The sequence below is a fragment of the Andrographis paniculata genome, unplaced genomic scaffold (assembly GCF_009805555.1).
Source record: "Andrographis paniculata isolate CXL003 unplaced genomic scaffold, ASM980555v1 Contig5END, whole genome shotgun sequence".
Lineage (NCBI taxonomy): Eukaryota > Viridiplantae > Streptophyta > Magnoliopsida > Lamiales > Acanthaceae > Andrographis > Andrographis paniculata.
Window position 1 is genome coordinate 4,320,664 of NW_026137595.1, and position 72,089 is coordinate 4,392,752.

General features: G+C 35.9%; 2 protein-coding genes and 1 non-coding gene across 3 annotated transcripts; 2 read left to right on the plus strand and 1 right to left on the minus strand.

Moving 5' to 3' along the window:
* Positions 1-14,985: 14,985 nt before the first annotated feature.
* On the minus strand, positions 14,986-16,137 carry LOC127258783 (uncharacterized). Its single transcript, XM_051285777.1, has one exon. The coding sequence runs from the start codon at positions 16,135-16,137 to the stop codon at positions 14,986-14,988; it is 1,152 nt and encodes a 383-aa protein (XP_051141734.1).
* A 619-nt stretch (positions 16,138-16,756) lies between these two features.
* LOC127259209 (small nucleolar RNA R71) lies at positions 16,757-16,863 on the plus strand. The gene has a single exon (XR_007840454.1). It is a non-coding gene; the product is annotated as a small nucleolar RNA R71 (small nucleolar RNA).
* Positions 16,864-20,664: 3,801 nt separating this feature from the next.
* Positions 20,665-32,088, plus strand: LOC127258784 (uncharacterized). Its single transcript, XM_051285778.1, has 18 exons — positions 20,665-20,919; positions 21,240-21,353; positions 21,469-21,555; positions 21,877-22,123; positions 26,394-26,524; positions 26,632-26,661; positions 27,838-27,870; positions 28,730-29,047; positions 29,134-29,371; positions 29,472-29,713; positions 29,824-30,030; positions 30,114-30,203; positions 30,313-30,411; positions 30,521-30,817; positions 30,912-30,974; positions 31,085-31,169; positions 31,638-31,777; positions 31,865-32,088. The coding sequence occupies exons 1-18, from the start codon at positions 20,665-20,667 to the stop codon at positions 31,880-31,882; spliced, it is 2,694 nt and encodes an 897-aa protein (XP_051141735.1). The 3' UTR covers positions 31,883-32,088.
* The last annotated feature ends 40,001 nt before the right edge of the window (positions 32,089-72,089 follow it).

Genomic DNA, 72,089 nt, shown 5'->3' on the forward strand with positions numbered 1-72,089 from the left:
TAATTGGGAGCTAAAACAATTAGATGTTAAAACAGCTTTTTTACATGGTGAATTAAATGAGAAGATTTATATGAAACAACCTGAAGGTTTTATTGATAAAAATAAAATGGGTCATGTTTGTTTGTTAAATAAATCTTTATATGGTTTAAAACAGTCACCTAGACAATAGAATATCAAATTTGATAATTGTATGAAAAATCTTGATTTTATTAAAAGCAAATTTGATTATTGTTTGTATTATAAGACTGTTAAAAACCAACCTATTTTTCTTCTCATTTATGTTGATGATATGGTGATTATTAGTCCATGTTTAAAGCTTATTGATAATGTGACTAAGTGTTTGTGTGATAATTTTGACATGAAATTGTTGGGTGATGCCAAAGTGATTTTAGGCATGTGTATCACTAGGGATAGGAAAAATTCAAGACTGTTTTTAAATCAGTCTACTTATATTTCGAAAATTCTTAAGAAATTTTCTATGGGTGATGCTAAATCTGTTTCTGTTCCTATGGCTTCTAATTTTGTGCTAAGTAGGGATCAAAGTCCCAAATCAGAGTCTGGTTTTGAATATATAAAACATGTGTCATATTCTAATGCAATAGGTTCCATAATGTACTTAATGGTTAGCACTAGGCCAGATTTAGCTTATGCTATGAGTTGTTTAAGTAGATATATGTCGAACCCGGGTTTAGAACACTGGCATGCATTAAAATAGGTGTTTAGATACTTCGTTGGTACAATTAATGTTGGTCATGTGTTTGAAAAACATACTGAAAATATTAAATTAGAGGGTTTTGTGGATTCAAATTATGCAAATGACAGGGATAGTAGAAAAAGTACTACTTCTTATGTTTTTACTTTGTGTGGGACTTGTATAAGTTGGAAGTCTCAATTACAACACATTGTTGCACTATCCACTACAGAATCTGAATATGTTGCAATTACTGAAGCTTTAAAAGAAGCAGTGTGGTTAAAAGGATTAATCAGTGAATTAGGTTATTTACAACATAGTGTTACTGTTTTTTTGGATAGTCAGTCAGGAATTCAGTTATGCAAAAACCCTGTATTTCATGATAGGACCAAACATATTGACATGCGTTTTCATTTTATCCGTGATATTGTATTTAAAGGAATTTTAAAATTAGAGAAAATCCCATTTGAATATAACCCATCTGATATGGGTACTAAAGTTTTGCCTGCAAATAAGTTTGTATTTTGTATGACATACATACATTGTGATACTTTTGATTAGCCTCATATTACTTAGAGTAGTAGGTAGGCTAAGTTAATGTTTTGTTCTAACATTATTTTTGGTGCAGGTAAAGATTATATGGGCAATGATGAACCCCATTTAATCGGACGAAAAATCAGGTGGAGGATTTTTTGTCCTTCGGATCCACCCCAATATTATACACTACACACCAACAATTAAGCAGCCCGATCGAATCAGGCCTGGCTTTGATACACAACCCACACCACAACCACACCCGTTAAGCTGACCCTTACCTGTGATGCGCCCCTTGCCCGTGACCCGCTCCGTGACCCGCCTAGGATCCGCGTCCTTTTGCGAGGCCTGATCTGGGCCGTTGATTATAGATCTTGATCTTAGCCGTCCATCTCCATTTGGCATGTATATATATATAGAAAGAGAGTCATTATATACAATCATCTCTAATCTCACTCTCTCTCTACGCTCACTACTCTCTGGCATCTCCCCTCTCTCTCTCCCGACCCACTGCTCTCCTCTTTCCGGTGACTTTCACGGTGGTTCACGGCGGTTTCTCGGTGGTGCCTTCCTCTTGTAATATTGTGGAGTTCCTGTGGCACGTTTGTTTTCCCCTTTTGTGTAGTCGTTCGTAGCCGAAAGGGGCTTGCTCGACGTTGTAGGCCTTCGGGTGCCTTGTTTTTTTTTGTGTGTGGGGTTATATATAGTGTGTATTACGGTTGTGGCCGGTTCGTTTGTGTAGTCGCTAGTTTAGGTGTGTATAATGTCGATTTTGTGCTTTTCCGAGTTGGTTGGGGCTGAGCCTAACCAAACTAGTTCAATATTTTGTGTTGTTACTCGATTTCTATAATAAAATTGTTAGATCCGTTTATATTTTTATAACATTATTATTATTATTATTATTATTATTATTATTACTACTACTACTTTGATATACACGTAACAAAAAAATACTGTGATATACACGTAACAAAAAAATTTCGCAACTTTTTTAATTAATATTTTAAAATATACAGGACATGTAAATATTCACATAATATTATATATATTCGCAATTATTCTAATTATAATATTTTAAAAAATACAACACATACAAATATTCACATAATATTATATATAGAGAAAGAAAAGGATCTGGCTTTGCTGGGAGAATTGAGTGATTTGGCGGAAGTATTTGTCTAGGGCATGTTTCTTTAGCCACCGTTTTTGGGTGATTTACTGTAAATCAGCACAAACCAAACAGTAAATCACCCAATGCTATATCCTTCTGGCCGAAATCATCCTGCATTCGGCAGTTTTTTGGATGTTCTTTTCTGTTTTTTTAATTTAAAATTTAATAATAAAATTTTAAAATTTTAATGTCAGGATTTTCAACTAAATTATACTTTCTCCGTCCCATATAATATGAGTGCATTACTGTAGATACAAAAATTTAGGTAAAAAATAATTAGTAAATAATTAAGTAGTGTATTAGTAAAAATAATTATTATAAAAATAATTAAGACTAAAAAAATTATAAAAATAGAAATTAAAAATATGATTAAAGTGTATAACTAATTTTTTTTTTAAAAAAAATGACAAATTATGTGGAACAAACAAAAATAAAAAATTATGAACAAATTATGTGGGATCGAGAGAGTAATTGAAAACATTATTTATTAAAATATGAGTAGACATCCCTAATTAATACTCTCTCCGTCCGTCTTTAAGGGTCACATTTACCTTTTGCGTTATTGTACTTAATATTAGAAATATCATTATATTTGTATAAGTTTTTTGTACAAATGTATTTCTATTAGTATTATAAGACACTAATGGAAGTATTTTGACAATTTTTTTCTTAATCTGTACTACGTTTTGATATAATAATTAATATTCAAATATCAATATACAAAAAGTAAATAAGACCCTTAAAGCCGAACGAAGATAGTATGATAAAGATATTCAAAAAATATGTAATTAAAATACAATTTAAAAGAATAAATTAAAAAGATTGTTACATGTTAATGAAATTTGATTTTGATTTTGTTAGAGACACATGTTTTTTTAACTAAATTACAATTTAAAAAATTATTTATAAAAATATGAATAAACATCACTAATATATATATAGACATCATTTTTGTAGTATTTATATTCAATTAATAAAATCTATCAATCCCTAGTATCTATAACACTAAAGATTGATCCTGTGAAATATTTTGATTTATTTAAATTATTTTCATATTAAAAAACTATATATTTAATAACAACAATAAAATTTGTAATAATGTTGTGCATGCCCGGCTTCCCGCTAGTTTTTTATATTTGCATTAATATATATATATATATTTTGTAGTAAAATTTTAAAATTAGATATATATAATTAATGAACCAATATCATAAATTTATTTATTCTTATTTTAATTGTTATTTTGAATATTTTTTAGTAATTTTTAAATTTTATATTGAATTTAACTATTAATATTTGTATTTATTACTACTAATCCAATCACTCGTGCGTTCAAGGGAGCCAAGTCGATCAGAGTTCAAGGCGACTCACAATTAATTCTGAAGCAGATTGCTGGAGAGTTCCAATGCAAAGATGAAAAAATGAGAAACCTTCAAATTGAGGGAGTTAGGATGTTGCAAATATTTGACGACTCGCTGGTGAAATTCATACCTCGAGTTGAAAACAGAATAGCTAATAATTTAGCTCAAGAAGCCTCTGGGTATAAGTCATCCGCCATGGGAAAATTCAAGTCAGGGCAAGTATGTCTGTGCCCAGTAGAAGTGGAGGATTGTCGTATGGAACTAAGGAAATATTTGGAACAACCAACCGGTGAAACTCCTGAAAAGCTGCGGAAGGAGACTCTGAAATATACTCTGATTGACGGTGATCTTTTTCCTAGAGCCACAGATGGAATGTTAATGAAATGCGTAAATACTCAAGAAGCCATGAAGGTGATAGGTGAAGTGCATGAAGGGATTTGTGGAGCACACAGATCCGGATTATTCATGAGATGGACGATCCGACGATATGGGTATTTTTTTCCATCAATGACAGAAGACTACATCAAGTACACTCAAGGATGTGAAGCGTTTCAGTAACATGGTTCTTTGATCCGGATTCCAGTGGAAAAAATGCACGCAGTGGTGAAGCCATAGCCATTCTGGCGATGGGCGATGGATATCATCGGGAAAATCCATCCGCCATCCTCCAGACGTCACTCGTTCATATTGGTGGCCACGGATTATTTCACAAAGTGGATAGAGGCTGTACCGTTGGCCAACGTAACATATCAAGAAGTGATCAAGTTCGTTAAGGAGCACATTATTCACCGGTATGGAATCCCGTAGACGATTACCGCTGATCAAGGTACTGTTTTTACCAGCGATAGAGTGGCCGCCTTCTCCGCACAATACGAGATTGCTCTTTTGCATTCGTCCCCGTATTATGCGCAGGCGAATGGGCAGGCCGAAGCAACCAACAAAGTCTTAATTGGGGTAATAAAAAATCCTGTAAAAGATAACCCGAGAAGATGGCACGAAGTGTTAGGGAAGGCTCTATGGGCTTGTAGGCAATACCGAAATAAAGCCACTGGTTGCACTCCATTCCAATTGATCTATGGACAAGAGGCGATATTGCTATTGGAAATCACGGTGCCATCGCTGCGAGTGTTGAAATAGAATTTGCTTAGTCCCGAGCAGTACGACACATCGATGTTACAAAGATTGGATGACGTACACGAGGATCGGATGATGGCCTTGGAGAATATCAGGGCAAATAAAGTGAAAGTAGCACGAGCTTACAACAAAAAGCTACGTCGGCGAACATTCCAATAAGGAGATTTGGTATGGAAGGTAGTGTTGCCCAAAGGATACAAAGATAATACATTCGGGAAATGGTCTCCTACGTGGGAAGGTCTGTAAGTAAGTAAGGTGTTGCCTAACGGTGCATATAGATTGATGAGTATTGATGGGTATTGATGGGATAGAACATAGAAATGTTATCAATGCTAAGCACCTTAAGGGATACATGTCCCCACTCGAGTTCAAATAAAGAAATGCAAAGGACAAATGACAGCAGGTCTTGTTTAGGCCGCTAGATACAGAGCAAAATGAAAGCAGGCTATTAAGCCGCTAACGTACAAAATAAAAGCAGGCCATTAAGCCGCTAATGTGCAAACTGAAACAAAACGAAAATAAGTCATCTTAAGTAGCCAAATAAGTAGCATATCATAAAATCCAAACGAAATTGCGGGTGGCTTGAAGAAAGACGAATGGTTCCCAAAGTTAACGCACGGTAGGAGGAGTATCCTTTGCTGTTGGGTCCACATTGGGCTCGGAGTTATCAGGGTCAGGTGTTGCTTCCATGGGAACTGGATCCGCTGGGATTAGGGTCGGATCTTCTAGAGACGGAGCCGTTCCATCGGGACCTGGCGCTATTTCCACGGGAACTGGATCCGTTGGAGTTGTAATCGGATCTTCCAGAGACGGAGCCGTTCCATCAGGCCCTGGAACTGCTTTCCCAGGGACTGGATCTATCGGAGGCGGAATCGGATTTTCCAGAGCTGGAGCTGTTCCATTAGGAACTGGCGCTGCTTCCACTGGAGTTGAAATCTCTGGGGTCGGGGCTGCTCTATCAACAATTGGAACCACACTTGCGGAAATGAGGCCCTCCGAAGACAAGGCTGTTCCACCGGAGCTCGAAGCTACACCGGCTAGAGCCGAGCCTTTTGGGATCGATGCTGCCTCCTCTAAAATGGGAACTGTTGAAGTCGAAGGTGATTTAGAGGCGCTATGGTCTGCTGCCACTTCTAAGGCTGACATCAAATCCCTCACAACATGAGCAATAGATGCTTGGACGTCGGCAACAGTCTGTAGTGGAGGTTCAGATTTGGAGACCATGGGGGTGTCTGCCACAGAGGTAGAGGGTGGTGTATCCCCTGCATATTCATCGTCAGAAACTGGAGATGGTGAAGAGATTACCTAGGCTGAAGGTTTACAAACTGCCCACAAAGAGACCAGGGTCCCCCATTCCGACTCTAGCTCCTTCAAAGTCGCCTCTCGGTTGGTGGCATTAAACTCATACAAAACTTTTTTCTGCGACAAAGCGGCTATGGGGGCATCTAGACGTTGGGACCTCTTATATAAATCAGCCTGTATTCGGCGCTTCTCCGCCAATAGCTGCTCCAAGTCTACAATTTCAGGAGCTAATTGGGCGAGCCGAGCTTGGAGACGAGCCACTTCAGCCTTCTTTGCTAATTGCTTGGCGCGAGAGGCTTCAAGCTGATTTGAAGCACTGGAAGTTTCATCCTCAGTATGTGAAAATTCATTTTGCAAAGACTGCTTCTGGTCCCTTAATGTTCCTAGCTGATCCAAATACGTCCTCTCGAAGTCCCGGTTCTCCTCTTCCATCCTATGGCGCTAAGCGAAGGCGTTCACTTTGGAAGATAAGCCGACCCATTGCACGCGAATAGACTCTGGAAGGTTTGCATAGGAAGGGGATTCCGCCAAATTCAGTAAAGCCAATTGGATGGAACTTAAGGTTTCAGGATCTCCCGAGGATGCCTCCAAGCAGGTGGTGATGAATTGTTTGTCCATTCCTTCGGAGAATTGACTCGAAAGTGCAGAAGCGGACGTTGCATCCTGATGCCCAATGAAATACTCCCGGATGCGTTCTTGACTGATATTCGAATCGGAAGTAATGCGACCCGCACGAGGTGGGGCAGGAGTGTGATTTGGAGGTGGAAAATGAGTCTCTGACATCCTCGAAGGTACATGCTGGTAAAAGATGTTAGCAAATAACATTTTAATATGGATGTGAAGAGGAATGCAACTTGGTTTATGGGAATACCTTGGATACAGAAGTTTTTGGTGGATGAACCTTTGAAGGATGATTCATCGTAGTATAAGCCGTAGTCCGTGTCACCGGGGTTGCATCAACACCTTTGTGCACCTTCTTAGCAGGCTGGAGAGAATGATACATACAAATAAGAAAACCATGAAACGTTCGTGGAAAGTATATAGAAATGAATATGAACCTGGGCGTTGGGAGAAATGGTTGCATGACGCTTCTCTGAAGGCTTCGGGGCAGCAGCTCTGGCATTAGCATGCCGAGTTGATCTACGTACGGGGATGGAATCTGTCACTGCGAACACAAAAAGAGTTAGCTGAATATTTAGTAATCAAAACTTAAGGAGGGGATGAAAATCTACCTTCAATGATCTCAGGAGCCGCACTTTCAACCTCATCGGCGGCAATATCAGTTGTTTCACTCTGGTGGTCAGAGTCAGTGTCAATAAAACGCCGTAGCCATGAAGCCGGAGGCTCAGGAAAAAAAACATCCTTTAAGGATTCTCACCAGCCTGCAAACGCCGAATCAGTAGAAGGCTTGGTTTCAAAGACAGGAAGGGGTGAATCCTCAATGGCCGCATTCAAGCCCCGGAACATATCAAGATCTTTGGAGGATAAATCCTTCATTGCCAGTGGAAAGGGCCCTCGACAATGGAAGCGGTACATCGGGACCGTTTGTTGGAGTCCAAACTGGCGCGCATACAACTGTGGGAAGTAACCCTCCACCCCAACGGGTAAAGAACGAGACGTAGGCTTTAGACCCAACAATAGGGGCCTCGCGGTTAAAACTTGATTCCATGATGAAGTGATGGAAGACCAATTGAGGGAACCATCCTCCTTCATCGGCGGAGGCTTAGAAAAACAATAAGGCCCATAAGATCGCTCTGGTAAAGGGAAAAATCGTGTGTCCTCACGGTTACTCGACGACAAGCAAAAGTTAGCGATTTGGAAAGCGTTACGGGAGCACTCAAACCCAGCTAAAAACACTCCGATACGTTCTTCACTCGGAATTTGGAACGGCTACGGTATATCAAATAGTTCGGGAAACATATAAGCAGCCTAGAGTTGAAGAAACCACAAAGGTCCCCTCTGGGTGGATACACGCTCCTTACGACCAAGGCGGTATGAAGATCATTAAGGGTCCTATACAAATGCCCTAAGAAGAACTAAGCAAGCGCCAAGTCGTCAACCTCCATTATCGATGATACTAAGGGTTCGTATTTCCTAACTAAATTTCTACCAGCTGCGCCTATGAAGAAGTGATTCACCCAGAGCATTAAAAAGGTCCTATGGTTGTCTAGAAAATTGGTTTTTGAGTTCGGCGCACCGTACTTTCCGTAAAGCAGGGCACTCGAACTAGACTTTGAATAGTCTATACCAAAATCGACGGTATTTGGTGTAGCAGGGAACAGAGCATAATCATCCCCTATTACAGGGAGACCTAACAACACAGCAATATCAAGTAATGTAGGCAAAATCATGCTGAAAGGAAAGCAAAATCCGTTCACTGCCGGACACCAAAACCCTAAGAGTACGAAAAGAAAATCGGAGTTGGGATGGGAAACCTGTGTGCTGACGGTGGTCATGTCGTCAATCCCCCAAGCTTCCCATTTGGGTATCGACTGAGCCGCCGAGGGTCGCCATCCATTCCTTAAAGGTTGCGCTGTCGGGATATTTGGTTAAAACCCTACCTTGTCGAAGAGCCAACGAATAAAAGGGTTTCGCGATCAATAGGGGAGATACACCGTCGCCGGTGAGGACTTGCTGGAGTTCTTTTCTTTAGGGATCCGTTTCGGCCGACGGCATTAACACCCATGAATTCCCATCAGTGGACAGACGCAAAGGTTCCTCAGCCGGCATCGAGTAGCAGATCGGACATGGGATTGCTGTTAGTGGCGAAGGCTCGGCTACACCATCGGAAGGAGAAACGGGAGAATAAACGAGGGGAGAGAGAGTGGAAAAGGGGAGTGACTATAAACCCCTAGAAAAACCCTTGAATGTCTTTTCTCTTTCAGGCGACGCGGGAATCGAAGGAAGCAACCATCACATCAAGACTGGAAGGCTTTACGTGATACATCTATATGGGATAAATTTTATGCTAAGGCCCACGGGGGTGAGTTCCATACGAAGAAAATCCCAAAAAAGAGTAAAGCTTTACATGGCTCGCATTTTATCCCTTTTTTTAGGAGGACAATTTTTGGACCCTAAGTCCAAAATGATTTAAAGTTGAAGGTAGTGACTTCCATCAGGCTGCGGAGCTTCCATGGAGCAAGAAGATATAACTTCCACAGACCTTTGGATGACAAGCTTCATCAACCCTGAATTGGCAACTTCATAATATCAATGGAAGACCACGATACCTATGTCCTATATGGAAGGTTCTATGGGTCAACAGGAAAGGAAGAGGAATGAGGATTCCATGTAACTCAAGGCTGTTGGGGACATATCACTGTAGACCGGCTAGGAGTATGATGGAAACAAATCAGGGAAGTTGCAGTCTAATCCGAAGGCAGTGGAAGAAATCCAGAGCGAATGGAACTAGGTCCATGAACGACGGAAGATGCTCTAAATGAATGGAACTCGGTCTAGAGGCAATGGAAGCAGCTGGGAATTGATGGAAGAAAGTTACTTGGTGGTTAAAAGAGGTAGAAAGAAGTGGAGGAATAATTGTAACTACCCATGTTAGTGGGAGAGGTGGTTATTCTAGCTTAGGATTACAATTAGGAAAAAGAAACACAACACACACAAGCACAACAGATCAAATCATTTATTTTCATACTTTTCTCTCTTGTTTTATTTTCGTTTATGCAACTTAATTTAATTCCGGTTATATACTTTCTGCAATTTATTTACTCGCTTTCCGTATATTATCGTAGTTTAGTTTGTTAATCACGTGAAATCTGCATAGCCCGACGACGGATTGGCTCTCTGGAGTACTTCCGGAACCCACACCGACGAAATCGATGAGCTATTTTGGAACTCCGAATCGCAGGATCCAACACTCTTTATCACATCATTTAATCCTCAAATTCTCCCACGAAATATTACTCACCTAATTTTTCATGCAAAAAATCATATATTAGACGGTATATGAGACGGATATAGTACATTTAAACTCTAAATATATTAATTTCTACCCAGAAATTTCATTAAATAAAATAATTATGCTATTAAATATTAATAATTATATAAAATAATTTTATCAACAGATTAAAAATAAAAAGAAAAAAGATATCAAATGTGGAATCTACACCGATGAGTTTTATAATAGATAGATAGAGCTGTCGAAACGAATTGACGAGCAGATCAACCCATAATTCATCATAATTCACAAATAAGTGGATTATTTGCGGGCCAACCTACGACGAGACGGATTAAAAATTAGGCAACCCAATCCAACCCACCGGCTAGTGACGAGACAAGCGGGCCAACCTACAGACTTTTAAAAAATATAAAAAAATAATTATATCTTAGAATTCAAATAATAAATATTTCAAAATAAATATCTAAAAATAAAGTTATTCAAAATTTTAAATATCATTGGTCGATATTTTTTTTTAAAAAAAATTGATAATAAAAAATATTTATACTACAAATATGTATTATTCTTGTAGATTTTTAATAAATTATAGAAGAAAAAAATTAAAAGACAATTAAAAATGAATAAAATAAACGGAAAGAAGTTATTATAAAGATAAATAGAGACATGTTAGTCATAAAAGATAGAGTAACATCGCAAACTATATATATTGCTTAATTGGTTTAACATAATATCAAAGTTTTTAATAATTTAATTATTTGAGTTAACTAAATATAAATTATTTTAAAAATGAATCATGAATATCATATGTATATATCTGTTTACTTTTGCATTAAAATTTATGAATATTACTCCCTCAATCCCGGATGACTGTTGTTAGATTTAGATATCCTCTTATTAGATATAAATATCTTTTTGATATTATTGGATATTATCTATCTTAGTTTTGGCTCGAATCTACTAGTATATAACCTATTGTATTTTCTTATTTTGATAATAATACAATTTCATAATTTTTCCACAAATTCTAATATGATATAAGAGCTCAATTTAAAAATACAAAACCCTAACCGCCGCCGCTGTTCTTCGCCATCCGTCTCTTTCTGGTCGACACATCCGCCACCGTTGGGACCACCTTGTCATTTCCGGCCATCCCTCAAAATATCGCCTCCAACGGCTGCGAGTGACGCCTTCATGTTACGCCCTCACATGCTGCCGACGTGAATCGCAGCGAAAGAAGCTTTTCCACCGCCGTCCTTCCGGCCGCTCGTGCGGGCGCGTCCGGCCACCTCTGGTCGTCGTTTTTCGGCCGCTGCCTTCTGTCTTCATTCTCTACTTCGTGGTGTGGTTGGTTTTGTCATTGGAGTTATTTTTTATTTTTGCATCTGTTACTAGTATGACTTCGTCAGTCTATAATATCATAACTTTTTCGCATCAAGTTCTTGCTTTCAATTTTTCTTCGGTCATGGACAATTCGTGGTATTTTGATTGCGGTTGCTGCAATCATATGACACCTACACTTAGTCTCTTGACCGATGCACATCTTGTGTCCTCTTCACTACCTATACAGACTGCTAATGAAAGTCGCATGGATATTACTCATTCAAGATATGTATCTCTATCATTTATATCTTTTTTTCTGATACTTACTGCATTCCTCAATTGACTTCAAATCTTGTATCTCTTGTTAACTTTTCTCTCTGCTCAAGTTACATAGATTTAGCGTTCTTGTCCATATACCTCCCAAAAAGATGGTCGCATTGAGCACAAACATCGTCACATTCTAAATATTGTTTGTGCGTCTCTTTTGTCTGCCTCTTGTCTTGATAGGTTTGGGGGGAAGCTGCAGTGCTGTATATAATATAAATCGTATTCCATCATCTTTCCTCCATAATAGCACCCCTTAGAGCGTCTATATGGTCAGCCACCCGATTATAGTATCATTCGTCCCTTTGGTTGTGTATATTTTGTTCTTATTCCTCCGCATGAATGTTCAAAATTGGAACCTCGTGCGTGTCTGTTGACAGACGTTTGTCACACACTACAAAATTTAAATAAAATAAACCTATTTCTGCAATGAAAATAGTGTAGTATAGATGAAGTAGGGTCGTCTCCTTAGGGAATTAAAAAGGTTTTATTTTCGATTGTTTAATTTATAAATATAATTAAAGGAGGGATTTTGGAAGTAGGAAATAAAAATAAAATAAAAAACTAAAAACTCTATGACTAAAAGATAAATTCAATAAAAATAAGTTTCCATTTTATGAATGAAATTGACAACTTGGGTAGTGGATTTGATTATCGATAAATATGTAATTTTATTGGTTTCTAAATAAATTAGTTATAGTTACCGACACGCGCCTAATAACCAACTCTTCCTTAATTTTTTGACAGTCTAGGTACGCCCGTCAACTGCTTCCCTGGTTAGACTAGAAACCTAGTGACGCCACAAAGAATTTACTAGCATACCGCTTTGCGAACTAGAAGAGCCTAATTCAATTTAACAATTAACTATGCGAAATTGTTTAAAATTGATTATATGATTCCCTAATGGTGTCTGTCACTAGTTGCTACTTGAACCAAACTAAAATGCAATTACCGACGCCTACTTTAGTTTAGCAATTAATCCTTAATCCAATTGAAATACCTGGCCACAATACCCAACCAAATAAAAGATTATAACTCAAAGAAATCAGAAACCACAGAAATACTTAGGAACCAAAGAAATCTCATAAATAAAAACAAGTCTAATATCTCAAATCCATACCAAGTTGTTTTCCACTCCTATACTAGAAAAGTAAACTACTCGCTAATCATAGGAGGAAGAACAAAGAAAAAGGAAGCAAAGAGAAACATCGCCTAAGAATGATGTTGGTAGAGGTAGAACTCGAAATCTTCTTGAAAGAATCTTTCTCCTTCTTGCCCTTGCACAGTTTCTCTCTGGAACTCTTCTGCACGGTGTTCTCCTCGGCAAGTGGTATATAGTGGCGCCTCCCCCTTCTTTCTTTCCTATATATTTGCCCTAATTTTGTAAAAATTGGGCCTTGGACCTTTTTTTTATCTTTTCCCACTAATTATATCAATTTTATTATTTTTCTCTTGCAAATTATAAATAAATAATATATGCCCAAATCAAGTAGAATCTAATCAAAATCAACCAAATATCGCAAATAATATAAATATTTAATGCATGAGATTTATGGCTATCAAATCTCTCCACACCTAGATTATGCTTGCCCTCAACCATAAATTCAAAACAAGCCAAAAGAAATCGCAGACGACTCAATATGACAAGAAAATCTAACTCAACGAAATCAATCGGAAATTCAACCATCAAGCCAAGTCAACCTCACTGGATAAAGTGTATGCGCACATGCTCTCTGAAAGAAATAAGTGTATATAATCAGCTAACGCTCAGTGCGACAAAAGATTATCCCATATGCTTGAATAAAAATCAAATCTCCCTTGCTTAAGATACTCGAATTTAACATCAAGAAGTAAAGGGACTTTTTTATAAAGGTTGTAACGGGGCTGATGGTTAGGGGTAAAAAAAAGGATATGCGAAGGCTAAAATATGTTAAAAAAGAACACAATAAGAACAGGATACTAGCATGTGAAAAACAATTCGGAATAAATAATGAAACCCTTAATTTATTCACTACCCAAACTTTAATAACATAATTATATCAATAATACTTCATCAAGATTTATCTTATTTTCCTTTTATTTTTATTTTTTTTGGGGGGCCTTCTTTGTTGTTTTTTTTTTATTTTATTTATTTTATTAAAGTTTTTTGGCCTCTTTTTAAAAAATATATATATACGTCTTTCACTACCCTTTCTCATTGAAGCAGACACTTCTGAATACATTATTTATTTATACTTAAACTTCGTTTCTAACTGGTGCCGAACAAATAAGGTGCATCATACCGTGAATTTAAAATAATTCTTTCTAACATAGGGTTCAAATCGGAGAAGGTTTAGTATCAAAATAAGGGTATGAGGCTAAAAGACGGTTTAATATAGAAGAAAAATAGGCTAAAAAGTCTCAAATGGGCTAACTAAGGAAAATATATTGTGCTGGGTGATATAGAAAAGCTCAATGGGTTACCTCATTCCCTTATCATTTTCAAAATGCAAGACTCGATAGTTGCAAGTTCAACATGCATAATCACTCAAGTTCTAGGTCATCTAATTGAGCACTACAAATCACACAATAAAGAATTTCCAAAAGCTTGATAATATATAGTTTATTTTCTAATGTAAGTTTTTTTTGGAATATATACTCGAATTGTCACAGGGTTCAAATGTCAACCTGGCTCAACATATTTCAAATCCAATGTCATCAATCTTGTCAGACTAACCTATCACTCAAACCACCTTTGACTCACTTCAGACAAATCTCAAAAATATGCGAAAGGACAGCAAATCAGGCATCAAAAGTAGCACAAAATGAAAAATTTGCCCAAAAAATTTGCATTACTCTCTCCCCACACCTAAAGCAAACATTGTCCTCAATGTAAAAAAAAACAGTAAAATAAGAGAAGAACTTCCCTAAAATCCGTACGATTGGTGCGACTGCATGTTTTAGCTTTGAATTCCAAACTTCTTCAAGTTGATTGTGGGTCTCTTTTAGCCAACACCAAAATTGATAGCTCGGGGAGGAAGAGGAAAAAAGACTATGGCTTTTTTTTTTTAAAAAAAAATTCTCCAAGAAGTTCCCTACAAAAAATAAAGAATCCAAATCAAATAGGCGATATTTAAAAATTAAAAAAAAAATAAAACAAAAACTAAAGAAAATAAAAGAACTAAAGCTAGAAAACTTGGGTTGCCTCCCAATAAGTGCCTCTCTTTAACGTCTTTGGCTAGACGCAGTTACCATGTTAGCCATTAGGTAGCACTACTTCAGACCGTCTTACCCACTTCAGTTTTTGTCTTTTACTTCCATGTTTAAAACGATGATTACTCATAATAAATTTCTCTGTAAGATTCATATCATCATTTAAGTGAACATGCTTTAACTGATTTGGATGCGGCTGCGATTTTATGTCCAGGATAGATTTCGCATTCAATCTCAAGAGTTCTGGAATACTTTTGTCAATAACATTTACACTGCGCAATGCATTAGATTTTTCAAGGTATTTTATAGAATCAGAAATATTAAATTGCACTTTCTCACCATCAAATTCCATAGAAAGTATACCTTGTTTCACATCAATTTTAGTTTGTGCGGTGCACATAAATGGTCTACCTAGTAAAATCGGTGCAGGATTTGGAGAATTATCATCATGCATATCAAGCACATAAAAATCAACCGGAAAAATTAATTCGTTAACTTGCACTAGGACATCTTCAATCATTCCTTTAGGGTAAGCATTTGTCCTATCGGCTAATTGTATAATAATTCCAGTTTCTTTTAAAGGCCCAATGTTCAAAGACTTATAAATAGACTTAGGTATCACATTGATTGGAGCTCCTAAATCTAACATTGCTCGTTTAATCTCCAACTTACCTATTTCTTTACAAGGAACCGAGAACATACCTGGATCTCCACATTTAGGAGGAAGCTTACATTGTAAAACGGCAGATACGCTCTCGCCAACAATAATGCATTCATCTCTACGTAGTCTCTTCTTGTTCGCATAAAGATCCTTCAGAAATTTTGCATATTTCGGCACTTGCTTGATTGCATCCAGTAAGGGTATTTTCAATTCCACCTTTCGAAACATCTCCATCATCTCCTTATTTTTGTCATCCTTCTTTGGTTTCGCCAACCTGCAAGGAAACGATGCAACATTAGTTTTAGTATTAGTAGGTGTTTCAGAAGTTACCTTGTCCGATACTTCATTGGCGGCTTTCTCTATTTCTTTCTCAATGACATCATCATTCTTGTCCTTTAGAACTTCAGCTTTTGATACTTCTAAATCTTTGCCATTTTGTATAACAATCGAGCTTACATTCCTCAGATTGGCGTCGGGTTGTGAAGGCAATCTATTTTTTTCACTTGACTTCATCTCGCACTTCTCATTCGCCATTTGACTTACTTGTTCTTCTAAGTTCCTTATGCTATTCCGAGTTTCCTGTTGTAATTACAACATGTTAGACACCATAGTTTTCATCATATCCTCTAAGGAATTAATCGGAACCGTTTGAGTCGGTTGTGGAGGGTGGTTAGGTGCTGGGAATCCTCTCGAATGATCTTCAAAGTTAGCTTGTTGATTTCCATACTTTAAGTTCAGTTGATCTTTCCATCCTGGATTGTATGTATTCGAGTAGTGGTTGTATGCTCTTGGGATGAATCCTGCAGCACTAACATCTACTTCTTGACTCAAGGTAGGACAAATATCCGTAGGACGGTCCGAACTTCTGCAGATTCCGCAAGCCTTAACTTGTGTCTTTCCTACAACAAATTTTCGAACAAATGAAGTCAGTTCAGTCAATTGTTGTTGAATAGAACTCACCTCGCTTGCTTCTTTAACTGCTACTGTTTCTCTTGGTCCGAAATATTGTGTGTTCATTGCCATATTTTTCATTTAGTCCCGCGCCTCTCTAGGAGTTTTGTTCATCAAGGCCCCTCCACTTGCTGCGTCTATGATTCTCCTGTCGATGGGAGTCAAACCTTCATAGAAATATTTAATCAGTAATTGCACGGGAATTTGATGGTGGGGACATCGAATAAGTAGAGCATTAAAGCGGTCCCAATATTCAAATAAAGACTCCCCTGTATGTTGTGTAATTCCGCATATCTCTTTCCTCATGATCGCAGCTCGTGAAGCAGGAAAGTACTTCTCAAGAAACTTTCTCTTCATGTCAATCCATGTGTTGACGCTTCCAGTAGGTAGATTGAATAGCCAATCTTTTGCAGCATCTTTCAGTGAGAAGAGAAAAGCTCAAAGTTTGATTTGATCTTCTGCTATTCCTTGTGGCTTCATACTTGTGCAGAAGACATCAAATTCTTGAAGATGCTTATGTGGCTCTTCTCCTGACAACCCATGGAAAGAAGGCAACAAGTGTATTAGTCCTGATTTTAATTCAAAAGCATTGTTACCGTCTACCATCGGATATGTGATGCAGAGATGTTGTTGGGTCAAGTTAGGGGCAGCCAACTCCCTTAATGTCCTTTGATCCATCTCTTTTTCTAGCTCGATCTCGTCAGAACTAAAATTGCTAGATAATTTTGAAGCTAAATCTTTTTGGCAACGCTCCCTAGTTTTTTTCTCAATCGACGTGCAGTTTTCTCAATTTCGGGGTGGAAAATTGATGACTCCAAATATGAGCATATTCTTAACTTGACGAAACTATGTATTACTTGAATTTTTGTATAAAAACCATCACAATGACTCATTAATGGCATACATTATTGATCTATATCGCTTGGCATGATCCAGAATTCGTTGTTGAGATTATTAACAATTTTTGCCCTTTTTAAGCTGTAGTCTGGTGCCAGAAAAGCTAAGGCAGACGCCACAAGCGACAGCCACCTCCGCTCACATGCGCCAAGAATACTTCCTAAAAAATACTAAGGCATGAGAGGCAAGCGGCAGCCTTCACAGCCCGCAAGCGATAGCCTCTCCCGCTTGCAAGCGACAGCCCAGACGCCCACCACTGCAGAGTATCACCATATTCTAACTAAGTATTCCAACTGCAACAGTACAACCATTTCATTTCCAGCCAGCACAAGCGAGCCTAGTTGCGCTGATGCCCTCTAGCTATCCGGCAAGCGAGGAAAATCTAAGCCCTTACAGTTCAATGCAATCAAAGCGAGCGCCTTGGGAGTTATGGTCAGCAACTGCTTCAATAGAATAACTACCAGTAACCGCCTAATTGCCCAGCGGTTGGAACCGCCCAGCAACCGATTGCAACCGCCCCGTTCCGCTTGCTATAAATAGGGCCAAATATCTTTACGAATAAGGATTGATACTTCGATTAAAAATACTCTTAGCAATTACTTTTCACAAGCAAGTCGTCTTCCTGTCTTCAAGAGCTCCAACCCTGTAAGGGAGTTCTCCACAGGAATGGCCAAGGGACTAAGGGTTTACAGCTTTCTTAGATTAGATTACTGTTTTTGTTTACAGCTTTGTAGCTCTAGTCTTTTCCTGCTTTCGTAGTAGATAATGAAATATCATTCAGTTCTTCATCCTCATTTCTTCAACTTTTTACACACTTATATAAAGTTTGAATTTAGAGAATTTCATTTCACTAGTTTAGAACAAGAGAAGAATTGATTATTTGAGCCTTGTTATGCGCCAAAAGTGGTCTCAAGGTAGTTCAATGTAGTTAAGTACGCGGGAGCCTTTTCGACCTGCTTAACTACTGTTCTGAATTCAATTTTGAATAAAAAGAGGTAACAGAAGGGTAAAGCCACTAATGAGGCAGATATTGGGAAAACTAATGGGGCATAGGCGGTGGTCTATTAGGTCACAGATATTCCTAGTGACAGTAGGGTTTCTTTCATATTATGTCTCGATTCTGGGTATCATTGAAGTCTTGTTGTAAATCCCTTAAGGTCAAATTCCAGTGTTATGAATTCTTTGCATTCAGTTTATATAATTACATTACCCCCTTCTCTCCGCGTCCGTAAAATACATATATTTTCGATAACACACTTACATCACTCGCTCACTACATCCAGGGAAATCTATCCATTTAGTAACGCACAGTTCAGACACAACATCTCCCCTTCACTCTTTGTCGCTCATCTATATATATATACATATAATGTGCTGCTCGCTCATGTCCCGATCATCTAGTTACTGTTGGCACTTCCTCTTCCGCCCTCGCTTCGCTCACTTCCGCTCACTTCATTTTCACCGCTTTACTTACTGTTTTCTATAGTTTAGCTTTTGGATCCGCAGCAAGCGGATCCCTTCCCGCATTTTTTTTCGTCGCTTTTTTTTCAAGATTTTCACCGTTGAAATTTATGACTTAAAATCCTTGTGTTCGACCTGGAAACTCACCAGTAAAAAGAGTATAAATAATTGTGATAACTACTTAGGGTCTACAATCACAAAAATTACTATATCTGATCGCTTTTCTATAAACGTCCACTCACTGATTTTTCGAATATAAATTCCCAATGATTTGTACAAGATTAAATAATACAAATACAAGTTATCAAAAATCAAGTTTCCTGTGCGATCAGATCTCGACATAAACCAGAAAAAAATCAGATTTTTTAGATCATAGATAACAACCAAAGATAAATAAACCAATTAAAATTCCCCGGCAACGGCGCCAAAATTTGACAGGCGTTTGTCACACGCTGCAAAATTTAAAGAAAATAAACCTACTTCTGCAATAAAAATAACGTAGTATAGATGAAGTAGGGTCGTCTCCTCAGAAAATTAAAAAGGTTTTATTTTTTATTGTTTAATTTATAAATATAATTAAAGGAGAGATTTTGAAATTAGGAAATAAAAATAAAATAACAAACTAAAAACTCTAAGACTAAAAGATAAATTCAATAAAAATAAGTTTCCAGTCTAGGAATGAAATTGACAACTTGGAAAGTGGATTTGATCATCGATAAATATTTAATTTTATTGATTTATAAATAAATTAGTTATAGTTACCGACACGCCCCTAGTAACCAACTCTTCCTTAATTTCTTGACAGTCTAGGTACGCCCGTCAACTACTTCCCTAGTTAGACTAGAACCCTAGTGACGCCACAAAGAATCTACTAGCCTAACCGCCTTGCGAACTAGAAGAGCCTAATTCAATTTAACAATTAACTATGCGAAATTGTTTAAAATTGATTATGTGATTTCCTAATAGTGTCTGTCACTAGTTGCTACTTAAACCAAATTAAAACGAAAGTACGGACGCCTACTTTAGTTTAGCAATTAATCCTTAGTTCAATTGAAATACCTGGCCATAATACCCAACCAAATAAAAGATTATAACTCAAAGAAATCAGAAACTACAAAAATATTTAGGAACGAAAGAAATCTCATAAATCTCATAAATCAAAACAAGTCTAATATCTCAAATCCATACCAAGTTGTTTTCCACTCTTAGACTAGAAAAGTAACTACTCGCTAAACGTAGGACGAAGAACAAAGAAAAAGGAAGCAAAGAGAAACATCGCCTGAGAATGATTTTGGTAGGGGTAGAACTTGAAATCTTCTTGGAAGAATCTTTTTCCTTCTTGCCCTTGCACGATTTCTCTCTGGAACTCTTCTGCACAGTGTTCTCCTCGGCAAGTGGCATAAAGTTGCGCCTTTCCCTACTTTCTTTCCTTTATATTTGCCCTAGTTTTGTAACAATTGGGCCTTTGACCTTTTTTTTCTCTTTTCCCACTAATTATATCAATTTTATTATTTTTCTCTTGCAAATTATAAATAAATAATATAAGCCCAAATCAGATAGAATCTAATCAAAATCAATCAAATATCTCAAATAATATAAATATTTAACGCATGCGATTTATGATTATCATCTATGTTGTCTTCTTGGTTATGGGGTAGAGCATAAAGGTTATAGGATTTGGGATTTGATCTCTAAATAGTTGCATATATATCTCATGATGTTACCTTTTGGGAGAGTGTTATGTTTTCCACTATGTTTAAATTTCATGTATCATCTATTTCCCATTCACTTTCCTTTCTGTCGGCATGCCCTCCATTGTTTTGTGATCCTGATCCTACGGCTTCATCTCTACCTCCGGATCCTGTTCCAGTTGAGACTTCCGATCCATCTCCAGTTGAGGCTTCTGACCCACCTACAGTTGAGGCTTCAGATCCACCTCCGACCTTGTCTGTAGATGTTGATACGTTTGCGGTCCCTGGACCTGTCATACCTCGTCGATCACATCGAGTAAGTCATCTCCTGCTCATTTGCGTGATTATCATTGTTACTCTGTCATATTATCTCATCATGAGCCTAGATCATTTTGTGAGGCGAGTGCTGATCCATTGTGGTAGTAAGCTATGACTGAGGAATTGCAGACTCTGGCAAAGACTCACACTTGGGATTTCACTACAAGAAATTATCAATTTTGTAACGAGGTTTTTTCGTTCCTAAATTCACTTTTTTCGTTACTAATGATATTAGAGACGAAATTAGAGATGGAATTACATTAGCTACGTAAACTTTAGGAACGGAATTCCGTTACAAATATACTACTTTTTTTGTAGTGTTTAATGGATTTGCCTTCTGGAAAGACACCTATTGGGTGCAAGTGGGTTTTCAAAATCAAGACTAATTCTGATGGTTCCGTTGAGCGCTACAAGGCGCGCTGGTGGCTAAGGGTATTATCAGGAATATGGAATTGACTATGAGGAGACTTTTTCCCCCGTTGCTCGTCTCACTACAGTTCGTTTCCTTGTTTCCGTTGATGTTGTTCGTCGTTGGTCCCTTCTTTAGTTAGATTTCAAGAATACATTCTTACATGGCACTCTTTCTGAAAAAATTTACATGACTCCTCCTTCAGGTTTACCATCTTCTGAAAAGGTTTGTCGCTTACCCCGCGTTTTATATAGGTTAAAGCAGGCCCTTCGGGCTTAGTATGCCGCATTTAGCTCTACATTCTTGGAGTTTGGTTTTACCATATGCGCTTATGATTCCGGATTATTCCTTCATCGTTATTCCTTTGGGATAGTTATCCTCTTGCTTTATGTTGATTATATGATCATCAGAGAAGATGATGCGTCTGGTATTCTGATCTACATACATATTTTTATTCAGTAGTTTAACATGAAGAGCTTGCATCCCCTTCGTTATTTTTTGGGACTTGAAGTCTCTGATTCTTTCGATAATTTCTATTTGTCTCAGGCTAAGTATGCTTCCGATCTTATTTCTCGAGCTGGTCTCACAGACTGTCAGGTAGCCTCTATACCACTTGCCTATGGCGTTCGACTTACACCTCCTGATGGCTCTCTTCTTGATGATCCTACCCTATATCATCATCTTGTTGGGAGTTTGATTTATTTGACTGTTACTAGGCTTGATATTGCTCATGCAGAGCATATTGTGACTCAATTCATGGCTACTCGGGAAAATTACATAAAATATCCCACACGTATATCCAATTATTACTTTTGTCATGTATTTATCTCGCTGGCTTTGGATTTGATGTCTTTTTTAGACGATCCGAGGCCTTGATCTTTGAGGAGGTGGATTTGGTGCTCCATAACAATTTTGGCGGCATGTCCCTTTGACTTTTGGATCGAAGAGGGCCGAGTTGATGCTTTGGTGAAGAACGCAATGAATACTTTGAAGCTTTGGGATGAACTTTGGATGTTCTTCCTTGGCTTTGATGGATTCTTCAACAGCTTTTGAAGCTTTGATCCTTGAAGATGTTGATTTGGTGCTTCATAACACTTTTGGTGGCGTGTCCCTTTGACTTTTGGATCGAAGAGGGCCGAATTGATGCTTTGGTGAAGAACGCGATGAACACCTTGAAGCTTTAAGATGAACTTTGAAGACCTTCTCTTGACTTTAACGAATTCCTCAACATCTTTGGGAGTTTTGATCCTTCCTCCGGCTTTGACATACGACGAAGAACGTTAATTTCATCGATTCGTCAACCAATATTGGATCATTTGTCCGAATCAGTGACTTTCGACGAAGAACAATACAGAGAGAGCCTAGAGACTTACCCTTTGCTTGAATCCTCGATGTAACTTTGGCGTCTCAAATGAACTGGCCATGGCTCTTATTTATAGGGGAGGGCTGGCCTCACCTTCCTTTTAGAATAATGCCACGTGGCGCATCCTGATTGGCCAATAGAAAGATTTTATAATCTTTCTTTTTCCATCAGATGCCGTTTCCATTCTTGATGGATTTGATTGTTCACTTTCCTTTCTCGCCAAGATCTTTATATCATTGCTTTTTTCGAAAGATATTAATTTATACACTTCCTTTATTGACAAGATTTATTTATTTTGCTGCCAAATTTATTATGGCTCTATTTATGCAAGTAATATATGTACGATATCTTCTATTTTAAGCAGATTTTTGCATTAATGGTTGATATTTATTGTACAAAAATTAACATATGTGCATAATTAAATACTATATATTTATTTTATTGAAATTTTATTTTCTTACAAAATACATGATATTTAATTTAATTTAGGCATTTAATTTTTAATGCCTACAATTATCATTCATGTTAATTCACACGCATTATCTTTTTTTCTCCATTCTCTTTTCTTTTATACATATTCTTAATCCATTTTTTCTATTGAACTTTATGGCTAAGAAAATTATTATGGTCATAATTATACGCGGTCGGGCCGTGTCATTCTCTCATCTCTTGGCGCAGCACAAAACAAACTTTGGTTTTTTGATCGAGTGCTGAGTCAAAGTATCATGCTATTGCTATCAAAACTTCTATGGCTTTGTCGACTACTAACTGACCTTGGTGCCCCTCAGCCATCTTCTATGGCTCTTCACCGCGATAGTCAGAGTGCTATGAAGGTGACCAATAATGATACCTTTCACAAGTGCACAAAGCATATTGAGCTTGAGTGTCACTTCATTCGACAACATGTTGTCAATGGGAGAGTTTATCTTGTTCTGGTATCCTCTGTAAATCAGATAGTAGATATCTTCACAAAGTCTCTTGTCCTTGGCCGCTTCCAATTGTTCTTAGACAAACTTAAGTTGGTCTTTACTGCCCCATCTGAGTTTGAGGGGAGGTGTTAGATTTAGATATCCTCTTGTTAGATATAAATATCTTTTTGATATTATTTATGTTAGTTTTGGCTCAAATCCACTAGCATATATATTCTTGTATTTCCTTAGTTTGATAATAATAGAATATCATAATTTTCCCATAAATTCTAACAAATATATTTCTTTGGGTTTTGTAGTGAATTTTGTAGTAGATTAAAAAATAATAATAATATTTTATTAGTTAGTGGAAATACATACGAATTTTTGATAGTTTTACCCTTCAACTTTATGTATAGACTAATTGTATGTGTAATGGTATATTTATAGTTTGAATAAAAATTAACGATATTTTGGTATTAGTGTATGATTATTTTTGTTGAGATAAGAAAGAGATACTTTGAATGAGACAAATAAAAATGGTAAACAAGTAATTTTATTAAACAATGATGATAATTTTTGTTGTAATAATATTTAAGTTGTAAGAATTTTTTAAATTTATGGAGTAAGCACAATTACATGAAAATAAAATAATTAGATTAATTTCAGATTGACTAAAATGATAAAATATATTCATTTGAAATATTAAAAATATAATATAATTATATTTATATTTATCTTATCCACAGGCTAATCCGCCCCATTGCGGATTAACCCACTTTCAACCCACAGTCTGCATGAGTTGGCTTGTTTAGATTCACATTTTAACGGGTCTAAAAAATTAAAATTCAATCATCTTTAAAGTGAGACAAGGAAACAGAACGCGTTCAAATCTATTTTGAAAGTTCTATAAATAGACAAATATCAATATGCACTCCAGTTAAAACAAAGTCATTGATTGTTACATATTTATTAACATGTAAATTTTAAATTTCTTTTATACTACCAATAATATTAAAAATTAATAGACATAAAATCGAGTAATGCAAATTTAATTTTATTGAAAATAAAATAAAATTTATTAGTGATATAAAAATTATTTACTAATACTAATATATTATCAATTATTACTATTATAACTTATGGTTGAAAAAATTAAGCCTATTCAACAAGTGTTACTCCCTAATTTTCAGGCTCAATAATAAACGGCGGCCCAACCTGGAGGATCAGTCCGTCCGGCCCGATCGAAAATGTGTTAGACATGTTCAAGTGAAATCATTGAAATGTGGAAGATAATGCAAAAATCTTTTTCATAGTTGGGTGGAGAAATTGAATGACATTATGGATAAAATCTTGGAAAAATGGATGAAGTGGGAAGTTATCGTAACATCAATATATAATATGATGAGGAGAATGAAAAGACACGTCATGCACATCTTCCAAAATTTCATAATTATTTTATTTTTTTATTTCTTTCTTTGGTTTATTCCTTTCTTTTGCATTAGTTTTCATTTTTTTTTTTGTGTGTTGGCTTATTATGTTCATTTCCAGGTTTTTATTCTATATTATTATTCATCCGTTTGATTTAATTTTCGTCAGATCAATTCACCCCGAATTAATTAATCGCAGTGAATTCCACTTAAATCCGTGTGTGCATCGATTTTTATTGCGAGATCAACCCGAATACTTTATTGAGTAGGTCAAAAAATTCAAGTTACATCGATTTCGACAGGTCCAAATCTAGTAGGCCATCATTATTTTATTTATTATTAGTACTCAATTTCTCAAATAATTAACCTAGAAATTTATAGAAAAAGCCAAAGATATACAAGTTCAAAGAACTCTCATTATAATTTATAATTGCATTTATTGTATGGATTTTCCAATGATTAATTCCATATTAATTAACTTCAATTTTGTGTATTGATTATTGCTACTTTATTCAAAATACTGAAAGTGATATTAAGTTTCGAATTTCAGGATGTCATCCCAATTTCACTATCATCATATTTAATGAAAGATAATTGCAATTATTTTGAATTTCAAATTTAGTCATTCTTTTTTTCTGAAAGGGATTTAATTCGCATATGAAATACCGACATCAGTGTCCCACAAATAATTTGACATCTCATGCACAAAACTTTAAGGTTTGTTCCATGATTTACAACTTAAAAATATTTGAATTAAAACAGTTAGAGAAACATTCACTACCAAAAAAATGGTCTTTCGCCACGGCTTGACGGTTCGTTACAATAACATCGTAACAAATAATAGTTTTTGTTACGACAACTTCCGTTACCAAAAAATATTATCTTGGTCAACGTTTCTGGTTCTTTAATTACGCAAAATAATCCGTAACAAAAACGAAGTTGGTAGACTTTGTTCAAAATAACATTAGTTACGATTGTGCTTCGTAACAAATGGTGTGTAAATTTATTTTTGAAATTATTCTTTTTAATTATATTAAAATAAATTTAAAGAAAAGGAAAAAAAATGATTTTTATTAATAAAAAAATTATTTATTTTAATTATATTAAAATAAATTAAAAAAAACAAATAACATATGCTTTTTATATCCTCAGTTATACAATATTCACACTTTCAAAAATTATTCCACTCATCTTCATAGACATTGCGACTTCGAAGCCCTACATCCTTCCGGTGAAATCGAAGGTGTTCGTCAGCCGTCACAGCTCACCACTGTTGAGTTGAGGAGCCACCACCAACTTATTTTGGTACTCGATATGTCCTTCGATTTTGTTGACCATCTGTTATGGTTGATTCGCTTATAGTTTTGAGAATCAAAAAGGTTCCCTATCCTTCGCCCTATGAGTCGAGCGCCGACAATGGTGTCATGACTTTTAATCGCCATCTCCAATGCCTCTTCAGGGACAATTGGTCACCTATCCCCTTGACGGCGAAGGTGTCCTCACCCTCCTAGCCCTATAAGTGTCATTTGTCCTCTCATTTGTTTCCCCATTTTTATGTACATTATTGTTCATTTTCATCGGTGTTGATGGTGTTGACTAGTTAGTTGAGTATGAAGTTCGGGTTGATTTGGTAGGTATTCTCTCCATCCCCAAACTTACCCTTCCGTAACTGCCTCTTCAGCTTGCACTCCACCTGCTCGATCAATTGCTCATTCGGCTAATTTCTTCCCCCTTGATCCAAAACCAACTCTATATATCTTCCGAGTTGATAAGATTGTAGGCTTCTTATTGGATAACAAAATAAATCAGCTCGCTGCGGGCCTTTTTCTTACTTGTGATATGGCATCAAATTAAAGTCTTTTATTGAATTATATTTGTTACTCTCTTTATACATGTATTGTCTTCTAGCATTTTTCCTCTTTTCTTCAGTTCTTACAGGGTAGCTTCCATAGGTTTGAAATATAATATATATATTTATTTTCTTGGATAGGAGTTTGCTAAATTAAAAAGAAGAAGGTTTAGACCAGCAAAGCAAATTTGGAAAAGTTAAGATAAGAGAACAAGCATAAACATTTTTCTCTAAGTATTTTTACATCAGCCTTGTGAGTCAATTTTCAGCTTTAAATTGATTGTGGTTGATGATTCAATTAATCTATGTTCGGGTTTATTTATGTCTCATTCACCTGGCTTGTTTTATTTTGGTGTCTGCATTTTGTTTTGGTTGTTGGCCTTTGTTGCTCTTCTTGTTGTTTGTGTGTGGCAGTTGAGTCACTCTAGATTGTGAGAATTTTGGTGAGATGGTTGTGATTTGTGTTCGATTTGGTTGTGATCATTCTTGGAAAGTGTTGGTTTCATGCATATATCTTGGGTGGTAGTAACCTCAGTTTTGAGTTGCCAATGACTTCTGTTTATTTTATTTTGGTGCTTCTTGAAGTCATGGAGTTGGAGGCTGATATTGGTGTATGGTAGTTTGTCTTTGATCGAATAGGTTGGTGCATGGGCAAGTTATTCAAATCAGATTTTGATTGACAGTCATCCAGGTAACTGAGTAGTGCGAGGGGTGTGCAGAGTTGGTGTTGGCAGCATGGTTTTTCGGGTGTGCAACATTGAAGGAAGAATCTTGGATTCTTATGCATCCATTTGATATTCCACTTCATTATTTTTTTTATCTAGACTGGTATTCTCCTCAACTCTGAGTTGCTGGTGACTTTTGTTTTATTTGATTTTGATGCTTCTTTAAGTCATGGAATTGGAGGCTGGATTGATCCAAGCAGTCCATTATTTGATTTGTTGTTTCCTTTGGCAGGTGCAGTGGAAGTTCATCTCTGGTTTTGATATTGTGAGTTTAGTTCTCATCATGGGATTTCACATATAGTTTTGATTCTTGGAGGTAGATTTTTTTATTGTTGGCTTTGCATTGAGGATTGAACATATCAGGTGTGATCTTTGGTTGATTCTTCCTTTTGGTTGGTGGCTTGTTATATCCTTGCGCTTGAGTTTGCGGTTTGGAGATCATGGATTGGATGATTGGTGCAATATTGGTTATAGGAGATATTTATTCTCAAGGAGTGGGTTTGTTGTTAATCTAGTCTAGTTGTGGGAGGTTGGTATGGCTTGAGTTGCCGAATTGCTTGGGATTTTATGGTTTTTGTAATCATGTTTAGGCTTTGGATGGTTGGATTTGGTAGGTTTCTTTTAGTTTGGGTCTGTGCGTTCCTATGTATATATAAGATATATAGATAATTTTGTGATATATATATTTAGTATATATTAGTTTAATTAAAGAGGTTCTTTAAAAAAAAATTATCTTTTATATTCATTCCATCCAATTTCTTTCATTTTTAAATTTTATTTTCTCCAATTGAATGTTTGATATAGTTGTACGGTAGGGTAATATGTTTAAGTGGGCCGAGGAGTTTTTCTTGTTTTTCTACTTGTCACCTATTGTTGTGTTTTCAATTATATATCTTTTTAATGAAATGTAGTAGCTTGATTGTTTAACCTTCATTCTGTCCTAGTTTTTTTGTTCATATTTTTTATGATTTAGAAGGTAGGAATCTTTCGGATGTATGTTTAGTGTTGGATGAGCTACCATCATGCTTGAATTTATGTTGATTAATATCAGAATATGACAAACGTGTTTTGATTTTCTCCTAATATACGTTTTCATACTGCCAACTAACACTGGTGTCTTGCAGGTTATGGGCAAATCTCAACGTGGTGCCGTTGGAGGGTCACAGGATCCGGCAGTCTCTCCCGCAAGACGTTTTACCCGGGCATCCGCACGTAACAGCCCCCTAGAGGCAACTCATCCCGCAAGCAGGAATCCATCGCCCATCCGCAATCCCACAAAGAAAGTGACAAAACGGAAGGGATCTCGGGTCTCGCCACTGCTCCAGCGACTCCGGTCCATCACATTAGAGTGGGAGAAAGAGCGCGATGCTCGTGGTCAAAGCATGAAGCCAACATCTTCCACTCGAAGGGCAGTGCTTCAGGATTCAGAGGGCCCTTTGGAGGTAATGTGGTTCCTTTGCCGAAAGCATGTCCTTATTTGAACTCTCAGTATAACACTACAATAGGCTGACACTGTTAACCCCAACAGGAACATGATGATAGGGATGTTCCATCACTTTTTGATCCGACGGCACTGACACAGGATGACGATGATACAATCCCCCCCACACAAGCAGATGACGAGACACTTCCGCCGACGCAGGACATGGAGACTGCAGAGAGTGATATGCCACTCTTGGATGAAGGGCCAGGCTCCGACCCCACTCTGATGACAGGAACAGAGGCGGGCAATATGGCACCATTGGACGAGATGACATCGCACGACGGTTTGGAAATTAGCCTTCAAAGATTACCGATTACATTTAGTGACTTCATATTTTGCATGTAATATCCTTATTAGAACATGTAATCTCCTGTTTGTGTCAGCTGGTTCGTCAAAGAAAAAGCAGGGGAGAGGGGCGGCACGAATGCCGCGTGGATGGGGAAAAGATCACAGGATGCTTGTATTCACATCGCCGGATGATAAAAGCATCGTCGGACCCGACGTAAACGAGTACAAGACAGCCATTGGGGTCATTGCACGCAACGGAGCTCGACTTCCTCTACATTACCCCACGTTCGCTGAGATACCGGAGACGAAGAGACAGGGTGCATGGATGGAGGTTCAGGTGATGCAAACTTCATTAAATTGAAAGTTCTTTTATTTCATATAGATTCTTATATATGGCCCTACCATCTTCTCCGGACCTGGTGGAAACCGTGTGAAACAGCATTCCAGAGTAACAGCGGATTACCAGACTCAGCGGAGAAAGTGGTCTTGGCTGACCTAAGGGAAGTTTGGAGGCACTGGAAATACAGCATCAAATCAACTTACTTCAATCCGATCGAGGACGATGAAGAAGCACTGAAGAAGGTTCCCTCAAGCAGGATTGTGCCCGATCAGTGGCCGAAGTTGGTTGAGTATTGGCGCGACGAGAAGGTGAAGGTACGCATAGGGACATGCCAAATTAATATACGTTAAATCTGCACGGGCATGGACTGAGAACTAAATAACTTTGATTGACATAGCTTCAATCCAAGAAAAATGCGTCGAACGTAGCGAAAAGAAGCTTTCCACATCGTACTGGGCGGAAGTCATTCACGACTCTGGCAGAGGAGGTACCTTTTATTACAATTAAGTAATTAGTCATGTCATGCTCCATCCCCATATTTTCCTCTCCTGTATTTCATTATGTTTTCGATGACAGAAGGCCTTGTATTGCTGCAGATCAAGGCAAAGGGGAAGGACCCCGACAATCTGGAGATTTGGATTTCCAGTCGCACACAAGGCAAGGGAAAGGATGACCAAGAAACCGAGGAGATATTGGTAGAATAAATTCGTTCCCAACTTAGTTACAATTCAGTCAGTATTTACATCTCTAACAACAAGAGCAAGTTCGGCCTCACTTAAATCTTTCCTGCAGACTTATTTACAGAATGAGCTAAACAAGGTTCCCCCTGAAGGGCGGACTCCCTCTGTTCGGGAGACTCTGTACCGACGGGCCCTTGGGGGAAAGATTAAGAAGCGGTCAAAGGTCGACAGTGCGGCAAGTTCAGCTCATCCCCGCAGCGAGTCAACTGGTTTAACAGACAGTGTAGCATTCCAGCATGGGTGGGAACAACTACATAATGGAATGGAGGAGCTGAAGGCAATGATGGATGAGTTCAAAACCATCAAGGCTGATGTGTATGCATTCATGCACAGAAACTCCGGAGCGGTTACTGGCCAGGCAGTAAGTATTCATAATCCCTGACCTGTTTGGTATGAGTATCCCATGAGATTTGGATGGCGAAGGAATTTACCATGATCGGCATGTTATATGATAGGGCACATCTCGTATTGATTCAGTCCCTGAGATTCCCAGGCCTGTGTCCGAGCCAAGCATGACGGTATGATTCCGTGACGCCCTGGAGTTTCTTAGAAATCAGTGCAGTGTCTAATTTAGGCTACTCTTGACTGCGTACTACCTTATCCAACTCATATGCCCTATCTGTTGTAGGTCGGCACACATGTGCTTCTATTTTCCCGCACCGGTGAGAAAAAAGTTGTTGCAGAGGGACTTCTGCTCTGCCCCCCTGGGCCAGGTTGGTCCGGTATCTTTGAGGATGTTTAATTAAACTTTTAATATGCCTCAGCGAGATATCGTAGGTTTTCGTGACTGTTCAGGCCTCATATTGCGTATTAGCATGGATTCACTAAGTGTAGAAGTATACAATGATACGATCCGTGGATTTCCAAAGCGATGTAGACTGTTAATGTAGGGGTGGTAAAATAACTGCTATTATGACGACCCATGTTTATTGAAGGATGTTTGGTTTAAAGATCAAGCTGCAATTACATAGGAAATTAGGGTATAATGTGCTTCGCTACCTAACTCGTGAATGTAATACCATGTACTGTACGACATGTCTGAATGTACGTACTCCTCTTGTTCTAGTTCCAAAGTATTACACTTATAATGTCTGTGTTATGACATGTTATATATACAGTTCGAACGTCTGTTGATATATATGCTTGAATGTAATCAAAAATTGCTCTTGTGAATGCTGTAGGTGACACACTTTCCTTGGTCAAGGTCTTCGTGACATCCGCGTCAGTCCCGGACACACCCCTTATTTTGCCGACCATTTCTGGGGCGACTACCCTTCGCGATGTCGTCGGCGAAGATCCTATTGAGTGGAGCTACAAGGACGTAAGGATCTACTTTAATACCTTTCTTGTATTGCCTTCCGAAATTTATAAGTATGACTTAAAGTAATCTCTGTGTTGGCAATTGCAGCTCATGCGCCGGGCTTGAAATGTTGGTACCGATACACCCATGTTAATTGCCCCGTTTGTCATATGGATTGAATGTCGAACCTGTCTTTGGATGGATTGTGTTGAGTTTTTGTTGAACTATGTCTGGAATTGATGCGTAGACCTTTGTGGTTTGAATTCGTATGGTGAAAAATGTGCCTAATGGGATTGATGGATAACCGTATTTGCTTATTGCGTTGTTTACTTGTGTTTGAACTGTTAAGCACGTTTTGCGGAACAGGTTGTTGATGTGTAGATACTAGTAGGCTTGTTCTATGGGTTGCTTTACTTTGTTGGTAGATATGGAATTCAGATTTTAATATGAATTAATGTTTGCGCGGGGCGTAATGATGATGATGTTTATAGCAATCTTTGTATTCGTAATTTATTTTCGTATCATACGCATCACAGCAGGTCCATTTGTTACGAACAATTTCAATTGCAGCGTACCCCCTGTTTTTCACAATACGCTATTTTTCCGTAACAAAAGGCCAGAAAATCGTAACAAAAAGTGGTCTTTGGATATTTGTTGTTACAGACGGTTTCGTGACTATAAGTAGGTAATATTTTTTTTACGGGGTTCAATGCCGTTACAAATAGTCGTAACAAAAACCAAGTTCTGACAACCGGTCAATGGAAAACACTTGTAACGCGAGGAACTTCCGTAACAAATACCGTAACTAAAAGTCCTGCCACACGCGCGGAAGGATCTACCTTTCGTTACGAGAGAAAATTCGTAACAAACATCGTAACAAATACCATACTTCAGGGAGCGTTGACCGATCGTAATAGTTACGAAAAGTGGCGTGGCAAAAAACATTCGTTACGCGAGTACACATTACGGAAAAAAGTCGTAACAAAGGCGTAGCAAATACGCAAATTGCACGAAATATGGCTTTTTGTTACGATTTTCCGACCGTAATAGAAAACAGTTTTTTTGGTAGTGATTTTAAATCAAAAATTGTCGTCGTTGGTTGAAAATTTTCTAATAACCCATGATTTTTGGGTTTTACCATGATTACAATTAATCATGTCTATTTATAATCTAAAAGATGTTGCAAAGAGATGTATCTCTTCGATACATAAATAAATACAATTAAATTATTTTATAATATTCTAAATTAAAAAATCACTTTAAAAAATATATCCGATAAAATAAAATAAATATAATATTGCGGCGCCCCTCTTCTGTAAAGTACCCATGACGTTTGTAAATATATAGTCTTATGTAAAACACACCCAAATATTGTAAATATATTTGAAAATATATCCAACTTTCTAATAAAATAAAATAAAATAAATATAATATTTGTCGGTTGGAGCGTCTCTCCTTTTGCAAAACACGTCCAAACATTTGTAAATATATTTGCCATTTTGTAAAACACGACTAAGCCTTTGTAAATTATATTTGAAGATATGCCCGGACATCGTTAAAATAAATCTGCACCCTGTCTTCTGAAAAATAAATCTAAGAGCGCTCGGACTATCTAACATGGATTTGGGAGCGCCCTACCTCTGAAAAATAAATTTGACGGCACCCAAATTATTCTAAAATATATCAATCAGCACCCCACTTTCTTAAAACACGCCGGGGCCTTCGAATTACTCCCAGACCTCCTGAAATACATGTCCAACCTTCTGCAAAACAAGTCCATCCTTCTGCAATCATATGACACCGCTTGCACACCTATTCCAGCGTTGTGCCTTCTATCCTGGTAGCTTCTACATAAGCTCGGGTACGTTTCACATCGATGGAGACGACTTTCGCATCAATCTGGGCAACTCCTGCAATACTCCATGCAACTTTTGCAGTAACCCGAGTGATTTCTGTATCAGTTCAGAGATTTCTGCATTAGCCCGGACGACTTCTGCATGAACCCGGGTGATTTCTGCATCAACCGAGACGGCTTCTGCATTAGTGTGGGCATCATATGCATCTGTTCAAACATCATCTGCATCTGTCTAGGCATCATTTGCATCTATTTGGGCACCCCATCTAGCATCTAGGCGTATTGCGCTCAAGTGGTTCTAGCTGCTCATCACTCCTGTTAATCTTGCACAGGTCATAACTTTATGTTGAGTTCTGCTAATTAATTTCATGTGATAACATAGGCCTCTTCTGGGCATTTACCGTGGGTTGAAAATTTTCAATCTGATAATAACCAAGGACTTTTTTTTGAAGGAATTAAAATGATTTAATCCTTAATTCGTACCAAGACGTCAGTACCCAATCAAATAAAGCGCAGTACCCAAACATTTGATGGGAAAGAAATTGAGGAAAAAGAAGAGAGTCTGAGAAAATAAATAAATTGCGAGATGTTGAATCTGAGTTTTGACCATGATTACAATGTCTATTTATAAAATTTAAACGATATCCAACCCTTCACTCTATTAACCATGCGAAGAGATGTAAATAAATACAATTAAATTATTTTCTAACTTTTTAAATTTAGAAACCACTTCCTAAAATATATTTGATAAAATAAAATAAATATATTATTTTAATATTATAGGTGCCCCTTTTATGTAAAGTACCTCTAACGTTTGTAAATATATATGGTCTTTCTGTAAAACACGCCAACATATTTGTAAATATATTCAACCCTCTAATAAAATAAAATATTATAAATATAATATTTTAGTCGGTTTGGGTGTTTTTTCTTTTGTAAAACACGCCCAGACTTTTGTAAATATATCTGCCCTTTTGTAAAACGTTATGAAAAAAAATCTGACAGCGCTCGGACTATCTAAAATACATCTAGCAGTGTCTTGCCTCTAGAAAATAAATTTGACATCGCCCAAATTATTTAAAATGTATTTTTCAGCACCCTACTTTCTTAAAACAGGCCTGGCCTTCGTAAAAATTTCTTATTACGGACCTCTTGACATACATGCCCAACCTTATGCAATACAGGCTCATCCTTCTACAATCATCTGACATCGCCAACACACCTATTCCGACACCGTGCCTTCTATCCTAGTAGCTTCTACATCAGCTCGGGTAACTTTCACATCGATAGAGACGACTTTCGCATCAATCCGGGCAACTCATGCAATACTCCAGGCAACTTCTGTAGTAATCCGAGTGATTTTTGTATCAGTTCAGACAATTTCTGCATTAGCCTATGTGATTTCTGCATGAACCCGGGTGATTTATGCATTAACCCAGACGGCTTCTACATTAGTCTGGACGCCATATGGCATATGTTCAGACACCATATGTTTGGTTCGAAGAGTTTTGATATATATTGATTTGATGAGTATTAAATATATAAATGCGTATTAATTTTAAATTTAGTAATGATATTATTTATGTATGAATTTATATTATATCTAAACCTGTTAAAACGGGTTAACAGGTGGATTGACCCACAGTCCACCATAGCCCGCAAATAAATGGATTATTTGCGAGCCAACCTGCGGTGAGGCAGACTAAACTTTCATCGGCCTAACCCAACCCACCGGCGGATGGCGAGTTAAGCGAGCTAGCCCACGGGCTTTTTAAAAATATTAACATTATATATATTTTCGTAATTAATATTTAAAAATAATTTTATAGTAGTGTTTAAATAATAAATATTTTAAAATAAATAAAAAAATATAAAAATTCTCAATTCTAAATATCATTTGTTGGTTTATTTTAAAAAACTAATAATAAGAAATATTTTAAAAATAAATCATATAATTAATTTATTGAATATATTAATAGATTCTAAAATAAATGAAATTATAAATAATAAAATGAAAAACGAACAAAAATAAATGATGAAAAATTGAATCAAACAAGAGTGACATTGACCAGAGCATTAAAGAAGAAAAACGTGTAGACAATATTGATTAATTTATTTAAACTAATGATAATATAAATTATATTTTATTCGTCTTAACTAAAAATATCTCATTTTTAGTAGATTGAAAATAATAATATATTATTTATTAAATAAAATGTACAAGATAATTTTGATATTTTTTACTCTTTGTATTCTATTTATAAATTAATTGTATTTATAATAGTATATTTATAATTTACATAAAATTAAATTATATTATGATATTAATATTTAATTATTTTTATTATAATTTTTTAATGTGAAAACAAAAATTGGTAAAAGAAAATACATGTTTGTTTGAGGGATTGGATTTAATATACACTATTCATTCCTTTTTTCCCCTCAAAAACATCAAATCAAACACCTATTTTTTATTTTTTATATTATACTAAAACTCAATTTTATATTCAAAACATCACATCAACAACCATTTATATCACATCATACAACTATTCAAATTCAAAATTTTTACTATTCAAATCCCAACTCAAAATCCAAACCCCCAAACAAACACACCATCAAACGATTGAGTACTAATTATTATATTTATTTGGCCCTTGGGCTAACATGCCTCACTGCGAGTTAACCCACTCCCAATCCACAATCCGCGTGGATTGGCCCTATGAAGCCCATATTTTAACGAACTTAAAAAATTACAACCCAACATTCCTTAAGGTGAGACAGGGCGGACCAATCCAACAAACTCAACTCATTTTGACGACTCTAATTATATATATAAAAACTTTACTAACACAAAATAATATATATTATATATTTTTTATTAAAATATAATCATTGTAACTATCAAATAATTATTTATATCAAAATCAAATTTCATTAACTTGTTAATGTCATTTTAATTTTTTTAATTATAATTTAATTACATATTTTTTGGATCTTTATTAAAAAAAATATATATTTAATAATAACAATTACATACATAAGTACCAACATATTCTGTGGAGTATTATTGATGTTTACTAAAATTTTTATAAATAATTGTTTATACTTATTTATATTTGAATTAGGGTTTTAATTTAATGTTTATTTTAATTAATTAATATTTTTATATAATATCTTATAATAAACAGGGTGAACTTTGTTAATTTCATTTTAAAACTCAAACAAATAATTTCTTAAAATAATTTGAAGAGATTGAAGAATTCCACTTTAAGTTTTATTCTATATATCCAACAAATACATACATATATTGCTATTAGAGTTATTCATATTGCAGTTATAATGAAATACAGACAAATCGTTAAAAGTGTACGCAATAGTATAGATCTATCAGAGTTTAAAAATCTAAAACTTCTTATCAGTGAAGAAGTCAGTCCATTTTTAATATCTTGGAATCCTAATGGAAAATTTATTTCTTATGGTTGATTTTGTGAATAATCGAATATTTATTATGATTCGTTTATTTGTGCAAATTCAACTATAAATATTTATTATATCAAATTTATAGTTTCTTTGGGTGACATATTATTTGTCTATATAATTCCGTTGCATTTAATATTTTTTTTTGACTACTTGATTATTTTAATAAGTCCATAAATTAATTGTTGTTGTTATAGTTTACATATATATTGGACATATATATCAATTTCTTTAAGGTGGATTTAATTAGCAATAAATAATATAATATATTTTATGAATTTGTTGAAAAAGTTATGTTGCCAAATCAGTCTCTGCCGTGTAGATCGGTTTATTTATATATGAGAAGGTTGTGTGTGTGACTTATAAAGTTGTCGATTGACTCAAAGACAAATCAGCGATTAATTAGTTACATACATGTTTGGTGGCATTGAATGTAGTGATGATAATTTGGTTATCTGTATTTGAATAATAGATTTGTCTAAAGACGGAATATTGTTTGATACACTACTTTATTGTCAATATTTGATTATTAAGTTTATCACTGGTGAGTCAGTAATTTGTTCAAAGACAATTGCTGATGTAGCTCGATAACTTGTGATAAAATTACTAATTTATTTTTAAATTCACATATGGTGCATTCAGTTGCTTATAGAAATGTGCATTCAGCTGCTTATACGCAATCTTTATTTTGTGGAATCAGACCCATATACATTGAACGCAACTCTGATTCTAATTTAGTTTAAGGAAATTATAAATTCATTAATAATGCTTGTTGATGTAAATTTTTCAACAAAAATAAAGTAAAATTCAAAGATATAGAAAATATCCTTAAACTTGATTAATTAGTGCCTGAGATTAGGAATCTCTAAACACTGTACGGTACAGAAAATAAACTGGAAAATAAAAGACTGAAATTTAAAGTGGTGATCCCCAAATCTGACTTTGCTTTGTTGAAGTTGATTGAAGATACCTTACCAAATGATGATCCAAATCCTTAAATATTCTTTGAAGAAACTGTACTGAAAACCGTCGCCCGAACGGTTACAACGTCTCCTTCCCAACCGTCTTCCAACCCTTCTCCTGCTGACACGTGTCCTCAGCAGACCAAAATTATCCCTATATTTCACTCTTTGAGCCGACCACAGACCTTCCGCCCTTTTGGCCCGACTTCGTCCTTCGCCCGACCTGCTTCTTCGCCCGACCTCACTTGGGCCGACCTCCGCATCAGCCGCCCTCCGTCTTTGACCGAAGACCTCTGCGTCTATCCGTACCTCTTCCTTGCCCGACCTTCCTCTTGACAGACCTCCGCGTCTGCCCGACTTCGCCTTCTATCCGATCTACGGTTTACCCGACCTGCGGACTTCCCATCCTGATGACTTTCCGTCTTGAGGACCTCCCGACCTGAAGACCTTCCGACCTGAGGTCTTTCCGTCCTGAGGACTTTCCGTCTTGAGGACCTCCCGACCTGAAGACCTTCCGACCTGAGGTCTTTCCGTCCTGAGGACTTTCCGTCTTGAGGACCTACCGACCTGAAGACCTTCCGACCTGAGGTCTTTCCGTCCTGAGGACTTTCCGTCTTGAGGACCTCCCGACCTGAAGACCTTCCGACCTGAGGTCTTTCCGTCCTGAGGACTTTCCGTCTTGAGGACCTACCGACCTGAAGACCTTCCGACCTAAAGTCTTTCCGTCCTGAGGACCTTCCGTCTTGAGGACCTACCGACCTGAAGACCTTCCGACCTGAAGTCTTTCCGTCCTGTATTTTCCTTGATTTCCACACGGTGTCCTTCAGCCAGTTCAATCAACTCTATTGCCAGGCCCATTCTTCTTTTTACCTTGGGCTTTTAACCTAATTCTAAATTTCGTACGTAACAACTTGCCCGCCGCCAAGGGACTTTCAAACGCCATTTAACAATCAATGTTTGGAAGTTCATAAATCACCACCCTCTTGAAAAATTCCCTTAGCAACTGCACCAGTTACTGCAACACTCCTGATTAACTTCCTTCTCCGCAATACGAGCTTTTGTGAATCACAATCCCAAAACACTCTAACCATGGCGAATCAATACATTCCTGCCCTTCCTTTCGACGGAACCCTCCCAGAGGGCCCATTTTCAGCCTCGAAAGTACTAACTCCGACGATCCGCCCATATTGCACTACTCCTGAAGACTCAAATCGGATGAGGGAAGTTTTGGAATCTCGAAATTCCTTGGCTATCAACAACCCTAACTACCAAGCAGTTCGCATTCGAGACAGCATCAAAACCCATCTCACAGACCCAAAAGATCCTTACCGCTCTTGGTATCGACGGGTAGCGGAACACTTCCAGACCCAATGGCGATCTCAAAAAATCGACCAAGCAATACTATTGTCCACCATGCCGATCAATCTGCACGAGAAGGTGCTCCTAGCCATGTCTGCCTTCTGGAATGCGGAAAATGGGACTTTTCTCTTACCATCGGGCCCCTTTGGTCCAACTCTTATGGATGTGGCAATGATCGCGCATCTCCCAGTCGTGGGTGAAGACCCTGTGATGGGAGCCCTAGATGGGCAGGAGCCATCAGAAGACCATCCAGGGTGGTCTTTACAAGGTGTGAAGGAATGGGGTTGGACAAAGTTCGCAACCGACCAGCAAGGGGCTCCAGGGACCCCCGTGACCGACCGGGAGCATACTGCCTTTATTCTTTTTTGGCTTTGTAGGTACGTCATTGTTTCCCCCTCCAAATGTGTTCTTCCTTCTCATCTCGACCTGGCCATTCATATCGCATCAGGTCGGTTCTTTTCCCTTGGCACCCTGTTTTTAGCCAATCTGTTTGAAGGACTCACCAGGGTTAGCCTTCGTTTAACAGATAATGATAATAGAAAATTAGACACTGCCGCATCGGGTCCTTTTTGGTTTTTAGAACTTTGGTTCCGTCTTTACTTCCCCAACGCGTTCAACTTAGGATCTCCGCCCACTATGCCAATATCCGAAAAACATTTGGGATTAGCCCTCAACCGACTCTGCTCAGGACGCAATAAACTCCAATCTTCCGATCCAATAATAACCACAATTTTAACAGATACCCGCAGTAACTCTCGATTTTCTATGTATAAAAAGTATGCGGGTTATGCTCCCGACCATTTTTGGCCCTTTCCGGCACCAAATCCTCTTCCGACTCCTGAGCCTTGTCCTCATCCCACCTATCCTTTTGCCTGGGACGTTGCCCTCAAACCCAGGTCTCTTTTTAGCAGCAAAAAACTTGATAAAAAAGGGCAGAAAACCTTTTACACTTTTAATTATGAACCTCAATTCATGGCGCGCCAGTTCGGCTGTTGCCAAGGTATCCCTGGACCCGTCGCTTGTCCGCATATAATTTTTCAAAGTCCTGACCGACGAGTCCTACCTAATTCAATCCCTTCTTATATCTCCCAGCTCACCACGTATATAATTTCCAATTCTTATATTCCTTTCCGCTCCAACCCTGAGACTGTAGATACATTCAATGAATGGTGGTCGGTTGTATGGCCCCTGATTTCCCCTAATGAGGATCGGTTGCTGAACATACTCCTTCCCCCCCAAGGATTAGTTCTAGGGGCGGCTAGACATACTAGCACTCAGCAACAAACAGCCGCCCCGGGAATCGGATCTAGTGTTCCAATGCGAAAAAGGAAAGCTTCCCAGCTGCAAACACCCCCGACCTCTGGGGCCGACCAGCAAGCTCCAGCGGACCTTGGAACTACTAGGACGTCAGCAAGGACCCGACCCCGAATAGGTAATTTTTCTTAAAACCGTGAACCAATTCACTATATCTTAACTTTGATTTCACTTATTTCATTCACCAGAACCGACCTTGGTGACACCGACCACACAAACGACGCCAGCCCCAGCCGACCATTCAATCGGACCTTTGGTCCAGACCAACTTGCCAATGAGCAGTCGGGCGGAGGACCCGACGAGGAGGCAAACTCTTCCTCCCGTACCGAGGAGTGGTCGGGCCAGGCACCCGACCAGGAGGCAATCTTTACCAGCAGTGCCTATAGAACCAGTAAGTTCTCTCATCAGCAATACTTAGGATTCTAATGATCAACCTTGATATATTTAACAACAACATTTCCATGATTTTTCACAGACACCTTCACCCATCGCATCAGCAGCAGGGGTCTCTTCAGACAGCGAGGGGACTACTTCCCAGATGGGTCGACCGCCATACATGGCATCAGACTCATCCATTTCGAAGGAAGAACCAACTGCCCCTGCCGAAGCGGACCCTCACACCAACATCCCTGCTGTTGCTGATTCCGAAATAGTCCAATCGGATGCAGCCGCGCTGGGAACCGAAAGTGCCCCAGCTGCGGCTATCCCAGTTGCTCCAGAGATCCCGGCTGCAGTGGCTCTAGATGCAGCCGCCCAACCTGCAGCCGCCCAGCCAGCAGCGGCGTTACCTCCAGCAATCGAGTGGCAGGCAGAAGAACCACCTGTGGCAGCCCAACCTCCAGAAATAGAAGAAGTTTCTTCATCCGATTCGGAGACTTCTGTGAATTTGGTAAGATTAAACCAATCCATGCCATAATGTTTCTTTCGGAAAACACTAACTGTTTTATATACTACTTTCCATAGGGACCCAGGTCGGCACCTCAGCGACCATTCGCAGCAGCCGACGAGTCGGCTGCTGTTATACCAGCTGTCCGCCCTACTCGACCGACCTCATTGCTGCCCCCCTCACTGACAGCAGTTCGCCCAGAGGTGACACATATCTTATCTGAATAAATTTGCACCTCCCTTGGAATACTTATTGACACTGTAAGACTTGCAGGGGCCTTCGGACTTAGCTATCCTATCGACTGTTCCGGTTCCAGCGGAGGCCCAAACTATATTCACTGAGGCCATTAACCATCCCCTGTCAGAATTAAGATCCGACTTATTGGACAAACTCATTCAGACGGTTGGTGGCCTTCTTTTTTACACTCCGACGGAATCGCCAGCCGTCCCCATTCTGCATCGGCTGATGGAAAGACTTACGGAGCTCAAGACTGAAGTGTTAGTTATTGGACTCCTGTCAGCCGAAACCCCCCAGCCTGTCTTCGATCAAACAACGCTGGAGAATTCTTTGGCTAAGACCCGAGAATCCCTTCAGCAGACTACTGGAAGGCTGGGCGGTCTCCTTAGCACGAAGGCTCAAGTTGATGAATCTATTCAGAAAAAGGAGGCAGAATTGCGGGAGCTAAGGAAAGAACAGTCTACCCTGGATAAGCAAATTACCAATGAGCAGCGTCTGCTTGAGAAGTATACAAAAAACGAGGCCGAATTGGATCAAGAGCTGAAAACCCAAGCTCGATCCCAATTCATCAGAAGATATCAGACGGCTGCTAATACCAGAAGGCTATCCAGGGATGAAGTCAAATGGACACATATAAAAACTGCCCTAGGGGCACTTTTGTAACACTTCCCCCTCTGTAACAACATTTGACTTAGTAATATATTTTTCCTTCTTCTCTCAAAACAAGGATCACCTTTCAATTTCCAACTTTGTAGGAACCGAAACAAACTCCTTCCTTTAAAGAACACTGTTTCTCACATTTTAAGAAACACATTCTAAGGCATATTTTGAAAACCAAAACACTTGAAGTGTTAACAAACATGGCGAATGACCGACCTCATGTTCCATCAAGCAACTGGGAAGGTGTTCTTCAACCCTTCTTTGTAGGTAATCACCCTATTGGAGGCCATGCAGAAGACTTGTTACATATACTCAAGCAACTAGACTTCAAATTCCGATTCTCCCAACGAGGTAGAAGAACCATTCATCGCGTCATCCGCCTAATGGAAAAAATCATTGAGGGGTATGAACCTCTTCGTGACATCCTTGGCCGCATTCCTGACCTCCATCATCACATGGAAATGATTGAAAATCACGCAGCAACCATACTTCCAGATCTTGGTTGGGATAATATATTTTCCAATCAACGAAAAGTCTTTTCAAGATTGCGTACCATTGTTGACCGTGAATATCAAGCCATAACAGACATGCAAGCACGTACCAATCAAGATTTAGACGAAATGCAAAGCCAATGGGAGAGGTACCGACCAGATTTGGAAGATCTTATTGAAGAAGAACCAGAACTAATATCCACTCACTGGGATGAAAATTCTGATTCAGAGGCAGAAAATTTCTCACAAATACATGATGACTAACAAAATGAACCTTTAAATAGGTTCGAACCCCACAAATGGGTTCTGAATAATATTTTGCTTTAGGCAGTTTTGTTATCTGAAAAGGCAGGATAATACCTCTTCAGATATTTAGCATTAATACAATCATGTACTCTTCTACCTTCATGATTTACAATAATGAAAGCGCCATTCCCAATATCTTTTTGAACAATGTATGGTCCTTCCCAATTCGGTGACCACTTTCCCAATTGGTCAGTTTTCTTATATGTAGGAAGGATGGTCTTCCAGACTAGGTCTCCTTTTTGGAATGTCCTGTGAAGAACTTTCTTTCCGTAACTCCTTGCTCTGATTTCACTCTGTTTCACACTTCGACCTATTGCATGGAGACGGTTAACATCCAAATCCTCCAACTGTTGCAACATAAGTTGTTGGTATTCTTTTGTAAGATCACCATCAGTAAATTCTGTTCGGCCAGATGATACTCGGATTTCGGCTGGTAAAACAGCATCTTGGCCAAAAGTGAGTTGGTACGGTGAGAACCCTGTGGCCGTATTTCTGGTATTCCTATGTGCCCATAAAGCCTGAGACAATAACAAATGCCACTTTCTTGGGTTCCCTTCAACCATCTTCTTTATAATCCCAATAATAATCTTATTTGCTGCTTCCGCTTGTCCATTGGCTTGGGGATAATAAGGTGAAGAATGATGTAATCGAACACCGAATTCTGCCAAGAAACTAGAGAACTTTTCCCCTGTGAAAACCAGGCCTTGGTCGGTTGTTATAGACTGAGGAATACCATATCTGTAAATAATTTGATTCAAAACGAAGTCTATCACCTCCTTCTGATCTACATTTTTCAAAGCAACCGCTTCTACCCATTTGGTAAAGTAGTCAGTCGCGACCAATATGAAACAATGATGTTTCGATGAAGCAGGATGTATTTTACCAATAATATCCATAGCCCATGATTTAAAAGGCCATGGTTTTGCCAAAAATTGCAATTCGGTTACTGGCAAATGATTTAAATTTCCATGTCTCTGACATTCCTGGCAGCCTTTGGCAAATTGTATGCAATCTTCAAAAATCTTTGGCCAGAAAAAACCCAAACGATGAATGGCCCATCTCATATTCAGACCTGCCCGATGAGCTCCACATATCCCACCATGTACTTCTGTCATTACCTCTAGAGCTTCTTTAGACCCCAAACATTTCAAAAGTAAACCTTCAAATGATCTCTTATACAAAATTCCATTTATCAATTGAAAACGTAAAGCCTTCAATCGTGTCGCAATCGAAACACTCGCACCTGGATTCTGTAAATACATGATAAGCTCTGTTCTCCAATCGGGCACTGTTTCGCCGTCGGGCTCCTACCCGATAGTAACTACGCAGTCGGGCTCCTGTCCGACAATAACTTCGCAGTCGGGCTCCTGTCCGACAGTCTCCTGCCCGATAGTAACTACGCAGTCGGGCTCCTGTCCGACAATAACTTCGCAGTCGGGCTCCTGTCCGACAGTCTCCTGCCCGACAATTTCGCAGTCGGGCTCCTGTCCGACAGTCTCCTGCCCGACCGTAACTTCGCAGTCGGGCTCCTGTCCGACAGTCTCCTGCCCGACCATTCGATCACATATTGGGTCTGTCTTTTCTTCTATGCCCGACTTGACCTCCGACCACATATCCTCCAGAATTCCTTTACAGGCCCTTTGAGCCAACTCATCAGCACGTTGGTTTTCTTTCCTCGGAATGAACTCAATTATTACTTCTGAGATTTTTGTCAGTAACCGACCCACAATGTCCCTGTATCTGCGAAGATGAGGATAATTGCAAACATATTGATTGTTTACCTGGTTGATTACTAATTGAGAGTCCCCCCTTATGATTACAGACTGGACTTTCCTGGCTATTAAAGCCTCCAAACCCAAAATTAAAGCTTCATATTCTGCCGAATTATGGGTCATGGCTTCCAATCGTAGTTGTAAGTTGATCTTTTGACCGTCAGGTCCTTGCAAAAAGACCCCTGCCCCTGATTTGTTTCCAGAGGTAGAACCATCAAAGAACATCAACCATGTTCTGGTACTTATATAAGGCACACATCCGACCTGTAGATTATCCAGATATGATGAACAACTAAATGGTCGGACACTATCACAAAGAGAATACCCGACTTGTGAGAATTCTGCTAAGAAGTCGGCTACTGCTTGTCCCTTGATTGCCCTCAAAGGGGAATGTTGAAGATCAAAAGGAGCCAATTTGATGGCCCACTTCATGAGTCTGCCCTTCATAGTAGGCCTCTGTAAAATCAATTTGATGAGATCCACCTTTGATATGACCTCAATTCTTCTGGGCAGCAAATAATGCTCGAGTTTAGTGCAAGCGAAGACCAATGAATAACACATTTTTTCTGGCATAGTGTAATTCAGTTCTGGCCCTGTAAGGGTTTTACTGAGATAGTAGATTGCCCTTTCCTTCCCGTCATCACCATCCTGCGCCAATAAACAGCTAACCACTTCATATGTATTTGCCAAATAAAGTTTGAGTGGCCGACCTTGTTTAGGAGGCATCAAGACTGGAGGGTGAACCAATGCCTGCTTGATAGCATCTAAAGCCGTCTGTTGATCGGGACCCCATTCAAAAGCATGTCTTCCAGCTTTCAACAATTTAGTAATGGGTCTGACCTTGCCAGCAGCATTAGAAATGAAACGCCTCAAATAGTTCACCTTACCCAAAAGACTTTGGATTTCTTTAACCGTCTTGGGTGGCCGACTATCAAGAATGGCTTTAGCCTTATTGGCATCAATTTCAATTCCTCTCTCATGAACTAAAAATCCTAAAAAGCTCCCGGCTGATATTCCAAAAGCACACTTGGTTGGATTCATCTTCAACTTGTACTTCTTCATTCTTTCGAATGCCTCTTCAAGATTTTTCAAATGTTCGTTAAAACTGGAAGATTTAACAATAACATCATCAATATAAACTTCCATAGATTTGCCAATTAAATCATGAAAGATTGAATTCATGGCTCTTTGGTAAGTTGCCCCTGCATTCTTTAAACCGAATGGCATGACTGTCCATTCATAAATACCTAAAGCCCCTGGGCACCTGAATGCTGTCTTAGGAATGTCTTCTTCTGCCAGAAATATTTGGTTATAACCTGCATAACCATCCATCAGACTAAGGACTTTATGCCCTGCTGCTGCATCTATCAACATGTCGGCCATAGGCATCACATATTCGTCCTTAGGGGTAGCTAGATTCAAATCCCTGAAATCGATGCATATCCTTATCTTACCATTTTTCTTGACCACTGGCACAATGTTAGCCAGCCACTCCGCGTAACGGCAAGGCTGAATGAAACCCACTTTGAGAAGTTTTTGGATTTCTTCCTTGATTTGAGGCATCAGATCCGGGCTCATTCGCCTTGGAGGTTGTTTGTAAGGTTTGCAACCTTCCTTGATAGGCAATCGATGCTCTATTAGACTTCTTGTCAAACCAGGCATTTCTGAATAATCCCATGCTAAACAATCAATGTTGTTTCTAATAACTTCGAGCATCATTGTCTGTTGCTCTTTAGACAAATAACCACTTAGCCTGATCACTTTTGGAACCAATTCGGTTCCTAAATTAAACTCCAATAATGGGTCTTGTGATGAAGCTGTTGGTTCTGTTTTCTCCAACAAATCAGGCCAACGAAATTGTTCATCTTCTTGGAGGTGAACATCAAGAATCTCTTTACTATTTTCTGCTTTATGTAATAACTGCTTTAAATAGAACTTATTAATAAGAGAACTACATACTTCTAAACTTGTATCATCCATAACAAACAAATTATATGGAAATGGGTGTGGCTTTATCATGAGCCATACAATAAAGGTGTTCTTTTAATAGAACATCGAGTTCTGGCCAGTGACTTTATAACCCTTGTTTGGGTATTCCCTGGCCATATACAACTGAGACATCGGAGCCAAATGACTGGAATAAAACACTGACTCTTCAACTTGTTCTGATACATCGAATGGATTGTCATTCGCTTCCATTTTGAAGACCTGATTTCCTTCCCAGAACATTAATTGTTGGTGCAGGGTTGATGGCACACATTGAGAGGCATGAATCCAGTCTCGTCCCAGCAAGAGAGAGTATGTAGTATCTGCGTCCACAATAAAGAAAACAGTGGAGATCTTTTTTGGTCCGACTTCAATCGTGGCAACCATCATGCCTTCAGGCTTAGTCGGCTGCCCTGTAAAACTTGTCATTTCGAATTCCACAGGAGACAGATCATGAATTCCTTTCCCTAGCTTCTTGAGAGTCTTCAATGGCATAACATTAAAGACTGCCCCATTATCCACAAAAACCTTTGTGATTGGTTTCCCGCAAATGTGAGCATTAACATACAAAGGTTTCAAATGGGAGATCGCACCCTCTGGAATAGGAGGAAACACTATCGAAGGTGTTTCCGACTGAGGCTCGGAATCTGAAGTCTTTGCCCACTCTGTTTCCTCTAATTCATCATCTGCCAAGAATGCCCATAAAGGTTCGTCCATAGTATCATCTACCAGACTCGCCCACATCGGTTCATCACTCATCTGATTAATCTCCGTCATTCGACAAGGGATTCGTGGTCCCAGACGAGATTTAACAGATCTTGAACTTTCCTCTGTAGTTACAACTTCTTCCTTTGTCTTACCCCGAGATTGAACCGTCCAAGATTCTATACGGAATTCTTCAGGAGATGGATTGATGTTAATCCGTTCACAATGTTGGCATCTAAAACCTCTAATTATTTCATCTGCCATTCCTTTACCTTTCCCCTGTCCCGACGAACTTCCTTTGGTATAGTCGGAAGCGCCTAATCCGTCGTTCGGTTGCTTTCCTGAACTGACCCGACTGGACCGACTTTTTGGAGATTGCATGGCTGCTCCCTGCTCGTTGGTCGTTTGTTCTGTAAAGACTCTAATGGACTGATCTCCTGCCAGGTGGTCGGCTGCTTTTTGTTCGTCGGTTCGTTGTTTTGCTGAAGGAACTCGTTTCCCATACTTTGCAGCATACCTGCGTTTGGCATTGCGAATCTGTGTACGATTCATACCTGGGAAACGAGGATCTATATCAACGGGTAAAGGCTTTTTATTTCGAGCCCAATTGTTCCCGACTGAACCTGTTTTTCTGGTCGGATGGTCACGCACTAAAACCTTTTCTTTCACCTCCACATTAAAAGAACCGTCTGGACGGTCCCATTTTTCAGCGACTGGCCTTTCAACAACTTTGAGTCGTTCTTCCGGTCGGCCACTGTTTGGCTGACTTCCTTTTTTTGTTCCGGGGTTTGCCTGAGTTCGTTCCCCTGTTTGTCCATCATTGGCCGAACTTTTCCCTGTTTCCGAACTTGGTTGGATGTCAACCATTGCCGTTGTCACTTTCGGAAACGGTTGCTGGTTTACACCTAGAGTGATGTATTTGAGCCGACCTGTCTTGATGGCCTTTTGAATTTCCTTCCTGAAATGAGTACACTGACTTGTATTGTGTGTGAAAGAATTATGCCACTTGCAGTATGGTCTCCCTTTGATTTCTTCTTTAGTGGCCAGTCTTTGCCCCTTTGGAATACGGATCTGCCCATCAGTCAGCAAGATATCAAAGATTTCATCAGCTTTTGAACTATCAAACGTCGGTTGCTCCTTTCCTTCAGATCCTGGTACTGGCTTCAACTTAGGGCATACATAAGGTTTTCCAGAAAGGATTTCGGCTGCCATCTCTTCTGACTGATTAAAATCAAAGTCACATGTTTCTGTTCCCATACTCGCCATATGTTGGCCTCTATTACGCCTGTTATGCTGATCTTCCTCTCTGAACAAAGACTCTAAACGTCCTGCCTTGGATGCAAGACTTGCCAAATCCTCAATGTCCAAGGCAGTGAGTGCCTTTCTTAAGCGAGTATGCATATTCCGGACCACTAAATTGGTCATCTCTTTCTCACTGATTACTGTAGGACATCGCCCCTTCATCAATCGCACCCTTTCTATAAACTGTGAAGCAGATTCTTCTGGATACTGTCTCAATTCTAGTAAATCAGTTAAAGAAACAATTGGTAAAGGATTGAAGAATCTAGCGTGAAATGCCATCTCCAGTCCTTCCCATGTCTGAATTTGTCCAGGAGGCAGACTTACAAACCACGAAAACGCCGTTCTAGTAAGAGATAAACCAAACAGCTGCAACTTATAAAAAGGGTTATTGCCAACTTCTCCTAATTGTGCTGTGAACCGACCAACATGTTCTATGGTGGAAGATCCGTCCTCCCCTGAGAATGCATGAAAATCGGGTGGTCGATAATTCCTTGGGAGGGGATGTTCATTAACGATCCTTTCTGGGAAAGGTCTCTGATATGCAGGACGGTTAGCCATCTGAGGAATTAGCCCAAACTGATCCCTTAATATATGTGCAATCTCATCAGGATCTACATGAAAGCGTTGATGATCAGGAACATGGAAAGGATCCTGCACAGGAATATGAATAGGATCATGTATATATCCTCCAGGCCTGTCCTCCCCTGCATTGTTCGGCTGCGGATTGGAAACCCTTGGTCCCAGCGGAACAGTGTTGGGAAAAGTCAGAGGAGATTTTCCCCTATCCGTTCGGTTGGGATTTGTGGCACTTGGAAATGCACTATCCACGAATGATGGCCCTGCGAAATTTGCCTGTAGTCTGGATGGTGATACTCCTGGTGAAGTTTGAGTGGGTTGAAGACTAACCCTTGACAGTGCTTGATCTATCATGTTCTGCATCAGACTCTGCTGCTCACGCAACATGTTCGTTTGTTGCTCACGCAACAAATTCTGCATAACCAAAGTTTGCTGGTTGTTCATTTGTTGAACATAAGACCACCAATCAGTTGGTGGTTGTGGGATTTTCCCGGCATTTGGCACAATAGGTGGTGGAACGGATTCTCCCACCGGTGCCGAAGATGATTGTGGTTGTGAACCTGCCATATGGACCCTTCCGATGATACGGCCGGATCTAAGACGTATGAAATTATCGCCGGAATTGGAATGAGCAATTTTGTCTTGCTCCCACTGTGGTCGCCAATTTGTTGATGTAAATTTTTCAACAAAAATAAAGTAAAATTCAAAGATATAGAAAATATCCTTAAACTTGATTAATTAGTGCCTGATATTAGGAATCTCTAAACACTGTACGGTACAGAAAATAAACTGGAAAATAAAAGACTGAAATTTAAAGTGGTGATCCCCAAATCTGACTTTGCTTTGTTGAAGTTGATTGAAGATACCTTGCCAAATGATGATCCAAATCCTTAAATATTCTTTGAAGAAACTGTACTGAAAACCGTCGCCCGAACGGTTACAACGTCTCCTTCCCAACCGTCTTCCAACCCTTCTCCTGCTGACACGTGTCCTCAGCAGACCAAAATTATCCCTATATTTCACTCTTTGAGCCGACCACAGACCTTCCGCCCTTTTGGCCCGACTTCGTCCTTCGTCCGACCTGCTTCTTCGCCCGACCTCACTTGGGCCGACCTCCGCATCAGCCGCCCTCCGTCTTTGACCGAAGACCTCCGCGTCTGTCCGTACCTCTTCCTTGCCCGACCTTCCTCTTGACAGACCTCCGCGTCTGCCCGACTTCGCCTTCTATCCGATCTACGGTTTACCCGACCTGCGGACTTCCCATCCTGATGACTTTCCGTCTTGAGGACCTCCCGACCTGAAAACCTTCCGACCTGAGGTCTTTCCGTCCTGAGGACTTTCCGTCTTGAGGACCTCCCGACCTGAAGACCTTCCGACCTGAGGTCTTTCCGTCCTGAGGACTTTCCGTCTTGAGGACCTACCGACCTGAAGACCTTCCGACCTGAGGTCTTTCCGTCCTGAGGACTTTCCGTCTTGAGGACCTCCCGACCTGAAGACCTTCCGACCTGAGGTCTTTCCGTCCTGAGGACTTTCCGTCTTGAGGACCTACCGACCTGAAGACCTTCCGACCTAAAGTCTTTCCGTCCTGAGGACCTTCCGTCTTGAGAACCTACCGACCTGAAGACCTTCCGACCTGAAGTCTTTCCGTCCTGTATTTTCCTTGATTTCCACACGGTGTCCTTCAGCCAGTTCAATCAACTCTATTGCCAGGCCCATTCTTCTTTTTACCTTGGGCTTTTAACCTAATTCTAAATTTCGTACGTAACAATGCTTATTGCGTTTTGACAGTAAAATTCAAGTATTTGACGTTGCCAAAATAACCTCTCTTGTATGAGATTTTTACTTGATAATGTAAGTGTTTATGTGTATTTTAATTGATGTGATTATTCTTCGGCCCAAAGATAGTTTAGTAATTGACAGAATAAAGTATACATCTGCGATAATATGTATGAGATGATTATATGGATTTAACTTATGTGAATAGTAAATCAGTCCAAAGATTGGTTATTGTTTAACATTACTTATTGTCCGTACATGATTATTGCAACAAGATGACTACTAGCAATCAATATTATTGATCCAAATATTGATCATTGATGTTGTACTTAGTGTCTTGGGATGAGAATACATTATTATTGAGCTTCATTATGCTTCATGAATATTTATGTGTATATTTATTTAGTCCCAACACTGTCTCGGGACAACTTTAAGCATTGAAAAGAATCAATACTGATTCATTTGGTTGCATGAATCTTGACTTGGCATTAAGAATAGACCAGCACACTGATACGGCGAAAAACACTGTAGATGAAAAGCAGTTATTTGAGAAATGGGATAGGTCCAGTGCCTAAGTCTGATAATCATTAAGAAAAGCACTCCATAAATTTTAGGAGTACGATATATGATGATATCACTACTGCCAATGAGCTCTTTGTCGAAATTGAGAAACATTTTACCAAAAGCGATAAAGCGGAAATGAGTACTCTTCTTAAGAGTTGCATTACCATAAAGTATGACGACAAACATAACATAAGGGAGAACATCATGAACATGTCTAATATTGATACTAAATTAAGGATTAAGGGCACTTAAGTAAGACCTTTCGGAGGACATGTTTGTCCTATTGGTCTTGCTCTTGAAATTAAATTAATTTCAGTTCATAGACACACCTGAGGGTGGATTTTGGTGTAACAACTTACATTAGTGTGTCAATGCAAAATTATTTCTATTTCTGAAAATCAATTGATGGTGAAAGATATATCTATTTGGGTGACGACAAGAAAGTTAAAATTGAAGTCATTGACAATTTTATATTATTACTGAGTACTGGTTACTATTTGAATTTGGATGAGACATTTTTTATGATACCATCTTTAGCCGAAATTTAATTTCGATCTTTATTTTGAACAAATTTAGTTATTATTATTCATTCGGATATAGAGTTTTGTCTATTCCAGAATTCAAAATCGGTTGGAACTAGTGCGTCATTTGAATAATAATAATCATTTACTTAATAGTGTGGCTTCATGTTATAAATTAGTTATTGAATATATTCTTATAGCTTCCATGATTGCGGATTCGCTTAATTACTAAAGGGTGTCCATATAAGTTATATGTTAAGCATGTTGCTCGTATGAAAGTGGAACTATATCATGATATTTTGGTTTAGTGGGAGCTAATTAGTAATGTTCAAATACATCAAAGTTATTTTATTTCATGCTACAGTATTCAGTATGTACTGTTCAGTATTCAGTTGTTCTGAATTAAAGTTAAGGTGGATCAGTTGGAAATAGACATGTTAAGATCACATCACATGAAATTTCCATATTGTGCATCCGCACTTGATCGAATCTTAGGTTATATTGATATTGTAACCACTAATCGGTCTCATTGCGATAAATGCAATGATGGTCGCTTTGATCCGCATTGATATGATTTACAGATAAGATTGGCAACATACATTAAAGGATATGATAGAAAAATTTTCATGAGCTCATAAGGTTATTCAGTGTACATTTACCCAAGTGGGAGATTGTTGGATTAAAAATCCAATTGTTGGTTAAATGTACCTATTTCGGCTATCAGTCATATTAAGTCTATATTAAGTGATCTACTAATTTATTGGGCTTAAATGTATTTAGTAAGTGCGGGCCTCCTATGTGCAAAAATCCGGTAACTTATTAATTGGGTGATGAGGCCAATTAATAATAAAAGATATAAATAAGGGTTGTGATCCCACGCAATATCCATTACTTTTCATATCTTATCATGGTAGTAACTGCAGAAACCCTATCAGTTTTCTCAGAAGGGGTTGCGCTTGAAGAACACAAAACTCTCCATTGTTTGCAGATCCGAATCCGAGAGTGCTAATAGAATCAAGTTAGATAATTAGCTTTATTTTATATTTCAATTATTTCAACACGATAAATCTTGGGACTTAGGGTTTAATTTCTGATAAGTTCTAACATTGATTACTGCACCTAATATATACAATACAAATATACTAATTAAATAATTAATTATATTTACTCACATACTTATGATCACGTGATTGTATGGAAAATCGAAGTTTATAACTTGAGGAGCGAATATCAAACTGCTGCAGCTATCAGATCATCGAATGTAAAAAAATAAGATGCAATTGAAGAATTGACCATCGAGATTTGTATATTAATTCTGATAATATATACCTATGATAGACAGACTCAGTAGTCATAAACTTACAGGTGATATGAAGTCGGGTGATCGTGTCCTCCCCTGTCATTGATGCGGATAAACTTGTAAACATGTTTCATTTCACTTCTAATTATTGATGACCAACCTCACACAATCATACAAACATACACACAGGGTGGCACATCCAAAAAACTGTAAAAAATTTAGTGGCCGTAAAACAGAAAGGGTTTGTTTATTTGTGCGATTTTGGAGTGTTGGGTTTTAAAGTGTGTTTATTTGTAAAAATTTTTATTTGATGCTTAGATTGAGTGTAATAATTGTATTTTGAGAGAATACATAAAAACTAATACCCTATTCACTGTTACAATACAATTAAAATGACAGTGGGCAACAGTTCAAAAATATTAAAAAAAAAAAAAGAAAACACAACATAAGAAGAGAAGTGGACGGTCTGAGCGAGAAATAAAACAATTCAAAAATTAAAAAGTGGGCCTCACATTTAAAAATTTTAAAAAATAAAAATAGAAAAAGGACGGAGAAGGTTATAGTTTTAAATACCTTGTTGATTCTCAAAATCAGTCCACGTAAAATATTGAAACATCACACGCCTTTATTATATACAATATAATATGTTATATTTGTATTATATTAAAGTATATTGTATATTATTTATGGTAACACCTTGTGTTGTCCTATAGCACACGATGTGCTATTCAACACAGCACTGTAGCCGCCGCCGAAAAATGACACGTGGTACAACACCTTCGTCGGTATAGTATATACAATACTTGTTATAAGATAATGAATTTTTTTTTTTTTTTTTTACTTTGAAATAAAAACATGTAAATATAGACTCCTCCGTTCACTGAGCGATTTTTTATGTATTGTATGAAAAATTATGTCAAAAATATAAAATATGTTATTTTAAGTTGAATATTTTTACTTTTTTTTTTATTTTTTTATTTTTTTACTTTTTGTAATGAATATTTGAATTTTTGTTAACTTTTTGTTTTACTTTTATAAAAGGCATTATGTATTGTTTATTATTTAAAAGTTGAATATTTGATAATTTAAAAGTTAATATTTTGTGTTGAATTTTGGGTGTGTTTGTTTTGTCAAATGGTTTGAAGTGATATCTTTTTATGTAAAGTATAAATAATTATGTATGTAATATAAAAATACCAAATATGTATAATATATTTAATTTTTTTGGAAAATGCATGTTGTTTTTGAAGCTAGTGATATAGTCCCTCAATCCCATATATGGTGTCTTATACATCATACACTTCATACTTTAGATTTTAGAGGTGGTATAATTAGTAAATAATTAAATAAATTACAATATAAATAAGTATATGTTAAAATTATGGTAACTAATTAGTTTAATTAAAATTAAAAAATTATAAATTAGTAAATTTATAATGTGATTAAAGTGTGTATTTTTTTTAAAGTAAAAATAAAATATGAGACGAACTAAATCGGCAATATAAAAAAAAATACGGAACGTATGGAGTATATATTAGATATGCTTTTATATATTTTTTTAAATTTCTTTTTCTACTACACACATCTATTTTCACTGATGTGTTCTCTTGTTTTTTTTTTTTTTTTTTCTTCTGTTGATGGAAAAATAAGAACATAAAGAATAGAAGTAAATCGCAACTTAAAAGCAACTTATATATATTGTATATTTTCATAATTGATCATAAATAGATGTTTCTGAGTGTAATTTTTGGCTTTGTTCGGCCAAGTTAAAAAATATATATATTTAATACTCATTAAAAAAATATATTTTATATTTTTTACATAATTTTTTCTACTAGGCAAAAATCAATTCATTCAAAAATATAGGATGAAAAGAACTTTTAATTTTCATTGCACTTTCTTTTTTGTTAATTTTTTGTAATCTGAAAAAAAAAAACAAAAAAAAATTCAGTAAAATTATTAGAAAATTAGTTCATTGAATATGAGAGATGTGATAAGAACATAAGAGATGAGAAAAAAATGAAAATTTTGATCAAGTAAAAATATGAAATATAGAAGAATGAAACAAAAAATTACAACAATAAAATAGAATATAAATATAACTAAAAAATAATATATAAAAAAAAAACTGAATATTTTAAAAGCAGCAACAATACTACTAAGATCAGGCGGCCGCTACTGAGATCCAGCACTATGCTGAATAGCAAACAGGTAATTAGCAAACAATGCACGATAATGTTAATGACAATACATTATTTATATTAATATAATGTAAATACAACGCATGCAGTAGTTTATTTCAGCACATGACATACACACGTTGTAATTATAAATAAATAACACATGTCATTATTACAAACAATGTGTACTGTACCTAACAAAGACTTGTACTGTTTCTATATTTTATGAGTGCTGATTTGGAACCATAAATTTTTCCCTGAGATCATATACAGTGGAAGGTTCCTAGAAATAAATGCAGTACCCTTCTAATTTTTCCGAAAGCTTCTTCATCGATTTCGAGCGTTTTTTCTAGACAGTGAAAAAGATGAAATACAATGAGAGAAAAGTAGAGGTCGAAATTTCGAAGGAACATCGGCTTGGCCTGGATCACTAGAGGCGACATTGATTTTTTTTTTTGTTGCTATTTCTTCCAACATATCTCTCCACCTTTCTCTACACAGCCTTCTTCTTTTCTTCAATCCGAGCCACATTTTTTCAAAATCATTATACTTTGTATTCTCCACCACCAGGTTTGTTCCTTTGCCTACTCAATCTGTTGTAGAGCTAAGAATTTTTGTTGTTATTTCTTCTTTATTATGTTTATTTTGTGTGAGAATTTCTCGTTTTGGATGAGTTGCGTTTTGGTATGTTCTTTAGTGACATGGATCTCCGAACATCAAGATTCACAATTCCAAAGCCTCCCACCAGGTCAGCTTCGAGAACCCGAGAGAAAGTCCGGATTGACAAATTACAATGTTTGATGATAAAGTTTGCAAGTTGAGGAGCAATTAAAACCCATGTTGCAATAGCGAAGACTTATCGATGGATGCCGACATTGGAGCTTGCAGCACCTCAATCGGACAACTAACGGAAAAGTTGTGCAAACCTAAGAGTTTGCTAAAATAGAGGATTTAATATGTAATTATATAAACCTAGGTCCCACATGCTCAAGTGGGAGGACCATCCATTAGGACCACCTATATATATATATATATATATAATAAATTCTCACGTGCCTCTCACATGCAAGGGGATCATTAGCTAGGTGTTACTCATTGGGAGGTTATTTCCGTATATAAAATTCATCTCACATTGGAAAATTACTCCACTTGTCCATTTCCCACTCCTATACTCTTAATGTGCTTTGTAACACACACTAAGAAAATATATTTTTATGAATATTTGATCATTTATAATCATTTATTTTTTATGAAAAGTTATGCTTTATAACAATATTTTCTTTTTTAGTCTAATATTTTATGGAATGCAATTTCATTGCATGCTCCATGGGGTTTAGTTTAAAAATTCGGGTTTGAGTATAAAGCCTCAAGTTTGTAGTATTTGAGGAAGGTGGAAGAGCTTTCCAAAGTGTCAGACCGAGGTGGTAAGGGTATCGGGTCGCTTACGTTAGTACTTACTTAGGTTTGCTTCTCTTTCAATTATCTTTTTTCTCCCTTTATTCATTTCCGCTTAGTTAATTTGTTCTTTTCTTGCTTAGTTAGTTCCGTTTAGTTGTTCGTTCTTTCTCGTTGTTTTTTTTATAGTTCCATTTTAGTTAGTTTATTCCGTGTCTTGTATAGTTGATCAATTTCGGTCGATAACATTTAGGAATACCATCGATGTGTGTTGTGTAACTTTTTTGGGTTGTGCCAATTTTAGGGTCTGTGTACTAATGGTGTTGCTTATTTGGTTCCTTCTTTAGGGATTTATCGTTTGATTACTACGGAAATTGGGGGAGATTTTTAAAGGTAGAATTGTACTTTGTTGAATTATTGTGCAATATATCTTTCCAAGGACTCGATATTGCAATTTTCAGGCATGACACGCCACGGGTTTGTTTAATTCGTATTTGTCTGGGTTTGAATTTTAAATTGAGATTTGAATAGTAGAAAAATTGAATTTAAATATGTATGATGTGATATAAATATGTGTTGATGTGATATTTTAAATGTAAAATTAATTTTTAATATAATATAAAAAATAAAAAACAAGTATTTAATTTGATAATTTTTTAGAAGAAAATTTGTGTGAATATAGTGTTTTTGGATTAAATACTTTTTTGGTTAGGCATTTCTAATTGTATCATTAATATAAAAGTAATATTTTGTATTGAAAATTAATTTTTTGTGAATAAAATAAAGAATATATTATATATTGTATTAATATGTATATATATACTCCCTCCGTCCCAAAAGAGTTGTCTTGTTTTTTCATTTTCGTTCGTTCCAAAATAATTGTCTTGTTTCTTTATTTAATAACCGTGATCCCACTTTATAACAAAATTATTCCTACTTTTACAAACTATCCTTAATTATTACTTTAATCTATTTTTTTAAATCCTTCAAAAACAGAGACATTTCAGTCTTTTACATTTTATTTTATATCTATTTTCAATTAAGTATTATTATTTTTTAATTTTCGTGCTGACACCCAATATGGATGGCATGTCAAGTAAATCGAAGTTGGTTCAATTAAATATGACATATAATGATTGGTACGTAGAAATTAAGGGTTTGTTTTTATTGGGTTTTTTTTTTTTTTTTGAGAATTTTAGAAATTTAAAAATTTTTAAAAAGTAAAAAATTAATATTTAATTTGATATTTTATAAAAAATATATATATATATATTTGATATGATATTTTTTAAAAAATAAATAATATCAAATAAATAAAAATATATTACATATACAGAGCACAAAACACACAAGGAAACTGCAGAGACTTGGTGTAAATCGAAGTTGGTTCAATTAAATATGACATAATGATTGGTATGTAGAAACCAAAACACACAAGCAACCTGCACAACTTGGTGCAGTAAAAGCTGCATTCTTTTTAATTTCTTCTCCCTCTCAAATTACTTTTCTTTCTCTCTCAAATTTGTTCATATGCTATACTTTCTTTTTTTCCGAAAAAAAAGAAAAATACTCTGTCCGTCCTATATAATTTATCTCTATTTTCTATTTTCGTTTCTTCCACATAACTTATGTTTTCTATTTTTGAAAATATAATTATGTACTTTAATCGCATTTTAAATTTTAAATTTTATTATTTTCTTAATTTTAATTATACTATTTATTTATCTTAATCTTAATCTATAATTACTTTTATTAAATAATAATTAATTTTACTAATACACTTCTTAATTACTTACTAATTATACTTTCCTCAAATTCTCGTGTCTATATTAATATACCCATATTAGATGATACGGAGGAAATAATAATAAATTATTAAAAGGTGATTGTATGTATTTTGATGAGAATTTGATTAAGACAGTCCAAATACCTGGACATCTCATCAAATTGAAGGGTGTGTTTGTTTATGCGAACTATATAAAATTGGGTAAAAAATATAAAATTAATAAATATATATAATATATTAATATTTTTTTATTAAAAAACGCACCTGAAGCTTTTTTCGTTCAGCCACTGCATCAACTCTTAGTTTGTATTTGTTTGGGGAATTTTCTTTAATTTTCACTATTTATCAAAAAATAATTTCCAAAAAAATCAAATCAAATACTTATTTTATTTTTTATATTATAATAAAAATTAATTCTATATTTAAAATATCAGATCAACACTTATTTATATCAAATTATACAACTATTTCAATTCAAATTTTTTACTATTTAAATCTCAACTCAAAATGTTAATAGGTTCTTGACTAGTTCTTAAGCATATGTTGTATGACATTACAATTAGAGAAAATATAAGAATGATTTTTAATTTTTTGTATTGTGCTTGGTCAAATAAAAATTAATAAAATAATTCATAATATACTATTATTAAATCACTAAATTTTACTAGTATTACATAGCAAATGCATCAATTGTTCCCAAATAATTGACTGTACTCAAAGATATATTTCAAGTTGCCTACGTATCGGTGAAGGAATCAAGTCATAACGTAGTTCAAAATAAATTGAGTTTGTTTGTTTTTTTTTTTTTTGTTAAACAGTTTATTCTCGTATTTAGGAGTCTTATAGAAAGTTTAATCTCGTTTCTACGAGATTTGAGAAAGTTTATCCTCGTTTATAGGAGATTGGATAAAGTTTATCCTCGTTTCTAGGAGGATGTAGAAAGTTTATCCTCGAGTTCAGGAGATTGAAGAAGGTTTGTCCTCATTTCCAAGAGGTTGTAGAAAGTTTATTCTCGTTTCTAGGAGTGTGCAGAAAGTTTATTCTCGTTTCTAAGAGGATGTAGAAAGTTTATCCTCGTTTCCAGAAAATTGAAAAAAGTTTATCCTAATTTCCAGAAATGGTGAAGGTATGATTGCCCCCACTGTTTGAAGTGTTGTATTTCTCGTCTTCTGAGAAATCTTCAATAGGCGATCCATACATTCCACTAGACATTATACTCAATTCCATATCATGAGCGCGAATGGCGAGTTCTTCAAAAGTATGGGGTCGGATCCCTTGTAGGATGTATTTCAAGTCCCATTGCATTCCTTGAATGCACATTATGTTGGAAACCTCGGACAGACGGTCTTTGCAGTTGAGGCTTAGATTTCTCCAGCGGTTGATGTAGTCAATTACTGGTTCATTTTTCCGTTGGCGGCTGTTGATGAGTTCGGTCATGCTAGGTTCTCTGTGTGCTGTAGAACTGATTCAAGAACTCGTACTTTAGTTGTTTCCAATTGTCGATGGAACCAACCTCTAAATCGATGTACCAGTCGAAAAAGCGTTGCCCTTTAGTGACTGTACAATTTTTTTGACTAGGAGGTCTCCATATGTTCCAGCATTGTTGCATGTCTCGACAAAGTACGGTATATGTTGCTTTGGGTTGCCTTTTCCGTCAAATTGTTGAAACTTTGGTGGTTGATAGCCTGTTGGCATTTTGAAGGAGTCAATCTTTACAATGTAAGGTTTGGCGTAAGTATGCGTCGGCCTGGAGCCCCCTTCGAATTCTCTTTTGATTGCCTCATTGATGTATTTGTCAAGTTGGGATATTGGATGAAGGAGTTGGATGATCCTTGAAATGAATTTGGTTCCGCCACCTTTTCTTTACCATAATGTTGATCCGTGGATGTTTCTACTTTATTTTGGGCTACTATGGAAGATGGTTGTTCTTCGATGGCATGACCGGCTTGTCCAGCTTTGTGAGAATCTTCTCAATGAGGGCGTCTTGTTGTTGCATGTGCTGAGACATCCCTTCAACGATTTTGACAAATGCGGCAAGCTGGTCCTCCATATTTGATGCGTTGATAGTCATTACTGAAGTGAAAGTTGATGCAGTCGAATGACTTGAAGTTGGCCGATGAATAGATAGCATAAGAGTGCCTTTGAAGCTTTGATCTTCCTCGCAGAGCAGACTTTAATCAACAATCTTTGGGTCCTAAATATTTGAAGCGTTGGCAGTCGTCACCGGAGCAGAGTTTGATGTTGTTGAATGACTTGCAGTTTATTGAGGGGTGAATAGTGCAGCAGTACTCTTGAAGTTGTCATCTTCTTCATAGAGTGAAATTTGCTCTATGATTTTTTTAGGAGTGTCTTCAGAGAACAACAATGCTCTTTTGGCCATACTTTTTGTTGTCATTCCAGCATTCGTTAAAACGCTTGAGGTTTTTTATGTGGCGAATGAAACGACTCATTTGGCGGCGCCGGCTTGAGCAGCAGCCTTCGACGCAGTGTTGGACGTCTTGATCTTGTAGGAGGCTATTGGTTGTTGAAAGTTCATCGGAAAGAGAGATGAAAAGTAGAGAGGTCCCACTGGGCGTACCAAAAATTTGTGGACAAAAAATTGTGTTATTTTTATTAAATACAAAAATTTGTACAAATTATATTTAATTTGGATTTAAAGCGCGTCCTATTCTCGAAATGGGTCATTTGATTCTCTTTTCGGGTTGATTTGTTTTCCAACTTAGTTTTCGATGGCTTCTTTGATCCGAAGAGATTTGGTCATCGGTTTGACTTTTTCGGACTTTTGAGGGCTTTGGTCTCCGTGGGGACAATTTGATCATCGGCTTTGGATTTGATGTCCTCTTTGGACGATCCGAGGCTTTGATCTTTGGTTTGGGTTTGCCACCTTTTGGAGAGCTTTGGTCTCCGTGTGGGCGATTTGATCATCGGCTTTAGATTTGATGTCTTCTTTAGACGATCTGAGGCAATGATCTTTGTTTTGGTTTTGCCGTTTTTGGAGGACTTTGGTCTCCGTGGGGGGCGATTTGACGTCGCCTTTAGATTTGATGTCTTATTTGGAAGATCTGCGGTTTTAATCTTTGGTTTGTCTTTTCCGCGTTTTGGAGAGCTTCGGTCTCCGTGTGGACGATTTGATCGTCGGCTTTGGATATTTTGATCTTTGGTTTGGCTTTGCCGACTTTTGGAGGACTTTGGTCTCCATGTGGACGATTTGATCGTCGGCTTTGGACGTGATGTCTTCTTTGAATGATCTAAGACTTTGATCTTTGGATTGGCTTTGCCGACTTTTGGAGGGCTTTGGTCTCCATGTAGGTGATTTGATCGTCGGCTTTGGACTTGATGTCTTCTTTGGACAATCCGATGCTTTGACCTTTGTTTTGGCTTTGCCGCCTTTTGGTGGGCTTTGGTCTCCATGCAGACGATTTGATCGTCGGTTTTGGATTTTATGTCTTCTTTGGACGATCCGAGGCTTTGATCTTTGGGGATGTGAATTTGGTGCTCTATAACACTTTTGGCGGCGTGTTCCTTCGACTTTTGGATCGAAGAGGGCCTGGTTGATGTTTTTGACGAAGAACACGACAAACACCTTAAAGCTTTGGGATGAACTTGGGAAGCTCTTCCTTGGCTTTGACAGATTCTTCAACAGCTTTTGGAGCTTTGATCATTCCTTCGGCTTGGGCATACGACAAAGAACGTTAACTCCATCGATTCGTCAACTAATATTGAATTATTTGTCCAAATCAATTACTTTCGACGAATAATGTTTCGAATGACACTAAGAACATGAAAAACAATACAGGGAGAGTCTAGAGATTTCCCCATTTGCTTGAATCCTCAATGTAACTTCGGTGTGTCAAATGAATTAACCATGACTCCTATTTACAGAGGAGGAGTGACCTCGGCTTCCTTTTTGAATGATGTCACATGGCGGGTCCTAATTGGCCAAATTGAAAGATTTTATAATATTTTATTTTCCATAGGATGTTATTTTCTATTTCTGACGGATTTAATTGTGCACTTTTATTTCTCGTCAAAATCTTTATATCATTGTCTTTTTCGAAAGATATTAATTTATATACTTCTTTTATTGACAAGATTAATTTATTTTACTGCCAAATTTATTATGACTCTATTTATGCACGTAACATTTGTACGATATCTTTTGTTTTAAGAAAATTTTTGAATTAATAATTGATATTTATTGTATAAAAATTAACGTGCATAATTAAATATTATATTTTTTAAAGAAAAAATTTATTTTCATAAAATAAATATATGATATTTAATTTAGCTTAAACATTTAATTTTTAATGTGACAGACAAATGAAAGATTAGGTCGACTCTAATGGGGACAAAACGAGTACAAGAATAGAAGAAAAGGAAAAACATAATACCCATAAAAAAGTGTTGATCCCCGAGCTCAATAATCATTAAGAACTTGACTTTAGATGGCACATTAAGGAGGGTTACAAAGATCCATAAGGGATTTATAATATAATTTTAAGTTATTTTTTTATTATTTTAAATTCAAACCAATAATATTTATTTATTATAGTTTTGAAAAAATTATAATAAATTTTTTTCACATAACATCATATCTAAATATTATTTAAATAAAAATTTAAATTAATAATTTATTTTAAATTAATTTCATTTCACATTAAAAAAAAAAATGATATGGTTAATCTAAAGAATTCATAATAAGACTTGAAAAAGTTGTGAATACCCTTCGTAAGGAGTTATTTAAGTCTCAAATTGAATTTTCATGGAATAAGTTCTATTAGAAAGAATATACAATCTGAGAAGTAGTGGGGACTCTTTATAAGAGAATTAAAATAAAATTACAAAAGATGAATTATAAGGTGAACAAAAGAGAAGTTTAATGAAATTTACAAAGAAGATTAATTTAAAAAAAAATAAAATTACAAAAGATATTCATAAGGTGAACAAAAGAGAAGTTTGATGAAATTTACAAAGTGAATTAATTTAAAAAAAAGATATGTATGTACAAAATAGAGACAAAGTGATCACCACACCAAGACTTGTCTACCATATTCTACTTTCATTTTTCATTTTTTCATTTTCCATTTCATTCTTGTTATTTATTTCAGATTGGATTTTTTTGTTTGGAATTTGAAAAGAAAAAATCTTGAATTTTAAATATTTGTATAATGTGATATAAATAGATATTGATGTGATATTTTGAATATAAAAATTAATTTTAATATAATATAAAAATAAAAAAATAGATATTTAATTTGATTTTTTTAAAATAAAAAATTTAATGAATAGTATAAATTTGGTAAAATTTGATAAAATAACGTATCCGAAATATCTTTAAATTCATATAACTTGTTTATATAACTCGTCAGTTTTTTTTTTTATTTTTTATTTTTTTTAGGCACGCTTCTTTTATGCGCTTAACTCCAATATTTATGAAATTAGTTCGGAAGTTTCTTTGAATCAGTTGAAAAATCCAAAATTATAGCTTTCCAACGGATCTAAAGCGCATCAACCATGTGAAAGTCAAATTTCACCGATAACAATAATATATTGTCATTAAATACATACTAGTTTGTTGATCCGTGCATTGCACGAATTTTATAAATTATTAAATTTATATCGTATAAATAATTTTTTATTATAAAAAAAATATCAAAAAATAAAAATATATTTTGAATTATTCAATCATTACTACAAAATATTATATAAGCACGTTCTCTTTAATTTTTTTGGTTTTTTTTTTTTAACGAATTAATGATCAATGTAAAATAATAATATTTAATAGATAACAATATATATAAATGTACTATATAATGATTATTTATTTATTTATTTATTTATTTATTTTTGCCATGAATAGATAATTGGTAATTTAAATATATAAACACATTCTATTAAAAGTTGAATGTACTCCCATTTACATAATTCATTTAATTCATTTGTAAAATAACTACGAAATGTATTTGGAATAATAATATTGTCATCGTTGACATCAATATTTGTTTAAGTAGTTATATATTTTAAATAAAACTTTTCACTTTTCATACAATAAAGATAATAAAATTGTGTTAAAATATTTTTATATTTTATATTTATATATTCTTTTTAATTAAGTACTCCGTGTTTATATGATTATATTTAATTTAAATTTATATTATCATCTACTATTATTTATTTTAATTATTATTTCATAATTTAAGTCAATTGAATTTATTAATTAATTTATCACAATTTATTTAATGTATATAACATCCAATACCTTTAAGTAATAATTTTTATATAATCAAATTTATAATTTTTTCAATTAAACAATTATTTTATATATAATTATATTTAACTTATTCTTATATTATTATCTACTATTTAAGTCGATTATTATTCAATAATTATATTTTTTAAAAATTATATAAAAAAATATGAATAAACTTATTCATGTGTAATTCAAAAAATATAAATAAATTTATATATATAAATGAATTATATAAATATATATATGAAATGATTTCTATTAAATATTTTTATAATTCCTCTAATTCGCTGGAGAAGTTGATAAATAATAATAAAAAAATCATAACTTACACAAATTAAGAGCTTAAGACTGTGACTTTCTTAATCGAGATTAATATGAAATTGAAGTTTATAAAAATATACATAGGAAAAAAAATATGTTCATGTTCGAAAACAATCACAAAATCAAACAAATCTATTAATTATAATGCGATAAATACTATAATCGACAAAAAAACAACTAGAAAAAAAAATAAAAAAATCATGTATATTTTACATAAAATGGAATTTTAGAATATATAATTATTATTAATAAAAAATTAACATGTTAGTATCAATCAAAGACCATCAAATGTACATAACAAATATGCTATGTAATATCTCCAATTTGTGGCGCAATGATCCCAAAGGTATAGTAACTTATCGTCCCAAAAGTATATGATATTCCAATATTCTAGAACTTAGACGAACTAAAAGGGGAACAACAGAGTTGTATTGCAAGAAGTGAGAGTTGCCGAAATATCAACCCTAGACTCGCCATAAATAATGCCGGAAAAGGAGGAAAAAACAATAAAGGAATATGAGAGAAAAAAATGCTCATGGTGCGTATAAAATGACTGTCTAGAAAGCCTTTATAGGCATTGAAATGAGGATTATCATCAAATTTGTCATTAATACCGATGTTAATTAAGCGTAATCACATCTAATATTCGGTAACCTCCTTCCATAAATGTTAAAATCTATTTAATTCATAATGATTAAAGTTTATTTATATTCAAGATATATTTTATTATTTAATTGTAAAAAATTTTATTATTTATTAAATATATTTTTAATTAAAGCATGAGAAAAAATTAATTTTGATCTCAATATAACAAAAATTTATTAATTTTGGTTTCAATATAAAAAAAAACTCATCAATTTTAGTCTCATTATAAATAATTTCAATCAATTTTGGTCCATTTATAAATAATTTCAATCAATTTTGGTCTCACCATTAAAAAATTAATGGAAATTGCTGACGTGGACACGACGGAAGTGACATGGCGGCTAACTTAGAAATTACACGGCCATGTACAATTATACACGGCCATGTAACAACATGACCATATATTTCAGTGTATAATTATACATGGTCATGTTGTTACACGGCCATGTATAATTCCACACGGCCGTGTACCTTTCTGTTTTGGTCTAAAATTTTATTTTTTTATTATATATTTTTTTAATTTTTTTTTTGAATTTAGAATAGTTGATATAATTAAAGTGGAAAAAAATAAATAATAATCATAATATAATTCAAATGTATCAATTTTAGTTCAAATATAAACATTTATCGAATATGTTCTTTTGGAAGATTTTGTCTAAAATTCTACTATTTACCCAAAAAAAAAAAAAAAAATCTCTTGCAAACATCCAATTATTGTATTGAAATAATAAATTAATTTTTAATACTACTATAATACAAAATTAAAAAATAGTTGTGTAATTGGATATTTGTAAGAATAAATTTTTTTTTATGAGTAATAGCATTTTAGAAAAAAACCTTTCAAAAGAATATATCTTATAAATTTTTATATTTGAATTAAAATTGATAAATTTTAATTATATTATTATTACTATTTATTTTGTCCATTTTAACTATATCAACTATTTTAAATTCAAAATAATTTTTTTAAAAAAAAATATAACAAAAAATAAAATTTTAGACTAAAATAGAAATGTACACGGTCATGTAGGATTATACACTGAAATATACATGGCCATGCAACGACATGGCCGTGTATAATTATACATGACCGTGTAGTTTCCAAGTCAGTTGTCACATCACCTCCGTTATATCCACGTCAGCAATTACTGTTAATTTTTTAATGGTAGGACCAAAATTGATTGAAATTGTTTATAGTGAGACCAAAATTGATTGAAATTGTTTATAATGTGACTAAAATTGATAGTTTTTAATATTTAGACCAAAATTGATAAAATTTTGTTATATTGGGACCAAAATTGATTTTTTTTCCTATTTAATTTTAAAATGAAAAAAAAAAAAATATTATACTATAGATTTAATAATTGTATCAAGATTTTTATTTTTAAGAATATTTATTAATTTTATTAAATATATTAAAAATATAAAATAGAGTGATGTGATAAATATATAATATCTATAAGGATTGTATATTTTAAATTTTAATAAATATATTTATTAATTATGATTATATTAATTATATCAACTATAACTATATAATGTTAATAATAATATATTAATTATAGAAATTAATATAATAATAATTATTATTATATTGTGTATTTAATTTTAATAATTAAAAATTTATTCAAATAATATTGCAAAATCAACATTTCAATTATATTTTATGTAAAATATATTATTAATAATTATTTATTTAAAAATATCAAAAATCTCTAAAAATTATCTAGTAATATATAATCATAATATAATAGTTATACATTAAAAATTACTTAATAATAATTATATAATTTTTATATAAATATATTTATATAATAGAATATACATTTGTAAAATAAATTAAAATATTTTAAAACTATAATAAATTATTTAATTTTAAAATAAATAAGTAATTTTTATATAGTATTATACAATAGTTTTAATAATATTATCAATTCTTTTAATTGTCAAAATATTTATTCATTGTATTAGTTATAATAGTATCAAGTATGTTAATTATAATTTTATTAATTGTGAGTATTTAATTGAAATTTAATTTATTAGAAAAATAAAAAAAAAAAGAGAGAGAAAAAAATAGTTATGCGGCTCTATTGATGTGTTTTATATATAGATTGTAACACCCCCAGTTGGCTCATATTGAAAATGCTACCGTCACACTGCATCATGAAGTTGTCACCTTCTACTTCGGGCCCCAGAAGACAGTGTTAAAGCTAAAATTAATCATAAAAACGCATTATTATATAACAAAATTTATTTATGAATATTTACAAAACACACTCTTAAACAAGAGGTTTTTCCGGTTAAAAATTTATATATAATACAATAGATGTAAGTTCACTCCCTCAGCCCGTCTTTCTATATCCCGAGATGTTCCCTATCCCAGAGGTGTCATGCATACCTAAACCAAATATTTTTTTTTAAAAGCAGTCTAAAATTAAATCTATTTTAAAAACTAACGTGAAATATGTCATGTCATACCTTTTAAAATAAAGCCTAATTTCCGTCAATCATAAAATACGTGTCATATCATGCCAATAGTGAAATGATGCAACAAAAATATCAAACTCGACAACAATGCACATGCACATATATATATACATCCACTGAAGTGAGCAGCCGGAATAACCTCGGCCTTGTAATAACAAGCTCACTAGACCATTATCAATAAATAGCCGAAAAATCTTCGGCTCAAGGAAGGGCCTGATAAACCCATAATAATATAACGGTCATCCGGTCACTTCCATATACCCACCATACGACTCCCATAATTAGTACATGGATAGCCGAATGTTGTCGCCATTAACCACAAGACGCCCAATAGTCTGTGACAGCGAATATAGGACTCCTACTGACTAGCCCTATCCCGTGGAATGTAGTAGAATCCGTGCAACCTGGAATCACCCAAGGGAAAACTCGAAAACTCTACTCCTCCTCGCGCGCCCTAACAGGATCACGTTTAGAGTTTGGCATATGATCCTAAACTACCGGTAGACCTCACTAGTAGCTACTCCAATGAGTGGAACAACACCAAACACGAATGATTAGACCAAATACGTCTCAACTACAATGGGTATAATCCCTGAATGACCGTGCGACTAAGTCACCCAGTTGTCCGACTACTATCGTCCACTATTGCCAAAGTGTTACGGTACATCGGGGTCGAATATTCTAACCCCAAATGATGCCCTCGCCTAGCACTACCGCACACGGAGACTAAATGATAGATCCATAAAATATATCCGATAAATCGTGCAATATGTGTGCAGCATGTCAAATAAGTGAATTTACCGAAAAGAGCTAGTGAGACAGCTCACCTATCCTCATTTTTTATAAATTCACCAACGCGATCAAATACGCACATCAAATATCATAAACCGTGAAGTCTCCCACATGCATACGCGCACACACATATATATAAATATATACATGCACTAACAAAATGATTCACATAATATCACATTAACATATTAATCAGAATCACATGCAACATGCATACTTAATTTCTTAAAATTGGATTTAATTCATTATTACTTACCTCTTATCGATACTCCCTAACTTTTGCAATCTCACCCAAATTCCCTCCAACATATACCTGCTCCATTATTTACTCAAATCAGATGAGCTATATTTTTATTCATAGGAGCTACCTGCTTATTCAAAAGCTAATTTCTATAATTAGCCCGTTGAGCTTTAAACTTTTATATTTAGTAGAATACGATATTCTAACTATAAAACTCTTATACCTCATAATATTTATATCGCTTAATTATTAAATAAAAATACTTAAAAATATGAATAAACAGGTTTGTGCAGTACACTGCCATTTTCAATTCGGCCCGGATCGATACAAAATTCTCAAAATATAACGCTAGAACTACGAATAAGCTATTAACTAAAAAAAATTAATCGATTAAATAGTCAAATAGCCAGTTATGAATATTTTAAGAATTTCTAATTTAATATCCCCAATATCTAAATCTATATTAAAATTCATAATTAAACTCTACGTATAATAAAAAAATACAATACCTAAGTCGAATTTAAAATCGAACGGCTAAATCTTTTCTATTTTTTCTTTTCTTTCATTCTTCCTCCTCTTTTCTTTCTTCCCTGGACATCTGCTTCTTTCTTTCATAGGTAAGGTTTGGCTTCTTTCTAAAAAATATGAATATATATATAATTATATGTTATGTAATATATAATAATATAGAAATATGTAAGATATATAGATATATATGTACATCCTGTGTCGTATGTATATATGTAAATATATATGTTACTTAATGACTATATTTATAATATATATATAAGTGTATGTATATGATGTAATGATGAGATTGATATGGTGAACACACAGACGAGAGAGTGGGGAGGGATTGATATTATTGCCTTTTACACAAGTCTTTGGTACAAGTATATATAGAACTTTTTAGCCAATGAAAAACATCCACATCCGACATGCATAGTCACTTCATAGGTATGCTTTGTATGGTTTATGAAGATGCTACACAGCATATACGTGTTTTAACACTCCCCCTTGGATGTTTTATACAAAGAATGTGCCTCGTTAAAACCTTACTATGAAAAAACCCTGTGGGAAAAAATCATAGTGAAGGAAAAAGAGTACATCATTCTTGTATTAATGCGCTCCCCCTGTTTTGGACTTTATTTGATGTCTTTCATCCGACGCATTCCAATTCCTTGCACCAGTTTGTTGAATGTTGCAGTCGGTAGTGCCTTCGTAAATAAATCTGCAAAATTTTCAGACGATTGAATTTGTTGCATATTAATTTCACCACTTTTCTGAAGATCGTGAGTGAAAAAGAATTTTGGAGATATGTCCTTTGTTCGATCGCCTTTAATATACCCTCATTTTAATTGAGCTATACAAGCTGCATTATCTTCATATAATATTGTATGAGGTATTTATCATCGGTAACAAGCCACAATTTTTCTGAATATGGTGAGTCATGGACCTCAACCAAACGCATTCACGACTGGCTTCGTGAATTGCTAAAACCTCAGCATGGTTTGAAGAAGTAGCTGTTATTGTCTGTTTAGCAGATCTCCAAGAGATTGTGGTTCCACCACAAGTAAATAAATAGCCAGTTTGAGATTTTGCTTTGTATGGATCAGACAGATAACCAGAACCAGCATAACCAATTAATTCATTTCGAGATTCACTCGAATAAAATAGACCGAGGTCATGAGTCCCCTAAAGGTAACGAAAAATGTGCTTGATACCATTCCAATGGCGCTTTGTGGGGGATGCACTAAACCTGGCTAGTAGATTTACTGAAAAAGATATATCTGGCCTGGTACAATTTGCAAGGTACATTAATGCGCCAATAGCGCTGAGATATGGTACCTCGGGGCCAAGTATTTATTCATTTTCTTCTCTTGGCCTAAATGGATCTTTACTGGGATCAAGGGATCTGACCACCATTGGTGTACTCAGTGAGTGAGATTTATCTATATAAAACTGTTTTAATACCTTTTTGGTATGTGGATTGATGGATAAATATCCTATTATTAACATGGTCCACTTGTAAACCCAGACAATATTGTCTTTCCAAAATCTTTGATCTCAAATTCTTTCTTTAGATATTCAACTGCAATTTGGATCTCTTCTGGAGTTCCACTTAAATTGAGATCATCAATATATATAGCAATAATGACAAAATTTGATCCATTTTTCTTTATA

Bases quoted from the DNA above. Each gene is read 5' to 3' on its own strand.
- LOC127258783 (XM_051285777.1), bottom strand. From the start codon at position 16,137: ATGGCGAATGAGAAGTGCGAGATGAAGTCAAGTGAAAAAAATAGATTG.
- LOC127258784 (XM_051285778.1), top strand. From the start codon at position 20,665: ATGTTTAAATTTCATGTATCATCTATTTCCCATTCACTTTCCTTTCTG. The intron at 30,412-30,520 runs GTAGAATAAATT...ACTTATTTACAG, and splicing joins AAGAAACCGAGGAGATATTG to AATGAGCTAAACAAGGTTCC. The intron at 30,975-31,084 runs GTATGATTCCGT...TATCTGTTGTAG, and splicing joins TGTCCGAGCCAAGCATGACG to GTCGGCACACATGTGCTTCT.